This window comes from Balaenoptera acutorostrata, chromosome 6 (genome assembly GCF_949987535.1).
Source record: "Balaenoptera acutorostrata chromosome 6, mBalAcu1.1, whole genome shotgun sequence".
NCBI lineage: Eukaryota > Metazoa > Chordata > Mammalia > Artiodactyla > Balaenopteridae > Balaenoptera > Balaenoptera acutorostrata.
In genome coordinates, this window is record NC_080069.1 from 62,294,125 (window position 1) to 62,366,213 (window position 72,089).

The 72,089-nt window shown below is 37.1% G+C and overlaps 1 protein-coding gene across 1 annotated transcript; it reads right to left on the reverse strand.

Moving 5' to 3' along the window:
- Positions 1-566: 566 nt before the first annotated feature.
- Positions 567-48,274, reverse strand: LURAP1L (leucine rich adaptor protein 1 like). Its single transcript, XM_007176745.3, has 2 exons — positions 47,147-48,274; positions 567-1,308 (listed from the first exon to the last, which is right to left on the reverse strand). Exons 1-2 carry the CDS (start codon positions 47,459-47,461, stop codon positions 934-936), a joined length of 690 nt encoding a protein of 229 aa, XP_007176807.2. The 5' UTR covers positions 47,462-48,274; the 3' UTR covers positions 567-933.
- Positions 48,275-72,089: the final 23,815 nt, after the last annotated feature.

Sequence of the window (72,089 nt, forward strand, 5' to 3'; positions counted from 1 at the left end):
CATCCCAGGATGAAAGGATCTATTAGACTATTAGACTTCTTAAGGGAAGAGTGACTCTACTTCCCACTCTATCCACCCACCCACCCATCCATCCATCCATCCATCCATCCATTGTATGCATCTATGTCTTTATATATCCTAGAATTGTAAAATTCATGCAGTAAGCATCAACAAAATCTCAAAATACTATTAAATTTAGGACACCTTAACCTCTAATCACCTCCATACCTAATCTCAATTATTCTTTGAAATTTGGGAGAATCATACATATAATTACACAACTTAGTCTACAGCTTGAGTTAGAATCACTGATGACAAAATGCTGATCTATGAACAGCAAATTTAACTGAACAGATTGCATAGAGTTGGGGCTTCCAAATGATTGTCATGAGAAGTGTGTGACTAACAGTATTGTTGATTTCACGCTAGGACATTGTGGCCTAGAAATAATGCCTAGCTTTGTCCCAAGCATTTTGTTCAACCTAACATACAAACAGTAATAAACCTCAGCGTCTTCTGAAAAATGAATCTTTGAAACATTTAAGAATACAAGCAACAAAATTAGCTAGTATCAGACTTTGGTTTATTGTAAAATTTAGCAAAGTTTATCTTGTAATCCCTGACCCCTTGCTCTGAAAACAGAAGCAAAAACATAATTATTGCTTATTCTTTTCCCCCTACCTTATTTGTGCCACTGTGAAAGAAGGGAGAAAAATCGCTGTAATAAATAAAAATAGAGACATAAGAGAGACAAAGATAAATCAGTCCAGGTGAGAAATACTAGGAGCAACAGAAATACCATCAAGCCGTTCAAAATAAGCTTCTTTTTAAAAGGTTGTCATATTTTAAAAAATCACACCAAAAATATAGCAGCGGAGAAGAAGGATAAATACAAGTTAATTGCACACCAATCCCATGCAAAAGACTGGGTCATTAGCCAAAGCAGTAGTATTCAGAATCCAATTTGGGACGCTTGTGCAGTGCGTGTGCGTCCCCTATGACTGAGTTGTCACTGAAGTGGTCCAAGTCTGACGGGGTCTGATGGCCTGGGACGTCATCTGCCAAAGTGTCCAGGTAGCTCCCCACGGAGATGCCATCCAGCCCGTCGCTGCCATCATGGAGGCTGTTGTAGCTGCCATATAAGGAGGTGCTCTGACTCTCCAGTAAGCTGCACAGGCTGCCGCTGAGACTGCTGCCTCGGCTGGTGATGGTGGCTTTCTCTTCAATCATCCACTTGATGGACTCAATGCTCTCGTTGATGAGGAGCAACTGGCGCATAAGCCTGCCATCTGTGGCTCTGAGGTTAACCTACGGAGGACAGGGAGAGAGGAGAGACCGGCCGGTTATACGATGTTCTTGAAAGACCCGAAAGGCATTTAAATTCTGTCTTCTGCAGTCCGTGATTTTAAATTCATAGAATAAAATACCAATTCACTTGAGTGCAGGATCTTTTTGAAAACTGCTGACCAATGGTAGGCGTCTTAATCAAAGAACTCACTTCCTGTCAGCCCCAATCAGGCTCCAAAAGCACAAAAAAACTCCAACTGCATCCCTGACCCTAACCAAGCTGCCTGGAAATAACCTATTGAATGTCAGATTCTGTCAAGAAACTTATTCTCTCTCTGGCCAGATTAATAGTTTATCCATGTTAATTGAGACTATGTGTGTGGATATTGAGAGGTGGGGAGAGGAGGAATGTGTATAAATTAAGGAATCATTATCGTCATTGCAGCAGCTCCTATTTTTTGAGTGATGTTGTGGCAAGCACCATTACAAAACCTCAACACTCATTATAACAGTCACCCTGTGCCCTAGGTATTATTATTTTTATCCCCATTTTATAGATGAAGAAACTGAAATCTACAAAAAAAAAGTTAAGAGTACAGAAAAGGTCTGCACTTTTTATGACTATATTGACAAATATATAATGCTGAATAATGCTTTTATTTTTAAGAAGAACCAAAGTGTTTTAATATTCCCTGAATCCAAAAGTGTGCTGATACACAAGGCCAATCCACTCTACACAATGGATGTACAGATGTTTTCTGTAGATCTGATTATTTGCTTCAAATTTGTCAAGGGCAGTCCCAATCAAAATTGGATATGAGACTCGGGGAAGGTTCTAGAACTCCCCAAAGGGCTTTCTGGGTGTATAGTCTTTTTGATGGTTTTAAGTTACTTCAGAGAAATCTGTCTTCTCAGCCACAAAGCAGAATTTCTTTGTAGGCCCTACAGTTCAATGGGAATATATGTTAACATCAAGGGTGTGGTGGTTCTGGGGAAGTTGGGGAAAGCGAGGCTGCAAGAAGTTTCATGATAGCCCTTGTCCTTGTTGGAACTGAAGAAATAAGGCTCCTACGAAAATGCCGGGGCCTGGACGGGGAGGCAGAGACAAATTTGGCCACCAGAGGGCCTAGTCACACTCATTATGGTTTGAAAGGGATTCCAGTTTCTTCTGTTGGGGTCTTTAACCCAAGAGGCTGTACTTTGCTAATTCTCTCTTTAAGACCCAGGACTAATTCAGATTTGTGGGTTTTTAGAATTCTCAAAGGCACTCAGTCGTGAGTGACTCAAGCCATAAGGGAGAAAGAAGCCTATTGTCTTCAAATGTATGCATTCATATTGTAAAAATATTTCCTGGGTAGGAGTTAATCTATAACTGAAGGGGAACTTTGGATTGAGTGAATATGATAAACAGACATTGGGACCGATGGAATTTCTACAGTGACTTCAAAGATGTAAGATTATAGGTTGAAATGTGTGTGTGTGCATGTATATGCACACACGTACGTATGTATGTATAAATATAAAAAGCATGAAGTACAGTTTAAAAACCCTTAATTTTGCTAGGATATTAAATAAAATAACTTGTGTGACTACCTTATCTTCTCTGAGAAATGCACCAAAAATGCATAGGGGGTCAGCAATGAAAATCATTTCTCTCTGAGGTATTCATGAGCAGAACTTAGTAAGTCTTGAGATGCTTTTCTATTTGTGGTGTTGTCTCAATGACCTTGCAGTAATGTTGTGTGGGGGAAGGATGTTTTTTGGCAATCTTCGTATTCAAATACTCCCCATACTCTGTGAGTCATCAAGATGCTGTTCAAATTACAAGTGATACAACAAATATTTACAGATCATCCACAATTTGCTTACATCCACTGAGGAGCCTAGAAAATAAATAGGAGCCAAAGTCTTACAAAATTCTTCAGTTAGGCATCTGTAGCTGATAAAACTTGCTGTGCCCATTGTAGGCATGGTGCAATATAAGTGTGACCATTTCCCGACAGCCCCGCAAATGAACCACAGCTGCATTTGTTCACGTGCCCACGCTGTCCTGTGAAAATGTTCCCGCGTGTGCCCAGCTCTGGGCGTGTTCACTGTTACTCCCCTCACTTGAAATACTCTCTTGTTCTCCAGATCCTCCCCATTCTTGAAGTTCTACTTCTTCCATCAAGCACCACTTGCTGATTCTAGCCTCTTCTGCTGGCCCGCTTAACCTCTACATCCTTTTAGTTTGTATCTAACAGTATATCTTAATTTTGTACACTTACGTTGCTACCCATTATTGTGTCTTCTCACTGGTTCTTCAGGTAAGCTTTCAGTTCCTTAAAGAAGCCATGTCTTACATTTCGTCCATCTCTTAAGGTCTGTCTTATGCATGGATTGCTTTTTTTTTTGGAAATAGTCATAATTTTAGGATCTGAGAAAGTTCAGCTCTTGAGACAATAATAATACACATTCCCAGCAACTGTGTCAACTGGGGGTTAAAACATACTTAGGATAGTTTTTTCCAGCAGTTTTTGTCTGAGCTACACAGTGGCTGCATCACATAAAAATTGTTCAGTTTTGTTGAGCAATATGAATGAGAGGGGAGTAGACGCTGAAGTGACAAAAGCTTCCTTTGACCATGAATGATTTATTTAAATAAAAAAAAATTCTTTTCTTCTGAAAGCAAACATTCACAGGCCATTGAACCACTGTTAGGGGAAAAATGACGAAAGCGAGTCACTTAGAACGTGTTGATCTGGCTGATAATGATTACAGACTTAACTGTCTAACCCTGTGTCCTCCTGGGGAAAGAGTAAACAGCTTCCCACCGTGGGAGCCCTGGGCCATCTGATTCACACGGCTTCCTGCCCATTACCTGGCGCTCCAGGCCACTTCACACTGCTTTCTCCTGGAACTAAGGTGCGATTATGCTACTGCTGATGAACCTTCAAAGTAGGAACAATTCACCACAAGACTAAATCACAGTGTGGCTTCTGTCTCCAATAGCTGCCCTGCCTTTCCTCACTGTTACTATGTCAGCCCTTAGGAAGTCTGGCCATCCATTAAAAAGACAGTAGACTTGCCCCTTGGGCAGAAATATGTGTGGTTTTCTCACTTGAGGTCATATAAGATCCCAGGGCTTTACTCTGAGGATATTGGGAGTTGGGAGGCCCTCCTCATTGTCTGAGGTTAAGTGACCCCTCCTTGGAGAGCCCCTTCCTGATCAATCATGGTATCCAATCCCCATGCTTAGTTGTACCCAACATTTCTATGTTTTTATGTTCCCTCATAATACTTATGACTAGTGGAAATCATCCTGCTTATTATTTTTACTTATTATTTTCTGTATCCCACATGAGCTTGTAAACATCACAGTGAAGGGGACTTGGTCTGTCCTGTTCACCACTCTGTGCCCAAGACCTACAAGAGTGTTTGACACATAGTAGGTATACAATTAGTATTTGTCCAAGGGCTGAATGATGGCTTCAGGTTGAACCATCTGTCAGGAATGCCCCTCCCTTGGGTTTTGCTGTGATATGATACTTGAAGGGAAAGAATAAGGTAACTTCAGGAAAGAGCTTTGCAACATTGAAGCAAATCCAGTATGAAATCCCATTCCCATTCATTCACAGAATTCAAACACTGAATAACTGGGGCAAGGTTATTCCTAGCTTAAATGTACAGATCACAAGATAGTATCTCTGAAAGGAAGTGGACTTCATGGGGTGAATCACACTCCAAACATTACTCTGTTTGTTCCAAGGTAATAACTGATACTAGCACAGCGCAGTTGTTCTGTGAACACTTGGTGAAAAAAGTTAAAGGGAACAAACAAATAGGACATTACCAAAAAAATTTTTTTTGTAAGGTTTTCATTCATTGATCCAAACAGATGTCAATGTCCTTTCCTCTTTTCCTCTTCACTTGTCCACTCTAGCCATTACAGTTATTGCAATGCACTCCATCTTTGTACTTCATAAGTCTCTCATGCTTTAGGATGTAGCCTAACAGGTCTCTCAACTCTAGACTGAATGAAGCCTGAAATTTCATGTCATTTTTGAACAAGCAATGAACTGGGTCTAGGGTAGAAATTGAAATGGGGGGTCTTGAAAGAGCAAATATTCTTTTTTTTTTTTATTGGAGTCAAATCGCTTTACAATGTTCTGTTAGTTTCTGCTGTACAGTGAAGTGAATCAGCTATATGTATACCTATATCCCCTCCCTCTTGGACCTCCCTCCCATCCACCACCCCATCCCACCCATCTAAGTCATCACAGAACACAGAGCAGAGCTCCCTGTGCTATATAGCAGGTTCCCACTGCTATCTATTTTACACATGGTAGTGTACTTATGTCAAACCTAATCTCCCAATTCGTCCCACCCTCCCCTTACCCCTCTGTGTCCACATGTCTGTTCTCTACATCTATGTCTCTATTCCTGCCCTATAAATAGGTTCATCTGTACCATTTTTCTAGATTCCACATTTATGCGTTAGTATACGATATTTGTTTTTCTCTTTCTGGCTTACTTTACTCTGTATGACAGACTCGAGGTCCATCCACATCTCTACAAATGACCCAATTTCATTCCTTTTTATGGCTGAGTAATATTCCATTGTACATATGTACCACATCTTCTTTATCCATTCATCTATCGTTGGACATTTAGGTTGTTTCCATGTCCTGGCTATTGTAAATAGTGCTGCAATGAACATTGGGGTACATGTGTCCTTTTGAGTTATGGTTTTCTCAGGGTATATGCCCAGTAGTGGGAATGCTGGGTCATATGGTAGTTCTATTTTTAGTTTTTTAAGGAACCTCCATACTGTTCTCCATAGTGGCTGTATCAATTTACATTCCCACCAACAGTGCAAGAGGATTCCCTTTTCTCCACACCCTCTCCAGCATTTATTGTTTGTAGATTTTGTGATGATGGCCATTCTGACCGGTGTAAGGTGATACCTCATTGTAGTTTTGATTTTCATTTCTCTAATAATTAGTGATGTTGAGCATCTTTTCATGTGCCTCTTGGCCATCTGTATGTCTTTGGTGAAATGTCTATTTAGGTCTTTTTAATTGGGTTGTTCATTTTTTTGATATTCAGGTCCATGAGCTATTTGTATATTTTGGAGATTAATCCTTTGTCTGCTGCTTTGTTTGCAAATATTTTCTCCCATTCTGAGGGTTGTTTTTTCATCTTGTTTATGGTTTCCTTTGCTGTGCAAAAGCTTTTAAGTTTCATTAGGACCCATTTGTTTATTTTTGTTTTTATTTTCATTACTCTAGGAGGTGGGTCAGAAAAGATCTTGCAAATATTCTTAATAACAAACTTTTCCAGACCTATGTTTTTGTCCAGACTATCATTTTAATACCGCAAGAATACAAAGGCTATGAATTAGCTCAGTGGAATCCAAGAAAGAGAGGAAGTGGTCACATTTTCATTTAATCAGGGAGTTGCCAACTAAGTTGACTTCTTTGGTGATGGTGTGAGGAACACAGGACAGGGCTCTGGCCTGCCACTGCCACCGTCTACCTGTTGACCTTTGGGCAAGGTGGCTTGGCATATACAACTAACGTATACATGAAGAAGAATCCTGGGGGTTTATTCTGAGCTCCAGTGAGCCACAGGATCCAGTGAACGTAGGAAAGCAGTCTGTGAAAAAGACTAGTTTCTGCCCAATAATGAAGATTTAATTCAACTGAGGAATCCACCTATCACTTTTGTCTGCTTTTTATATTGAGGTTTCAGTGAAAATGTTATTTGCTAAGAAGATTCTGTAGATCAGATTGTCTCAGGATTACCCTTCATTCTAACATAGTCTCTGATTGTTTGTCATTCCTGTGGCCATTTGATTACAAAATTGTTTCCACTACTAGAGAACCATTCAGGCTCTACAGGAGACAGACCAATCAATTTGCTGCTCCATCTCCGGCAAATTACTTATCTAGTAAAAAACTCATGGCTGAAGTTTGAGCTCTCTGTGAATTTTAATCACCTTATCAGAAATTGTGTGGTAATAGTAATTTTAGCTCTTGCCATTTGAGTTTCACTAAAAATCGTATTTGTGTCTGCTCCAAGAGAAACATACATATCATCTTTAATAGGTCTATATATTAACTGAAATGTGCGCATGAGCTGCTGGATGGATCTGCCAAATAGGGACATTGCTCACTCCACCTTGTCATCATGCAGGCTTGCACAGCGCCGTGTGTTCATCTCTCTCACAAAGCTCTCCTGCACCATTTTTATCCTTTTATTTATGGGAATTGACTAATCAGATAAAAGCAAGCCATCTCCCAGTTATAAATCCCTACTATAAAATCCACAGTATCCATGACCCAAATCCCAAATGTCCAGAAAGCTGTTATATGAATTAGAAGACTACTTCGCAAGCAAGTTCATAATCATGCACATGAAGAAAGGAAAATAAATAAGATTTACCTTTCAATGTGATGCCCTAATCCTAGTGTCTAAGTAGAAGAAACCAATCAGCATTTTTTCAAATTTGTAGTTAGTGGGAGGCCTCTTTTCTAGCCATATTTATTTCTAAATATACAAAAAAAAAAAAAAAGTCAAAAGCATCTATGTGTACTCATTTAAAGAGCTACTGTAAAGGTGCTTAGAATATTGTTTTTCCGGTAGTTTATCCCAGTTTATCTGGATGTTCCCTTTATATAACCTCCTCGTGTCTAAATCTGCTCCCTCTTCAAATTTGCCAAATCCTCATCCTCAGTTTGATGAATACAGAAGATTTTCTGCCTACTCATCCTTGAAATTTCCAGCAGTTTTATTAATAGCTTTAATTCTAAAGCACTCCTCTAACTGTTCTCTCAGAGGACCCATAAGGATATCGCTGTCTCTTTACAGTCTGAGAAGACACTCTACAATATTTGCACCCATCGCTTTTGGTTTAGAATGCTTTAGGAGAAGAGCCTGTAGCATTTACAGGTCAGTGATATTCTGCCAAAGCTTTCCTCTGCTTTCTTAGCCAGTTCAAAGTTTACAACAGAATTTGTTTTGAATTGGGCAACAAAGGATTCCATTTTTACATCAGTCGGCTTTGTCTTCCTCCATTTGAGTTGTTTTTATGTGGAATTGAACATTAACTAAAACAGTTCACTTTTTTCTTAAAACCTCACAGAAGAGTAATTTCCCCAAAGACTAAATTACTACATAAAAACACTATCATCAGCACAGCTGACCGACTGATGTTGTTCTGATAAATTAGAATGCTGCATCTGGTTTATTTGAAAGGGGCACATGTGACTCCCCTGAATCTTGAACAGAAATTCCTGCCACCAGGCCTGCTCATGAGATCTGTATAGTGTCTGCTGGTGAGTCCTCCGATTACCAAAGTAAGACAGAGAGCTTTTCAGCCTTATTCGGTCAGGTTTTAGGTCCAGTTGATACTTAGATGCCTATGACGTCAATTCCTTTTCCATATCCTAGTACAGTGAAAATTGTTTTCCTGAGAGCTTTTAATATGTATATGCAAAGTGTAATTTTGGCTAATGTAAGAGACTGTAAATCACCTGAGCTGCAATTCATCTGGAATGATGTCACTAAAACATGGACTTCCCACATTTGTAGCAGAACACGGACCAGCCAAGAAGTGTTTCCACTAACTTATAATAAATGTTCTCTCTGCATGTGCATTTTTTAAATTTAGAACTTAAAATGATATTTTTACATGGAAGACTAGGATATGGTAATGTACCCCTCCGTGATTTGTAGTGGCCATGTTTCCCTTGGGAGGGAAGGAGGCAGGGTGGTGTGCTGGTAGATGTTGAATAATTGGCTCCCTGGCAAAACTATGCACACACGTACACACACACAAACATGCATACATGCATGTAGTAGAAACTGTTCTGATACAAAAGGGGTGTAGCACACTCTTCACAAATAACACTAAAATATACAGTACCTTTTATTATAAATTCCATATACTGTAACTAATTGATTCTCAGAGACTGCTTTTGTTCATTTTTGTTGAATTCTTGTATGTACAGCAACTTGGGGTTTCAGTTTCAACCATAATTTAACACACAGAATTGATCCCAGTCCACTAACTCTTTTCTAAATAATTTTTCATCCTTAAATCTGATACGTGATCTGTTGTTAAAGTATTTTTCACCCTAGTACAAATTATATTCATTAAACTGAAGCCTGTTTCAGCCTTAGCGCGAGTTACGTCTGAACTTTACTGGTTTGTCAGTGATGGGAGCAATTTTGCTGAACTGGATAATAGTTTTTGACTGCATGAAGAGTATTTACCAATTTTTTTGTGCTATTGATAATGTAATAGCTAAGGACATGACACTCTTTTAAGCTGAATCTGTAGTATTAACATTTCCCTGTCTTGAGGACAATCAACAAAATTAAGTCAAGTTCTGATTTATAGCATTTTCCAATTTCTGTGCTGTAAATACTCCTATCATGGCCAGTTTCAAGCTACCAATGTGATGTCACTAAACAGGGTTGGTAAGAGATCCTTAGTAGCACAGCATTATGTAGTGTGAAAACCCTGTAGATACAACAAATGTTTTAAATAACCTTAAAAAAAATTAATCGTAAAATGTAGAAAATAATTACAAAGTGATGATTTTGAGTATTTGTTACCTTTGTTTTTTCATATAAATTATTAATTTGTAGGTTTATATACATACTTTAAGTTTTAATTGTGACTGTGGTTAAAAACTAGTATATAAAACTCCTAAAAATTTAACAAACATCTCCCACACCCCAGTAGGACCCCAGTAGGAGTTGCCTCCAGTCTACCACTGAAGGTATAGAATAGAAGCTTTCCCTAGTCTACTGCGTTTGTGATAAGTAGATTAGAGATTTCCATTTTTCCCCTTAGGCCATTTTTTAATAGAGGATTAAAAGCTCAATGGAATTTTATCTTTTCCCCTAAGAAGAATTTGAGGGAGATATAAAATATTTATACCAAAGTTACTAGTGTTTTTTTATGGAAAGGTTTCAAATACTGAATGTAGATTGTTCTTTAAGCATCATTGAGATATAAAATGTATTTGGAAAGGGAATAATCAAGATGTCTAAAACTCACTTAAGTATTTGCATTTCTATATTATAATTTCTAAAATATGCTGTGAACTTCTCTATCTTGGTAAACAGAAGGAAGTAGACCCAAGCAGAATTAAGTAGTAAGAGGTCGCCACCATAAACAGAGTATTTCTAATTCAGAATTATTCAGCAATGCACTTAGGGGCTGTTGAGGGAATAGGACATTAGTCCTTTTTTCCCATGGTCCTGAACGTCCCTCCTTGTACAAATGCTCAATCTTCTCTTTCAGTAATTACTGGATATTGATATTAGATCTGTTTGGCACAGTCCTTTTGCTCCCTTTCTCTTCCTCAGTCCCTCAACTCTTTCTAATCTGCTCTCTGCAGCCCACTGGTCCTACAGGATCCCTACATTTTTTCCTATTTGTTGAGTATGAGAGAACTGAGTTGCAAGGAAAATTAATCTTTGCAATTGTTAGAAAGTAACATTAACCAGTGAGTAAAATTAAGTGAGGAAGCAGCCTCTGCAACAGAATAAAGCACATGGCCCTTGCTTCTTAGAGCAGTGCTTCTTGACATATGGATCACCTTGGAATCTTGTTAAAATTCAGATTCTCTTCACTAGTTCTGTGATCCTGCATGTCTAACAAGTTCCCAGTGGATGCCAATACAGGTGGGCAGCCTCTAAGATATCTCCCAATAAACCCCCTCTCTCCTGGGATCTACATCCTTGTGTAGTTCCCTGCCCTTGCGTGCAGACTGGACCTATTGACTAGTTTCTCAGGAATAGAATATGACAAAGATGATGGGATGTCACTTCTGAGAAAAGGTTACAAAAAGACTGTGCTTTCTGTCTTGGGTATACTCTCCCACTTGCTCTGAGGAGAGCCATCTGCCAGGCTGTGAACTGTCCTATTGTGAGATCTCCATGATAAGGAACTGATATCTCAGGACAGCAGCTAGCAAGGCGCTAGGCCTGCCAAGTGCTACTGGCTATGTGACTGAGCTTGGAAGCAGATGATCCCTGAATAGAGCCTTGAAGTGACAGCAGCCCCAACTGACGTGCTGATTGCAGACTTGGAAGAGACCCTAATCCAGAGTCACTCAGTTTATCCGTGCCCAGACTTCTGACTCATAGAAGCTGTGAGATGACACGTTTGTTGTTTACCTTGTTAAGTTTTGGAGTATTTGTTATGCAGTGGGGATAGCTAATACACCAATGCTGTTGGTATATGGGCTATACTATGAGTAGCAAGGATCTAGATGTCTTTCTACTCGTGGATAATTTTGGATGGTAGATGCTGGACCGCCATGTCTGTGGAATGCTACACTATTGATACATTGTTTTATAGTTTGAAAAAGGTAAATAATTGTGTAAGTAGTTAAATGTTTATTGATGGAGACAAGAAATGTTCAAGAGACACAAGGTCTTCATTGAGGTACCATCTGCATCTCCCATAGGACCACCTTTCTTCTCCCTAAGAAAAGATGGTTTATTACCCTCAAGGAGAAATGACAAATGATATCTCTGGTATTTAGTGACACAGATGATGCTTTCAATAGATATCACTTATAAATAATACTCCCTATAATTTGATGGTCATAAAATGGAGGGTATAAGATAATAAATGTAAATAATAACATTCAGATATAGTTTAAGAAATTAGAATGCACTAAGATTAACTATACTAATATCTTTGAATTTCCAATATTGACAAATTCACTAAATTACACTCTTGCTTTTCAAAATTCTTCATTTAATTCAAAGAGTTCACTTTAATTTGGCCTCACTAGGGGAAAGGAAGGAGGAGATTAGGTTAAGGATAAAACCTGTATTTATTGAGTGCCTCCTATGAGCCAGACTTTGTATTTCATATATTAACCCAGTTTCTTTAGAAAGGGCCTTCTGTAGAATGGTCCTTTTGCATAGGAAATGTAACTGAGGCACTGACATTTTTTAAGAACCATTCATGTTTTTACTTAATGTTGATAATTTGGTAATATTTGGAATATTTCACTCTATGATGAAGATTAGTTTTCTTTTCTTTTTCATATGATGCCTAAACACTGACTAAATATTTTCATTTGGGAAAATTTGGGCAGGGCTCTCCAGATGACACAAGTTGGAGCAGTGATCTCACACCCTGAAGAGCGGCCAGTGAGAAACACCTGCCGTATTCCAACATTCACTGATCATACACTGACTTTTTTTATCTAGTGATTTTGTCTCATTTAAAAAAAAAAACAAACAGCTTTAGGAATATTAATAAACATATCTGCCATTTATTAACTGCTACTTATATGCCATGCCTTAAACATTAACTTATCTGATACATTTAATGTCATTATCACAACAAATCTGTGAAGCTGATTATTATTCTCATTGTGGTTCCAATCTGACATATAAAGAGCTTGGAAGTTATCACTCCTATCTTCCCAGCAAGAAAGAAACTTAAACTGAAAATCAACAACTTTTCTTAGATCCCTCAGAGACTTGAGGTCACAGGGTAAACTGCTGCCCCCAGGAGACAAAGAGGTGGATACAGAGGATCGTAGCTTCCTGAAAACAGATGCCCAGAATCAGAAGGCCCATCTGGAGCCAATTATCAGTGGGAAGACTTAAAGTTGTTAATTGATGAGTGCTGGAGATTCAGTGTGGACTAGCTTGAGAGTTAAAAACTTCACAGGGAGCCCCACACTTTCATGAGTTTTACCTCCTGCAGCCCCACCAGGTTCTCACTATCCCCGATGCTGCTGGCACAGACAGGGGGAAAGTGAGCACTCCCAAATATGCCCAGAGCTCTCTGTTCTCCTTCACAAGGCCTGCTGTCGAGGGACACTGTTTTACCAGAGCCTCACTGACTGGGGTTTTACCAAAGCCTAACTAACCTGGGGGAAGGGAAATGCCCAACTCAGGCTCACGAAAAGACTGAGACCTAATCATGGACTACAGAATGCCTCTCCTTCCCTACACCTAACATCGCAACGATAGGGCTCCTGCATAAGAAAAGGGATTACAGCTAAAAGTACTACAGGCCTCAGGCTCTATTTGAGGAGTCTCTAGGAAAACCCAACGACAACAGAATAGACATAAAAAAGATCCTAGAGGAAATATTATTCTCTGATACCTACAGCTACAGCATACAGTAAACACAATCTAACTCTTAGTCAGATAAATATAAAACCTCACATCAAAGCCCTATTTATCCCAGTTCCTTTTATACCATATACAGCTTTCAGCCAGGAATTATAAGACATGCTAAAAAGCAAAAAAGTCTGAAGAGACAGAGCAAGCGTCAGAACCAGACTCAGATACGGCACGCATTTTGGAATTCTTAGACTGGGAATTTAAAATAACTATGATTAATATGCTAAGGGATCTAATGAAGAAAGTAGGCAACATGCAAGGACAGGTGGGTAATGTGAGCAGAGAGAGAATTTGCAGAAAGGATCAAAAGGAAATGCTATAAATCAAAAACACTAAAATATAAATGAAGAATGCTTTTGGTGAATGTATCAGTAGACTGGACACAGCCAAGGAAAGATCAGTGAGCTCAAGTTTAAATGTCTCTTCAGTGATGTGCTGGAGCATAACCTAAGAGGCCTACCAAAGCATAATTTAACTATCTAAGGGGAGATACCTTTGTGTGACCCATAATTTACTACTAATTTGGCCCAGATTTATGAAGTTGTAAGTTGACTTGTAGATTTGTGTTTGGAAGACATGAAAATGATTTCTGTCCAGTGAAAAAAAATAAATCTCCAAGTTATGGTTTTATTGTCCTGCTCGACATTAAACAGTTTTGTCTCTAACCAAATTATTTCATATGTCTTTCCTGAGAAAATATATAAACTATTCCTCTCTTTTGGACCAGCTATATCATCTTGATGCTTCTCTCATTAAATGAGCTAAATAAATCTTCAACACGTGCTCCCTCTGTTTGTACGAGAGCCATGTTTCCAACTACTTAATAATTACACTTTAATAGGGTTGGAGGTTGCCATCAAGATGCCTAGTGTGCTCACCTACTGGAACTAGTTAAACAGAGTTGCCCGGGAAGTGGCCTCTGGAGTGAAATCACAAATAGCAATTGAACTTTATCTTCTCTGACTCTCAGTTTTCTTCTGACTTGGTGCTTTTTACTCTGGTTTGTTTGCTTTGTTGTTATTGTTTTGGATTTTTGGCTAATAGTTTTGCTTAACTTACTGTTTAGGTAATATCCACTTCCACAACTGGGTACTGAACTCTCCTGTATAAAAAATATGTGTGAAATAGCCAATTCCAGGGACTTGTGTACTGAACCCCTAGGCCACTCAAGGTCATATAATCTATAAATTATTCCCAATTTGGGGTAGCTCTAAATGGCAATCTGGTTTCATGATGTGTTCACTTGGAGATCTCTATTAGGATGATGGGAATCTATTCTCTGTTGGGTGAGAGATGACAAGGAATATGGTTAGTCGTTCTATACTGTTTGTTTGTCTTTTGGTGTGCTCAAATCCATGTACAAAATATTATTTCCATTGATTAGTAGAGTAACTCTTTGAGAATGTGTGCTTTCATTTTCTAGTGCCCTGTGCCTGGGGTGGTAGACCTAAAGTTTCAAGTCCTGTTGGTGGCTATTTAATTGAGAAAAACCTTTTACTGCTCATTGATAAGAAAATGAAATATTTCCCTACTTCTAGAGTATACTAATAAATTATAAAGTCTCTTAGGAAAAAAGAGAATTTTCTAATTAGAGACACAATAAATGCTTGCAAAATTTTAATATTCCCAGAATTTCAAGAAAATAAAAAAATCGAACTCTAGCATATTGAATGTACTGACATTTTAAGGAAAAAAAAATTCCTCACGATGTTATCGCAGGAGCATCAAAGTGAATCTTTAGACATGAATTGGTTTGGTAATTTTAGGTTATAAATCACAGAATACCTTTTCCTTGCTTTTTTCAGTATGGAGACTAAACATACCATTTTATTTTATTTTTTAAGATTTGGATTTATTTTCTAATGAAGAGACCAGTTAATACTAAATTCCTAAATTTCTTATACTGGTTTACTGTGAGATAGGCTAATGTTTCTTCCATATACTGAGATTAAGAAAACATGCAATTATGTATTCAACTATATTGCATTATAACTCTTAATCTTTTTGATTCAACTGTAATTATGTTCTGTACTGTGTCAGTTTAAACATAATTTGCAAGATATTTATTAATTTTAGAACTTTAATATAAATCAAGTTAACAACTAAAAATCTATAGATATCTGTAATTTCTAAGGAAAATAGAATATTGAAACATGGGACACCAATTGTTATGTATATCTTTGCTTTTAATTTTAACAGTAATAAAGTGACTATATCTTTGGGTCATTTTAATGAACATATTTTTCCATCTACAAAAGTGTTAAAGGTATGCCTTTGGCTGTGGAGATCTTACAATGTAGTTGTGTAAGCTTTGCTGGTCTCCTAAAATGCTTATGTATGACAGACAGTGATTACTTTCCAGTTTTTCTCTGAACGAATAGTAAGTTTGATTAAAAATTATGGCTTATATGGGTTGTTGAGATTAAACTAGAAATAAACATGGCAAAGAACTATAAGAGTATTTTTGTTCTCAGTTAAAACGGTTTGTTTCAGAATGTGAAAGGAGATAGTAAAGAACAGAGCTTGAATTGAAATAGAAACTGAGTAAATATGCCAACAAACCCAAACTATATTTGCCTTGAATTATCATATCTACAAAGAATGATTCTGGAAAAAAAGCAATAAAATGTGTAAAAATGTTGGTAAAATTTGCTCAGTTTTGATGGATTAATTAGGAGATAAATTTTTTAAAATCTAAATCTTTATTAGAAGAAAAAAACCAAATAGGTTTAAAACAATGAATAACAACAAATTTCATTAAATAATAAACAGTTTAATTATCAAAGATATTTAGACAATATGTTAGGAGATAATTTTATAAAGGAGTTTGTGGATAAATTACTACTATTATTAATGCAAAGCTAGAACTTGTTTTTTTTTTCCCCTCTGTTGGATTGAAAAATTGGTGTAGGAGAATTTAGTTTGCTCTTAACAAGAGGTAGTAAAAGGTTATTCTGTGTAATCTGCCCAGATAGCAGAGATTCCTTATCTAACCTGAAAAGTTTCCATTCTTTGTGTTGACTTTGGCATGTCCTTGATTAAAAAAAAAAAAAAAAAGTTACTTAAAGAGTTACTTAAAAATTGTGTTGTATTCTTAACTCCAAACTGTGACCATTCATTATTTCCAGGCACATATGCTTGTGTTTTAATCAAACAACTAAATCTATTCTAATAATACTTTAACGCTTTTAATTTTACCTTCCCAAGATAAGACCCCAAATTCAGGGGTAAATTTTTTATATATCTTTTACACCCAAGCTTTAGGTCTTTACACCCAAGTCTTTAGGGTCTCTGCAAAGGCACCCATTTGCTAGAAAGCAGCCATAGCAAATGACTGGACACGCATGTGTTCTTTATTTCCAATGGCTTTCTCTCTCTGATTATCTGTGATTCAGCATATATCTAGTACTGTGATGATCCAGTGCTCATAATCTTATTGAGCCCTTTCCATTTTCTGCAGATAGCTTAATGATGCCTCTGGCACTGAAGATTATCAATAACTAAACTTATATGCTTCTACCTTTAGTCTTTTAGAAATTAAAGTGTTTAAACTGCCCCTTTGCATGATACCATTTTGAAAAATTACTGTTTGATTTATTTTAAATGAAATTATTTAGCCCTTTAAATGACATTGCCTCAAAAACTATATTCATTTTTCCAATTTAGTATTCTCCTAGAATTTTACTCTAATTAGATGATTTCACCTGGATATGTAAGAGTTTGCTCTTCTTTGAATGTGATGTAGTTTGTCATGTTTATATCTACACTTATCTATTTCTGGAAGAAATCACATACAATGCTTTTAAAACAGAGGTGATGGCTGACTTGTTATTTATTTATAGCAATGATGTCCTGTGACTCAATTACCCATTGATGGGGTAGTTTGTTGAGAATAACAAGGAAACCTAAAACTTTGATTCTAGTTTTGGTTCCATTAGTAACTTAACCTATGACTTGTAATAAGTCACCTAATCTTCCCATGCCTACATTTTCCTGTTGTTAGGTAAGAATATTGGAGATTATCTTTAAGATTCCTTCCAGCCCTAAAATGTCTTGATTCTCCAAAATATCACATTAATAGTATATGATCAGTATACAGTTTGCAAAGAAAAGTGAAATTTCCCCCATGTGTCCAATAGAACACTGTTGGAATGATCCCACAGTTTGATTCTGGGAGATGACTGCATTGGTAGAAAGAGTTTACACATGATTAAGGGATCTTTCAAGGCAGAGAATTTTTCAAGACATGGCAGAAACAGATATAGTGATAACAGTCAAATGCAAAGACAAATGACAAAGAAGTGGTAAGCAGGGACTCCTCCAGTGCAATGGGTCTATCCTATCCATTAATCCTAGTTTCTGACTGGGATTATTAGTATTCAATACATGGCAAATCAACAAAGGTTATGCTGAATGAAGAAACGGGTGAGGGAGAAAAAAAACTGGTCCATATGTATGTGGTAATGTAGCAGAGAATAAGTATGGATTAATTTTCTTTGGGAAAAGAAGACCTATGTCAGTTGCATAATGACAAACAAGATGGATTTGGATAGAGAGAGATGAATATGGGTGGCTTATGTCAAGAAGGACATTATAATTTGAGCCTGTAATGAAGAAAATAGGCAAAGACTAGAGATGTAAAAGTTCACTTCCTGATCAGGGAAGTGGCAAGCCAACCAGAGGTGCCGAGGATCAAGAATGTTTTTGGAGGTGAAGGTGAGAATGTAATTTGGAGGCATGTTATGGAGAGTCTGGAGTGCTGAGCAAGGGTAAGAAATGCTGTGAGAGTCCATGCCGTAGAAAAGTTCACCATATTGTCCTAAATAGAAGCTGTTGATCAGAATATCACCACACTGCTATGCTGTGGGTTACTGACTCTAAGCTGCCCTCAAAAGAGCTTCAGGGGGCTTCATTAGTATCTCAGGCCTATTTTCAGTGTGGACAAAATTTTGCTAATTGCAACAACAAAAGATATTGAAGAAAACACTTTGGCTGTGTAGGGAAGTTAGCTAAGGACTAGAGCTTAGACTGACACCAGGCCACCTTTATCTTGTGCATCTTTTTCTAGAGTTTTGCCAAACTGTAAATAACCTACTACTTCACGCTCCTGAATCCAAAGTGATAGATCCTCTCTTAGGAGGAATCGGGCTGAGAATTCAAAAAAAGTCTATTTGTACATGTGAAGCAAGGCTGTTTTCCATTTTTTAATCAGGAGCAAAGATGTGGGTGAAATGCTTTTCAAGCATATGACACAGAAAGGCCCAGAGGTCTTGACTCCAAATTCTTATTCTGATCTCCCATTTCCTCCCCATAAACGCAGTCTTACTGTTCTTAAAATTCTCATGACAAATATGTTCTTCCTCTTGAGTTTTGACTTCCTATTTAGGGACATACTTAAATTTCTCTGAAGTCTATGGTTATGCTGCCTTTTTTTTTTTTTTTTAATGAACACAAAAGAAGTTTGTTACATGCCTTTCAACTTAATTGCTAAACACACTTTATGTTTTAAATGAGTGCATTTTAAAAAGTTCTTAAGGCAAGATTTCCTTTTTAAATTGTATCCTTATAGCAATTTAAGAAGTTAATGTAGTAATAATTTCTTTAAATGAATGATGATTTGAGAATCTCGTTTTTCTTAAGAAGAAAAACAAATAGCCTGGTGCTCCATTCTGTGGAACAAGGATATAGATTCCTAAGATACATGATGATTCCTGATTCATTTCATTCTGAGCACCTTTCTTGACAGCTTTAGCCATCTTTAATATACTTAACCACTTTCAAAATAATATCTCATGCTACTTCAGAGAGATGCAGCTAGACTCAATTCGTTATAGCTTGTGGAGTGGTTAGATATTCTTGGATAAAAGGTACTATGTGGAATTGCAATATGATTATCATAATTAGGAGATCTCATTCTCAGCTTATGCAACTCATGGGAAAATATTTTTGTACCAAGGCTAAGAATTTGATCCGTATCATTATGTAAAAGCCCTAAATATTTTCAGTTGCTTTTACACCTTAGCTTTATGCTTAGTCAGAATTAAGAGGTATCAGTTTCTGTTCAAGCTTGTCAAGAAAAGACTACCATCCAGACACTACTTCTTTTTCACTGTGAAAATTACAAAGTTATTCGACATTCAGATAATCTTAACAGATTCTTGCTCATACATTGGTAATATCACTTTACAGAAACACTTTACCTAACCCTTTTCTCTAAATAAACTAAGGAACAATAGATTTTTTTGTTTTATTTTGTTTTTTCCTTTTTGACTCAGTATATTTGGGCATTTCTTTGCTAAATCTTTATGAAGTTCCAAACTTAAACAGTGTAGGAAAATGGTGTCCCAGGCAGACTGGTATCCTAGAAAGAACTTGGGTTTGGATCTTGAAAGATCAGGGATAAAATACAATTATTCTACTAATTAGCTCTTAGATTTTGGTCAGTGAGACATGTTACTTAGTATTTTCTCTATACCAATGTTTTCATCCAGAAGATGGCATATGTTACCTACTGGATTACTATATTAGTATGGTTGGAAGAATTGCATGGAATAATGTATACACATAGCATAGAGCCTGGCCCAATGGTGTTCAATAAAACTTAGTTAACTCCTGGACTTTATAGCAGTAAATGCCTACATTGGGAAAAGGAAAAAAAAAAAAATCACAAAACAACAATCTGACTTTACATTTAAAGGAACTATAAAAAGGAGAATGAACTAAACTCAAAATTAGCAGAAAGAAGGAAATTTAAAAAAAATTAGAACATAAATAAACAGAATAGAAAATAGAAAAGTGATAAAAAATAAATCAATGAAACTGAGTTGCTTTTTTAAAAGATTAACAAAATTGACAAACCCTTAGCTAAACTAACTAAGGAAAAAAGAGAGCAGGCTTAAATAACAAAAATCAGAAATAATAGGAAGCATTAAAACTGATGCCACAGAAGAAATAAAAAGGGTTATAAGAGACTACTGTGAACAATTATACACCAACAAATTGGATAACCTAGTTGAAATGGATACATTTCTGGAAACATAAAACCTACCAAGACTGAATCATATATAAATAAAGCCTAAACAGGCCTATGATGACATTCATAACAGGCTACCTCCAAAAAAGGAACCTTGGTATACTGAATATCTTAAGCTGAAGGAGCTTGAGAAGACAGAAGAAGCAGGAAGGTCACTCTGACCACCTTTCCCCACTCTTCTCCTGAAACAGGTCCTGAAACTCTCAGGTGAGAGGTGCCTTCCCTATCTTCAGAGGAAAGAAGCATCCTTATCTTCAAAGGCAAGGGTACGATGAAAAGAATCTGAACCAACAGGCCTTGCTAAGTTTCCTACAGTTTATTATACTGAGCTCATACTCTTCGACCTATGATATTTCTCCATGATTGTCCACTTTTCAGCAAACCTAACATAAAAATACTCAGTTTTAATCATTTCTTCATGTCTTCATTTCCTTATGCAGGCTCCCATGGCACATAAATTTTATATTAAATAAACAAATTTGTATGCTTTTCTCCTGTTACTATGTCTTTGTCAGTTTAATTTTCAGAGCCAGCTGGGGGCCTAAAAGGGTCAAGGAAAACTTTTTTCTCCCCTATACCTATAATTAGTAGGAAGGTTGAATCATCAGTCAAAAACCTCCCTACAAGGAAAAGACCAGAAACAGACAGCTTCACTGGAGAATTCTACCAAACATTTAAAGAAGAATTAAGAACAATCCTTCTCAAACTCTTGCAAAGACTTGAAGAGGAGGGAGTACTTCCTAAGTCATTTTATGAGGCAGCATTATCCTGATACCAAAGTCAAAGATACCATACAATAAGAAAACTGTAGATGGATAGCCCTGGTTAACACTGATGCAAAAATCCTCAACAAAGTACTAGCAGATAGAATTAAAAAATAAATTAAAAGGATTATATGCTATGACCAAGTAGGATTTATTCCTGGAATGCAAAGATGATTCAACATAGGAAAATCAATCAAATATACCACACTAACAGACGGAAGGACAAAAAACACACGATCATCTCAATTGATGCAGAAAAAGCATTTGACAAAATTTGGCATCCTTTCCTGATAAGAACACTCAACAGACTAGGCATAGAAGGAAATTACCTCAATGAAATAAAAGATACGTATTAAAAGCCCACATCTAACATCATACCCAATGGTGAAAAGCTGAAAGCTTTACCTTTCAGGTCAAGGACAAGGCAAGAATGCCTTCTCTCACCACTTCTATTCAACAGTACTGGAAGTACTAGACAGAACAGTTAGGTAAGAGAAATAAATAAAAGGCATTCAAGTCAGAAATGAAGAAGTAAAATATCTCTGGTCATAGATGAATTAATCTTATATCTAGAAAACCCTAAATCATACACACACACACACACACACACACACACACACACACACAGACAAAACTGTTAGAACAAACAAATTCAGCAAAGTTGCAGGATATAAAATCAGCATACAAAAATCAGTTGCATTTCTATACAGTAACAGTGAACAATCTGAAAAGGAAATTAAGAAAATAATTCCATTATGAAAGCATCAAAAAGAAGAAAATACATTGGAATAAACTTAACCAAGAGAGTGAAAGACTTGTATGCTGAAAACTACAAAATGTTGCTGAAATAAATTAAAGAGGAAACAAATAAATGGGAAGACATTCTGTATTTATGAATTGGAAGATGTAATAGTGTTAAAATGTTCATACTACCCTAAGTGATCTGCAGATTCAGTGCAATCCCTATAAAAATCCCAGTGTCATTGTTTGCAGAAATAGAAAAAAATCCTAAGATTCATATGGAATCTCAAAGGGCCCTAAACAGCCAAAACAATCTTCAGAAAGAAAAAAAAAAGCTGGAAACCTCACTTTTCCTGAAGTCAAAACATGTTACAAAGCTACAGTAATCAAAATAGTATGGTACTGGCATAAAGACAGGCATAGAGGCAAACAGAACAGAATAGAGAGCCAGAAATAATACCTTCTGTATGTGGTCACATTATCTTTAACAAGGGTGCCAAGGCTACACAATGCAGGAAAGATAGGCTCTTCAACAAATGGTGTTGGAAAAACTGGATATATGCATACAAAAGAATGAAGTTGAATTCTTACCTTAAACTATTTACAAAAATTAACTCAAAACTGATTAAACCCTTAAACATGAGACCTGAAAGTATAAAACTCCTAGAAGAAAACCTAAGGGAAAGGCTTCATGGCATTGGATTGGCAATGTTTTGTTTTGTTTTGTTTTTTGGATATGACACCAAAAGATCAGACAATAAAAGCAAAAAATAGACAAATGGGACTACATCGAACTTTAAAACTTCTGTGGAGCAAAGGAAACAATCAACAGAATGAAAAGGAAACCTATGGAATGGGAGTATATCTGTAAACCACATATCTGAAAAGGGGTTAATATCCAGAGCACACAAAGAACTCCTGCAGCATAAAAACAGAAAGCAAATAATGGGATTTAAAATAGGTAAAGGACTTGAACAGACATTTCTCCAAAGAAGATATACAAATGACAAATAATCATATGAAAAGATGCCCAATATCACTAATCCTCAGGGAAATGTTAATCAAAACCACAATGAAGTATCATTTCAGACTTGTTAGGATGGCCACTATCCAAAAAAATCACTCAATAAGAAGTGTGGGTGAGGATGTGGAGAACTGGAACCCTTGGCACTATTGGTAGGAATGTAAAATGGTGGTTATTATGGAAAACAGTACGGCATGTCCTCAAAAAAAAAATTAAAAACAGGATTACCATGTGATCCAGCAATCCCACTTCTGGGTATATATCCAACAGAATTGAAAATAGAATCTCAAAGAATGACTTATGTTCATTGCAGCATTACAGCTTTCCTCAGCTATCCAAAAGTAGAACATTCCTATGAAACCTTTCCTAAGCTGAAATGTCATAAATGGTAGAAGAAATTACCTTTTTTTGTAAAAGGAAAAACCCTTTCCATATGTCTTTGGTTAGCAAAAACAGGTACAGTACTAGTGTAGGTCTTCTGTAAAAGCAAAAGCAAACTTTTGAAAAATGTGGGATACCTGTATTCACAATAGCCAAGAGGTGGAATCAACCTAAATGTCCAACAAGAGATGAAAGGATTAAAAAAATGTGATATGTGAAATGTGTGTATGTGATACACATACAGTGTAATATTATTCAGCCATTAAAAAAAAGGAAATTCTGTCATTGGCTACAACATGGATAAATCTTGAGGGCATTATGCTAAGTGAAACAAGCAAGGCAGAAAAACACAAATACAGTTGTCCCTCTATATCCACTGGGGATTGGTTCCACGACTCACTAAGGATACCAAAATCAGAGGGTGCTCAAGTCCCATAGTTGACCCTCTTTATCCATGGTTCCGTATCTGCAGATTCAACCAACTGCAGATGGCATAGTACTCTGGTATTTATTGAAAAAAACCCATGTATAAGTGGACCTATGCAGTTCAAACCCCTGTTGATCAAGGGTCAACCGTACTGCATAATTTTAACTTACATAAGGTATTTAAAGTAGTCAAACTCTTAGAAGCAAAAAGTAAAATGGTAGTTGCTAGGGGCTGGGGGAAGGGGGAAGAGGGGAGTTGTTCAATGAGTGTAGAGTTTCTGTTTTCCAAGATGAAAATGTTCTAGAGATCTGTAGTACAGCAAGGTACATGAACTTAACACCTCTGTACTTTACACTTAAGACGGCAAATTTTATGTTACGTGTTTTTTACCACAATAAAAAATTTCAGTTACCTCCTTTACTTTTAAAATGACCTGAATTTTTAAAATAATGTCTGCCGCATTTGAGGATGCTGAAATTCAAGGTAATTGAGCAGGTCAATGAAGCTGACTGAATATGTTTCCAATAAAAATCTGGTTGTTCTCTTGCTCAAAAAGATTATTTATACATTGGCTTCAGGATAGAAAATCTGCATAATACACATCAGTTAAGATATTTTTATTTTCATTTTTAAAGTCAGTGCTATTTCAATCTAAATATCTAATATCATTGATATCTATTGTACTTCAGAATTACATGTATACATTGAAAAATTAGATGAATTGAATGCATACATGATTAATTCCATGCAACCAAAAAGTAAATACCTTAAAGACAGGCATAAGGATCTCAGATTGCTAGTGGTAAAAGAAACCACAGTTAATAATCAAGTCAGGTTACTATATGCTATGAGACTTATACGTGGACTCAAGATTGATGACTCGCCCCAAACTGTATCACCACTGAGTGGCAGAAACAGTACTGACACCTCTATCTTCTGGTTCCAATTCACTGATATTTCCACAGTACTAAAAAGTTGAGAAATATTACATTATGTTCTGATCAGAGTAGTATTAGCCTTTAATAGTCCATCAACACTTTCTGATGATAGTTTAGGATTAGATAAAAATGAATCATCTTTTCAAAAAAGAAACAATTCTACTACTTGGATTAAACAGGCACTGACCTGAATAAGCATTCATGAACAGTTCGACCCTATTACATTTAATGTCATATTTACTTTGATCTAAATTCAACAGATATTTTACAAGCAAGAATCACTTCTCACATTTTGCTCTTGAAGAATGGAGTCATGCAGGTATTAACAATTACCTAAAAGTTGTACACCTATTCAAAAACGTAGCTGAGAATAAAAATACATTGCTGATTACTATTCTTATCCTCTTATATTCTCTTACACCTGAAAATCACTGCTGCCAGCTTAAATGGTTTGCAAATAGCTGTTCTCTTGCAGTAAAAATTTGCATAAATTCAATGTTAATTCATCACTTTTAGCTTTGAAGGACCACAAATGAGGGTGATAAAAACAGATGCCTGGCATATGGCAACAGATGGGTCACCACATTTAAAAAGAGCTTCTGGGAATAGGATGGTTCACTTTTCTTAATTCTTATCACATAAGGTGAGAAGGATGGAAAAAAAAAAAACAATCAAGGCAATGCAGTCTTAATTGGGTCCTAATTTTCCTATAGTTTTAAAATGTCCTATTAACATATAGGACTTAGAGTTTTCCAGTATGTTTTATGTCATAGTATTGTCCATAACCATGTAGAAAAATCCATAATAGAAAGAGCCAAACAAATATAGGTAGAAACCTACAATAGCTACTGGCAAAGAAAATGGTTGCTGGTGGCAAGAAATATTGGAACAGATGGCACATGATGAATTCATCAGGACATGTCCAGACACCCGGCTTCGTAATAATACCAAATTGTGCTATTTTTACTCAGATGATGCCTTATCCTAACATTACACTGAAAATTTCATCTACGAAGCATTTATAGTTTTATAATTATATGTGCCGTTTTTTATAAATTTGAAATGAGAATGATGCTTATGAAAAAACTTTGACTTAATACCTATAAAACAATACAGAGATACCCCTAGATGGGATGCTTGCATCTAAACTACTGTTCAGTTTTAAGAGATAGTCCATCATCTATGGAGTTGGCTCCGTAAATACCATTCGTCAACTCAGATGATAAAAAACCCAAAGTATTTATATTCACACATGTTATGGTAAATGATAGCTGGATTTTATATAAGTGTTTGCCATATAATTGGCAAAGGTGATGCCAAATCTTATATTTTTCCTTGGGTGTGAATTTTCTAAATAAGGCTCTATTTGGGTTGATTTGCTCTCTCTCTATTAAAGAAAATATATAATTCCAACTGAAATAAAATCCTTGAAGAATTTTCTGAATTTAAAACTTGAAAGCTTATCTTATAATACAGAATAGAAGACAAAACTACTATAATAACAGCTCAGACTTTCACTCAAATATCACTAGAGTTTGAGATTATTGTCTGCTAATTAAAATCCTGGTGGATGCAATTTAAAACATAATTGGTGATGTGCCTAGGTTCCTCTAAAAGTAGAAAAAAGCCTGTTTTCTTTTCCCACTGTCTATCTCCTGATTCAGAAATGTAATTCTTGCAATCAGCTAAAACTTGACATTGCTCCCTCCTAACAGTCTGTATGTGCAGCTTTTATAAACTGATCAGAGTGATTCCCATTGCCACTCTTCAATAATAGTAATAGCATCTTTCTAGGCTGGTTTTGCAATGATCAGAATTTACTGCTCAGATAAAGAGCAGCTGGAGGTTGTATATTGAATTCTGGGAAATAAGCATAGGTACCGTAAGTGAAGCCCTGTGACTGATGTCAGAAATAGGAGGAATCCTGGTTGCAATGCATTTTAAAGGTAGTGGAGGTTTTTGTTTTGATAAAGAATTCGCTGTTTTGATTTTAGTCTTATTGTTTTTGTAATCCCACACAGAAATTTTTAATTAACTCAAGGTAACTTCCATAGTGACAACAAAGAATTCCAACAATAATAATAGCATACAAAATAATGGCTAGTCTTTAATAAGGCACTAGTTCCAAGCACTATGATGAGTATATATATGTATATTTCACCTAATCTTTACAAAACTTTAAATGATAGATAATATCTTCAAACTGTACCTCAAAAAGGATCTGTAACTTGTCAGCTTCACACAATTAATAAGTGATGGAGTTGGGATTCAGACTGAGACCTATCAGGCTCTGAAGCCCTTGTGCTTACCTGCTTCTTTTCTCCTTTGCAAGGGATAAGAAAACAGGATTCATGCACCCTTTAAAAAAACAAACTACTCAATATTCAGTCTGACAAAAGAAAAAGGAATCAAGAGTTGGAAAATCATGTTGCAAAAGGAATGGCATTTATTCTCCCTGCCTAGGAATTATTAGGGAAATAATCTGAAATGTTACATCATCAACGAAAATACAAGAAGCAAGTTAACTATCCAATATTAGAGAAATGCACACAAAATTGAATATTTTCCAGGCAATACAAATTAAGTTTAGAAAAATCATATAGGAAAAGGTTTATGATACGATTTTGAGCAAAAAACCAGGATCTACAAAAAAGTAAGATATAAGGTATATATTATAACTTCAACAACGCAAAGGAAAAATTACAGAAGAAAAATACTTTAATAAGATAAAAATGTTACAACAGTGGCTTCAGGGTAATGTAATCATGTTTTTTTGGTCCCTCCCTCCTTTCCTTATATTTTATGTACTCTCTAAAATATGTATCAGGAAAGTATATTACATTTTAATCAGAAAAACCCTTAATTTCAAAATAAATCAAACAATCCTAAACATAGAGAATTGTATAAATAGCTGTTCATAGGTAAATGTCATTTGGATGATTAAAACATACTTATTTTTTTGTTGTTGTTTAGAAAACGTCAACATGCTAATAAAGGCAATTTAAATTTATTGAGGACATATATTATAATCATAAAATCTGTGTACTTATGAAATTATATCTAGTAGGAAGAAAACAAACAATTTTGACATATTTGTATCTTGAATGAATATAATCTTTTCTCTTTCCTTGTTCCAAAAATATTTTTGTCATTTTTTATTCTGTTGCGTACTTTCATTCCTCAGTAATAAACAGCATGCTTTATTGTTAATGAGTATTTCAAAAGGACAACATACTTTAAGGATCCCATAATATAAAACACATGGAAACCATTTAGTTCTCAAGAAGACAACTATAAGAAAAAAATAGAATAAGTATTAAAAAAATATAACACAGCTTTCATTATATAAATTCTCTAAAATAACAACTACTGTTGGTCCTCATTGCCTATCAAATTGTATTCAGACTTCTTAGAATAGTATTTTCTATTCATTGGGAATATTTTACCAGTCCAATCTTCTTTTCATTAGCTCCAACATAACCTTCCCATCTCCCTCAATCACTCTCACAATCATTACTGTTGCCTAGGCAGTCAGTGCTTATAACCCCAAACTTGCTCAAGTTGTTACTTCTACCTACTGTTACCCTCCTCTGTAATAGCTTTTTAGAGAGCTTTATTCATTTATTCCTCCAATACTGAGCTCGTACAGTCTGCTAAATTCTAGAAATGAAATAATTGAACAAGGTTCTAGCTACGAGAGAACTTATAGTCTCATGAGGGACATAAAAAACAAAACAAAATACAATATTATCAATGGTATGACTTGAAGGATAAAAAGTCTGAGCTAACTGGATGAGGTGTAAGGGATAAGGGTGGAAGAGGAAGAAAGAGCCAGGCAAAAGGAATGGCACGTACAAATGTCCAGAGACAAGAGTATATACATAGCACATTTCAGGAGCTGAGGTGGGGTGATACATTATGATGTAAAAGACAAGCGCCTAGGCACAGTATTAAATGGTTACGATATAATTTGTTTCAAATAAAAATTGCATTTTATTATGGATCATGAACCTTTGGTATGAGATCAGAATTTTCAATACTATGGAAGTTAAATATTGCTATTGTTTTAGTAGTAACCTCATGCCTTACTTACCTGATTGATTTGCAAGTTCCGTGAAATTCATGTCTTCAAATTCATTTGTATTTCTTCTGGGGTTTATACAAGAGTGGGATATAGTTGATGCTTTAAAATGTGTTGTATTTACTTGATTTCTATTATAGAAACATTTCTATAAGCAGAGATGGGGAACAGTGTCCAGGGTGGACATTTACATAGTTAAATGCTGTGCAACTGAGAGTTTCCATCTGTCTTTAAGGCCCAACAAGGAGTGAGGATTTGGAAATATGTATATTTACTATAGATATGCATCATCAGTGTTTAATTGGAACAACTAAGATTTTTGGCTGGGGCAAAATTAATTTCATGTGTAAGGTCAAGAGATGGAAAATAGATTCTCGTTAGACTCATTTCCAAGTGCGTGAATCAGTTTGACATTCTTAGTATGTACTTAACTTATTTTATTTGTTCTCAGAAGCGTTAGTGCCTTTGAGTAGCACCAAATTTTGCTTACCAAAAGGCACTGGGTTTCATGTAGATAAAATTTTCAAGTTATTTGATCCTATTGACACAAAATCAAATCAAAGATGTAAAAAAATAAAAAGCAGCAGTGCATTTCTCCTTAAAGCATATTGGGTGAAATCCAAATAGAATCAGTTTGTCTTAAGACTGAAAGCAAACACAAATAACACAACACTTAATGTTAGGAAATTACTGAGCAGTCCCAGTAATGATGTCTGGACTTTTGGAATTAAAGTGTAAATAGAAATGCATCTCCTCTATTTGTATTGGCTGTTCCACCGCATCCTGAACAATCAGTTTGGAAAGTGGGAAATCTGGGCTTGTCTTAATCTACTGTAAATCACTCTGTCTCCGTATCTCCACGTCCAGCTCAGCAATGTGATCATTTGATAGTGCTCCTAGGAGACTTAATTAATGGTTAGTGGTTTTAAATAAAAGTATTACAGACTCTAACAATAATCATTTTAACCCACTTGCTTGTTAATGCCAATAAGATAGTATGGTTGTGCTGTGATTATTTAAAAGTCTCCAACACAAAAAGTAGTATGCATCTGTGACTTTAGCCTTGTTTTTTTATTTATTGACTGCTAAGGACAGTATTCTGAACACATTTCATTTATTAATTAAATCAAAATGTTTGGGGAATTCCACTTTGCGCTGGCACTGCCCTTCAAATCATGTTGATTTTCCACATCTAGTGCCAAGTAAAGTTATGGTTCACTAAAAAGATTGCTTTGTTTGTGCCTGGGAGGAATACTGTGTAAAGAAATGTTTTCAGTGTCTTCTTAACTTCCCTTTAAAGTTATAGTACACGTTACTATAATACATGACAACCATTAAGATCTCAAAATTCCTGATCTTATCATGTATGAATCCATATGAGACTTCAACTGCAACAGTGTAGAAGTAGTCAGTTGCTTCACTGAACAAGTTTCCCATCTTCTATGAAATTGGTCTCTCTTAATCCCACTTATAAATGTAAATCGTAACATGGTTGGAAAGGAGGGCAATTAAAAATGACTGCCAGTGAGTAACATGAACAAGCGCAAAAAATGCTTAGCAGGACACACAGGATGTTCATCAAACTCCACTCCAAAGTACAGATCAAGGTCATGGACATTACTATGCTGATAAAAATCAACTCAAATGGTAACCCAAAGAAATCATACCAATATGGACATCTAAGAAAATAGTTTCATTTTACATTAAGTATACTGATAAGGAGAATCCAGGTTGCATTTCCCTATGGTACCAGATTATCTTGAAGTAGGATGCATGTTGGTAGACATGGCAGATATTTGTATAATTTCCCAGGCTACTGAAGGATGGTGGTTGAAGGGAGGGGAACTGGACTGAGTGGGGGAAATTTCAAGATCCATTTCTAAGTCCTTATGTAACTTTGGTGCCCATAAAAAACATGTGGGCTCATCATCATGAGTCCAGTGTCTACCAAAATAATCCTTGTCATATTCTAGTTCATTTTTCCCCACTGACAGAAACACACATAGAGAGAAGACCCTAAATCTCATCTCTTCGTTATCCTGACTTTCTTCTCGCATATTTATTCTGGCGTTCCCGAACTAACTTTTAAAAACTTTCAAATAAGGAATAATTGGAACAAGTATTACTTTATAAAGCAAACACAAAACAAATTTAGAAATTGAACTAATAAACTCAAAATTAAGAAATACAATATAAAAGTTAAAATTCTGTTTCATTTCATCAGGCTTGTCAGGGCCATAGTTCCTGGCAAACTCTGAACATAGCCAGATTAAAGGAAAAACAAGTGGATAATTTTCAAGAGTTAATTCAACAAATGGATTTTACTATTCAATATAATCCCCAAAAGGAGTTTGTCTGAATTTTAAGTACTAAATTTAATGTAGCACATAGTGACAGTCATAGCATAGCTTGATTTATTACTTCCTTGGCCAAGCAAGTATAATATCAGGCGGAAGCCTATTATTATTGGTCACATTTACTGGGCAAATACTATATTCTAGCAAATACATGCTGTAAACATGGTATAACAGCATATGCTGCAAATGTTATATTCATTGTCTAATTGTTGTAACCTCATAACCCCAGGACTGAGGAAAGAAGGTAGCATATGAGAAAATGCTTTGTAAACTATTGTGTACAGTGCAAAATAATGACTCCTAGGAGAAATCTTTTCTTAGACAAAAATGCTAAAAGATATTTCCTTTTCCTGTGTCCTCTTCTCTCTTCTTCCTCACTTAACAAAACTGGCTCCCAGCATCCTTGCCCCCATACAGCTTAAATGGTAGAAGGTGATAGTGTTGTTAGTGTAGCCAACGTTCAAAGTGCATTTACTGAATACCACCCACGGTCCAAAATCTTCCAGTTACTCTTTCATTTTTTCTATGGATCACAAGCTCTGGCTCAAGAGATGATTTTGTGAGAACAGGATTTCTGACATTAAGTCAATAGGAAGGTGGGAAATTGAGGGCATGTTCTTCTAATTGCCCCTACTATGCTTCAGGTAGGCCCACTTGTATTATTTAACTGAATGCTGGCCTGAGGTAGGCTTCTGATTGATGCGAGGTGGCCACCTGTTGTGCTCTGTTGAAAAAGATTCTTAGGACAGGTCTAAACTCAGCAGGAAAAAATGATGTGAGTCATTAATTATGACTGTACTGTATATAGGAGAGAGGAAGGACAACATTTGTAATTGTTCTTGTTTTTGAGAAATGCTCACTGAAGTATTATATCTAGAGGTAAAGTAATATCATGTCTGCAACTTTTAAGTTGAAGAATGTTTAAGGAAACGTGTGTGTGTTTGGGGGGAAGAAAGAGAGAGAGAGAGAGGAGGGGGAGGGGAGAGAATGAGAAGGTAAAGGTAACGTGGGAGAGTCTGGGTGGGGTATATAGTGATGTTTGGTACTGTTTTTGTAGCTTTTAAGTAAAGTCCAAAATTATTTTAAAATAATTTTTAAAAATATTTTTTAAAAGTATTTAAATATTTAAATACTTAATATTTAAATATTAAAAAACGTTTTAAAAAATATTTCTCCACATATTTGTAAATTTTTCCTGCAGATAATATAAATAAGAAATATGAAGATTAAAAGCAGCAAAAGTCCATGTAGTATAGCTTCTTGCAAGGTGGTAAAACCAATGCCTTTGGGAAAGTGAATAGTATGTAAAAGTTCATGTAAGAACAAAAATATTCAGAAGGAAACCCATGCAGTTGCTGCTTTAGTAGCAATACTAGAATATTTGATAGCCATTTTTCATCTTTCAAATCTAGTTACTAATTAAAAACAGAAAAATAGGTTGATTCCTTGAAACTGTCTCCAGTTCTAGAATCTTATCATGAATACTCAAGAAACCTAGCTTTTCTCATTCTGTCAATCTAACTTATCCATCTGGTCATCACTGATGAGGTTCACTGCAAGTTTGCTAACTGTCTCAAACACGTCAGATACAATGTGCCCAAGTGACATTGTAGTCCTAAGTTCCCAAGTCTATACTGAGGATGTGCTAAGGATAGTCGGAGAAGTAATGCCCAAACAATCAATGCTATCTGGGTACTAACGTAGGCTGCCAAAATAGACTATTATTTATTTTCAACCCAAACCACATAGACTGTACCATATATCAATACGTACACAATTATAAATGATGTCTCTTTTTCTTGTAAGTTCTTTCTTTTCACTTTGGAACTTCAAAACCTCATTCCTGAGTAGGAAAAGAGGATGGCAAAAACTATCAATAAAATGTGCATTTTCTTTGTGCACCTAAAAGAGAAGCAAAACAACTCTTCCATTTCTATGTGTTGCCAGTACCCCTGACAGCAATGGTTTCTGAAACTGACCATATCTGAGGATAGAGTAGGTCCTGCAACCAAGAAGAAATTCTGCTGTATCACTTCACAGCGGAAGAAAGGTTCCTTTCTCTTCTCTTCTCTTTTCCTTCCTCCCTTCCTCACTTCCTCCCCCACCCCCCGCCCCCCGCTTCTTCTTCTTCTCTCCCTCTCTCTTTCTAAGTCAAATGTCACAATAACAGGTAATAGGAAGAAAATTGTTTTAGTCTTTCTTAACCAAGAACCCAAATTCCAGGTGACTGGAAGTGGCCGGTGGGAAGCAGAGAAGGGATTGGGGTTCTATGTTCCTGTCCAAAAAAGCAATATTGCTAATGCATTCCAAACCCAAAAATTAGAACCAGGACTAAGGTGTACTTTAATTTACACATTCAACAAATGCTGAGTCCCTAAATGATTGGGTGTTAGAGAAACACAGCATTGATTAATCATAGCTTCTGCCCTCAGGGTGATTATAGGGAGGGAGAAAAAGACAGCAGTTTTATTAACCAAGTTGAAATATACAGCTGAAAATTTGGCCCAATACTAAAGTGACAAATGAAGTCATGTACATAGGATTTTGTCAGACTTTCACCTTGCGGAAATCTATAGCCCCAGAGACTTATAAATATATCTTAAATAATCATGTGCTTTTACTGCAGAAAGATTGTGTCAATGAACGATATCTAAAATACCATTAAATCATTAAGTTTTATAGTGTGAGTATAAAATCACTGATCTAAGTGATTAAATTGGTGGCTCTGTGTATTATTTTTTGCACTACTGTGTTATCATCGCCTTGTAAGATGGTAGAAGGCTGGAGTATGGTTTCAGATTCTTACCCATGAAATCCAAAAAAGGGCTTTGTCTGTAATCAGTTATTTCTTATCCTTTTCTGTATTCTGAGCAGTGACTACTTTTCTCTCTTAAAACCTATGTGAACATCTATCAGAGTCTTAATATTTTCTACCCATCTGTGTCTGGCAGGAGGCATAAGGCTCATAGGAGGAGACAGTGGAATGCTTGGTAAATGTTTCTGAGAGTAGACGTCCACTCCATTACCTTCTTGTGGTGGTCTTGCCCATGATTAGCATCAGCCACTCTAAGATCCTGAGGGGTCAGCTGGTTTTTAATTCACCTTATTCAACAGAAAGGACTCACCAGAGTTGAAGTGGTCATTTCTTACTTGGGCACTAATCATTCCTGGTGTTGCTTCTGTGCTGGGATGCTCAATGCCAAATTTATCAACCCAGATGTGGTTTGTCCAGGACAAGAAGTTATTTTACATGTAGCCATGCCCCTCCCCCTTCTTCTATGAAATACAATAAAAGGACAGAAGAGAAAGATAATAGGACAACTTCTAATCTCATCTTTTCCTATAATTATGAAATAGTTAAGCCATTAATCAAATGAGAAAGACAAAAAAACTAATGCTTAATGAGTATTTACTGTTTAGTAGGCAGACTCCCAGCTACTTTATGTATATTAAACTCATTATGTGCTTAAAGACACATAGCTGGTAAAAGGCAGGGCTGTGATTCCTTGAATTCACCTTTACCTATTCTAAAGCCCATACTATTTTATTTTCTAAAATTCTGCCTATTTATACTTTTTCTTATCAAAATACAATGTATACTTAGTGCAGGTAAAGTAAATAGAACAACAGAGCACAACAGAAAAAATTTAAAATGTCATTCATAACCCCACCATCCAATGATACCCTATAATGTTAACAGTAGTATTTGATTCCAGCCTTTTGTTCTAAGCATGTAAATATCTATAACCATTTTCTCTCTTCCATAAATAATCTTACAATATAATTTTAATAGCTACACAAATTTCTATCATATGCAGATAAATAGCCTACCTACCATTATTGGTCATTTAGATTATTCCATTTTTTTTCAATCATACATAATACCAAAGGTGCACACAAACTATATTTTGTACAAATTCATTATTATTTTCTTAGGGTAAATTTTTATATTTATCTTAAGTATTACTGATACCAGAATTGCTGTGTTGAGTATCTTTTTTCCCCCTTTTTTATTTTTATTTATTTATTTTTGGCCGAGCTGTGGCATGCAGGATCCTAGTTCCCTGACCAGGGATCGAACCCCATCCCCCTACAGTGGAAGCGCGGAGTCTTAACCACTGGACCGCCAGGGAAGGCCCCCCTCTTTTAAATACAGTGTCAGGTTTACCACTAAAAACGGTGCTTTGAATATACACTTCCGGCAGCAGTGCAGGAGAATGCCCACTTCTCCCCATCCTTGCCAATACATGGCATTGCTGTTCTTTTTTTCATTTGGCAAGAAAGGCTTTTATTTTAGTCATGTACATATCAAACTAGGAGAAACTCACTGAGCTTTCATTGTATTTTACACCTGATAGAGCATCCATCTTAAGTTATAGACTCACGGCTTGTAGGCAACAGGCTGGAGCATTTTTTTTTACCTCTTGTTGAGTCGTTATAGTTTTGTCTTTTTGATGAACAACTGGAATTGCCAGTTAACAAGTATAATGAATAGAAGTGTCTGAAAATGACATGGTCTGCCTTGGGAGCCAGTGAAGTCCCCATCACTGAAGAAATTCATCAAAGGATGGATGATCAGTGGGTGAGGATGACAGTGGGGAATTGGTCTAAAAGCACCAAGGAACCTCTAAAGTTCTTTCCCACCCTAGGGTTCTACAATGGTCCTTTCTATTTCTAGAGATTATTGACTCTGTCTTTTTGCCTCACCAACTGCAGTATGTTTTTATACAAATAGACTCTAACTGCTGTCCTTTGCCAGTAATCCATCCAAAGTGGGAGCACTGTAAGTTGTGTTTGGAAGCTATAGATATATATTCAATACCAGAGTATTTACTGAATCTAGAAAACTAGCTGCAACATGAGTTCCTGAGAGTCTCAATTTTAAAATTATACACACACACATGCCTCCCCAAATATATGTCTATAATTATAGCTAAAGGTATATAAGAAACTATAGGTATACTTACCTATATTCAGAAAATTTCTAGGAGGATACATAGAATATTATTCATAGTAGTTGTCTCTAGGGATTGGAAATTGGGAAAGGGGATGTGGGGAACCTTCATTTTCCATTTTAGATCCTTTTGTACTATTTGCATGTTTTAATAACAGCATGTATCACTTCAATTATAATAATTTAAACATTTTATGAAATTAAGGGAAAACCTGGAAACAAAATTAACATCACACCAATGAAGAGCTAGTAGTAGCTCTTTATGATTAAATTCTCAGCAAAAGAACTACAGGTAGTTCTGTGAATTGAGCAGCCGTGAAAGTTGGACTTTATCACCATGAGGAAGGACTTTCCTTCTCAATTTTGGTCTCAAGCTTTGTTTGGTCGGCACCAAAACAACAAAATCAACGTGAATTTAGTTAAATGTCTTTTGCAATACATAAATAAATAAATAAAAAATCAGAGAAACTATTATAATCATATCCTGGGCTATCAATCCCTGAGTTGTGACATATATCTCACTGTTTGGGGTGCTGGCGTTAAAACCTTTCTATGTGTTTCCTGAGGTGGGTACTAATATAGCAACAATTTTGTTCTGCTCCCAAATATATGGAAAGTCGAAGACTTACATCTCACATGCTCACTTCAGGCATCCTGATTTAAAATACAGAGAAAAAAAGAACATTCCGTAATTTTAATTACAAATGGATAATCTGATCATTTTTTACGTAAAAATAAGCCATTTTATCCAGAATGTTTTTTAAAAATTAAAGATTATTCTACAAGAGCAATGTGATGCTGATAGTGGAGGGGGCATACATGGCAATGTGATGCTGATCGTAGAGGGGGCATACATGGCAATGTGATGCTGATCGTGGAGGGGGCATACATGGCAATGCGATGCTGATCGTGGAGGGGGCATACATGGCAATGCGATGCTGATCGTGGAGGGGGCATACATGGCAATGCGATGCTGATCGTGGAGGGGGCATACATGGCAATGCGATGCTGATCGTGGAGGGGGCATACATGGCAATGCGATGCTGATCGTGGAGGGGGCATACATGGCAATGTGATGCTGATCGTGGAGGGGGCATACATGGCAATGTGATGCTGATCGTGGAGGGGGCATACATGGCAATGTGATGCTGATCGTGGAGGGGGCATACATGGCAATGTGATGCTGATCGTGGAGGGGGCATACATGGCAATGTGATGCTGATCGTGGAGGGGGCATACATGGCAATGTGATGCTGATCGTGGAGGGGGCATGCATGGCAATGTGATGCTGATCGTGGAGGGGGCATACATGGCAATGTGATGCTGATCGTGGAGGGGGCATACATGGCAATGTGATGCTGATCGTGGAGGGGGCATACATGGCAATGTGATGCTGATCGTGGAGGGGGCATACATGGCAATGTGATGCTGATCGTGGAGGGGGCATACATGGCAATGTGATGCTGATCGTGGAGGGGGCATGCATGGCAATGTGATGCTGATCGTGGAGGGGGCATACATGGCAATGTGATGCTGATCGTGGAGGGGGCATACATGGCAATGTGATGCTGATCGTGGAGGGGGCATGCATGGCAATGTGATGCTGATCGTGGAGGGGGCATACATGGCAATGTGATGCTGATCGTGGAGGGGGCATACATGGCAATGCGATGCTGATCGTGGAGGGGGCATGCATGGCAATGTGATGCTGATCGTGGAGGGGGCGTACATGGCAATGTGATGCTGATCGTGGAGGGGGCATGCATGGCAATGTGATGCTGATCGTGGAGGGGGCATACATGGCAATGTGATGCTGATCGTGGAGGGGGCATGCATGGCAATGCGATGCTGATCGTGGAGGGGGCATACATGGCAATGTGATGCTGATCGTGGAGGGGGCATGCATGGCAATGCGATGTGCCCCCCAGCACTTAGAAATGAGGGGAATTGATTATCCTCCGAAAATCTGAAGTCAATAATAAGACATCAGAGATCAAGATTGAAAACTCACCCTAAGGACGTCCAATATGACCAACTCCTGATTGATGGGATTAACATTTTGAAGAATAAGATGTGTCAGTTAGAATACAGGCTGAACAGCAGTGGACATGCTGGCAGACCCAACCAAGACAGTTAAGGGTAATGGCTGTCCTGGAGATGCCAAATGCAGCGCTGGGTCCTGTAGTGCCAGGACACCACCAAATTCCTATCTCACTATTGTGCTGATCCTTTGCTTTGCCAATCTTCCAACTGTCCATAAAATGGGCCTTCAGGGAGAGGGCAAATTAGTAATATATTACAGTTCCAGTTTTTTGTTTTTTTTAAATAAATTTATTTATTTTGGCCGTGTTGGGTCTTCATTGCTGCATGCGGGCTTTCTCTAGTTGCAGCGAGCAGGGGCTACTCTTTGCTGCAGTGCGCGGGCTTCTCTTTGCGGTGGCTTCTCCTGTTGCGGAGCACGGGCCCTAGGCACGCGGGCTTCAGTAGTTGCGGCACTTGGGCTCAGTAGTTCTGGCTCGAGGGCTGTAGAGCGCAGGCTCAGTAGTTGTGGCTCACGGGCTTAGTTGCTCCGTGGCATGTGGGATCTTCCCAGACCAGGGATCAAACCCGTGTCCCCTGCACTGGCAGGCAGATTCTTAACCACTGTGCCACCAGGGAAGTCCCTAGTTCCAGTTTTATACATCACTTTGTTATGAGTCGATTTGAAGGATATTAATTATATCTTCAACTAAAGAATCCAGTGTTCTGATTATGCCAGATCTCTAGGAGCAGAATCTGTTCTGTCATCATGAGCCTTCCAAAGTCTGAACAAACCTAAGATGGTTTTGAGCCATAGTTTCTTGGTGGCCATTCTGCCTTCCCCATGTGGTATGGGACATCTTGTGCCATGTTAGCATTCTGATCCAACTTTTAGAGGTTTTACTAATATTATTATTATCAAAAAAGAAAAAAAAAAAAACTCAACAAGAAGGTTATGTTAGAATGGTATGTGATGGAGGAGAAGTACATTCCAATTTGAAGACTTATTTGAAGGTTATTTCTTCAGTAGAGGAATGAAGTGTTCTGATTGAGTCAGATTTCTATGGATGGAATTTGATTCTAAAAGAACTATTGAATATTTGGATAATCATTTATTATAAAAAGCAAAGTAATGACCTTTTCATTTTAATTAGTAACTAGCTGAGGTTCATATAAGACAATTGACAGAATAAATAAATATTAACTAAACATTTCTTAAACTCTATCAGGAATCTGTTTATATTACCTAACAACCCACAGTGCTTACCCCACAAGTGGGTGAGGAGTGAGAATGAAATGACATAATACATGAAAACTGTTTACAGTGCCAACTGACATATTGTAATCATCCAATAAATGTCAGGTGACATAATAAAATATTATTATGTAAAATAAGAAAAATGAAATCCAGACATTTTAAAATTATGTAAATGTATATGTGCCTATATATGCAGGCAAAGACGTAGAAAAAGACCTGAGAGGATTCACACCAAACTGTCAGCAGTGGTTTCTTTTGGGGTAAAGAGTAATATGGGGAAGATGTATTGGGAGTAGGTAAAAAGGGACTTTTGTTTCTCTTTATATGATATTTCTGGAAGTTTTATAATGAGAGCATATATTTAATTTTAAAAAGGAAACAATAACATTTTTAAAAGAATACCAAAAGGTCCACTGGTAGTTGTGGGATGAAATCACTGTAGAAATATTCATTCACAATAAATAGGCACACTTCATGGTGCTGAGATATAGTACGGTTTGGGAGTAATTTGGATCCAGCAGATTGCCAGTGGTTCTTGTTTGAATGAATGGCTGGGAAACCACTTACGGTGACCTAGTCAAATAATTTAACCCCTGTAAGCCATAGTTTCCTTATCTGTAAAATGAACATAGTAAAAAAAAAAAAAAAAGAACATGATAGCTATATATAAACATCCAGCACAATGTTTATCCCCTTCTTAAAAAGGAGAGTTATTCGGGTTTTATTTTAAAGTCTAAGAATTCGGGTTTTATTTTAAAGTCTAAGACTGAGACTTTTGAAATATGTTTGAAAATATAATCTTTTCCTTATGAATTCTACGGATAGTTTACACCGAGCACAATTTGGATCAAGGTGTTTCAAGCACGCAGCTGGGAAGTCCTGGCAGGGGTCAGGATTCCCAGTTTCTACTACTTTCTAGTGAGTTATCTAAGATCCAAGCTTTATTCTGAACAGAATGTCTCAGGGAACTAAAATGCTACCAATAGCAAGCTTTTTAAGCTCCAAGTCCTGAACACCGCTGAGCTCCACTACTGAGCTGGGAGCCTTGAACTGGTCAGGTCAGGGAATTCTTCACCAGCAGCTCTTGTGGAGTGGGAAGAAGTATTTATGAAGATGTGGGTGATGGAGACAAAAAGAAAGGGTACAACTGCTGGAAACCAAGTGACTTTTGAATATATTCATCCAAATGTTGCATGTTCCTAAGACAGATATCTTTAGTTCTTGTTCCTCCTTGAAGGGCTTCTGGTAAATAACCACATAGTTTACCATATTTAATGTTTTTAAATTCTGGAAGAAGATCAGATATGTACATTTTTCTCCTGGGTGTCAACATGAGCAGCAGTGTTCTCTAAACTTTAGAGTCTAAAGGATGAAATGTAGTAGCAGTCATGGTTTAAAGGTCAGATTGTGACCTCAACCTAGCTCATTCCTTTACTCTCTCAGTAGTCTTGAGCATTAACAGTAAACCTCAGTGCTTTATCTATAAAAATTGTTGTGAAATATATGTTTAGTTAAGATTATTATAAGGTTTCAATGGGATACTACATATAAGTCCTTAAACTAACACAGTGCCTTGTACATAGAAAAGTCTCACTATAAGTAACCAAATACCAGTCTCAATTCCTCAGACTTCCTTAACTACCAGAGATTAGGTTCTACAATTCCTTAATCTGTGCTACTATACTCTGCTTGTACTGAAGCTGGGGAAAGGCTGCACATGTTTCTTTTTTGCATTTGCATGGAAAGGTAGTCTCTGCAGAAGATCTGATGACACGGGAAGTGCTATGAGAGTCAGTCTGGTAGAGGAGATGCCTGCGCGTTCGTTAGTCTCATCTAGGACTGCTTGTGTAAGATCAACAGAACAGCCATGTAATTGACATAATACATATTACTGTCATCATCCTTACTGCTTTTGACTGCATTGATAATAGTTGATGTTCTTGTATTATTTCATTGGATTCTTATGATGCCTTACTAGAGATGCTTTTATCACTGTGTTAACAGAAAGCCAAGTCCTAGAGTGTTATATAACTTGCTCGATGCCATGTGCCAGTGAGTGAAAGAGCCAAGACTAGTAGGAAGGTCGCTGAGAGCTGGACAGGCCCTCCCACCAGGGAGGATGGACTAAAAGTCTCTGTAAGCGTAGGGTTCGGAGCCTTGGCAACCTGGTGGGCCCTGTGGTTTCTTTGTACCCTGACTTGCTCTAGGTTTGACTGGAATCCCAGCTTGTCTGATTCCAAAGCCTACTTCCCCCAAACCAGATGTCTACCACTTGAGTAGTGAACGAACAAGCTTTAAAGACAACCAAAAAGGAATGCTCTTCAAAGAAAAACCAAAAAAAAAAAAAAAAAGAAAAAAGTAACAAATTCTCAGGGACCCCAGAGACTCCAGCCATGAATCCCAGTTTCAGAAGTAGTATCTTCAAAAACAAAAGTCTTAATATGTGAGAAAGTGTTTTAATTATGGCTCATTGCTATAAAATGGAAAGTAAACTGTATGTTTTTATGCTACCAAGGAAGTAAACGTCATCTTTTATGAAAAGTTAAAAAATTCTCATAAAATTCGTGTTCTCTCAAGATCAGAGCAGTATGGTTGTATAACTTGAATGGAATGGAAGGTAATTCTTTCCATTCAATGTACATTCCTAGGGACAGGGCAAGGCTCATCAGTTTTTGGCTATGTCACTGTTTTCAAGTTATGTATAAATCTTCTGAATTCTATCTATGTGTTTCAAGCAAAGTAAAATTACTACCTTTGTCTGCATTGCTGTCAATTTTTAGCCACTATGTAAGGAAACATGTATCAACAAGATTTATTAGATTGAGTAAGTATAATAACATTCCATGTGCAAAATGACAGAAGCAGCCACTGTTTAAGAATCACATTTTCTCATCTCCTTGATGTCTTTATCACTAATGTTAGGCCCTTAATTTGCATAGCTATCAGCACTTTTAATTCCTTGTACAAGGCACATTTGCCATGACAAATCTCCTCAGCTTTATCTTTTAATCTCAACACTTATGTCTGATTTCCACTATGGCATCGTGTATGTGCTGATGTGCTGGTTTGCAATCTTTGTCTGGCAAAATTATATCCCCATTTTATCTTTTCAGCTATCTTGTGAACTCATCAAGGAAGACGCCTTCCACTTTACGGCTTCTCAATTATATACCTAAGGGTTTTCCTTAAAGTTTTGTTCAATTAAAAAAAAAAAACTAAATGATAAAATAGTAAAAATACTATTGAAAGTATTATGGAACAAATGATAGAAAGCTCCTAGCCTACTCTGAATCATTTCCAAAGCAGTTGTGAAGTTAATGTAATGAAATTATGATCTCTTTTTGAGGAAATATAAAATAATTTTTTTTATTACAAAATAGGCAAGCCATTTAATATGGGGGTAGGGGTACATGGAAAAGATCAATAAGAAAAAATATTGATAAAAACCAAGTACAATTGTATCCTCAAAAATTTTGACATTTTGATTCATGTTCTTCTGGTATCATTTATGTGTGTTTGTGTCTAGCCCTATGTATTGCCTAGAAAACTTTATTAAAGCAAGAGTTGAGGAATCAGGTGGGGTATTTGAATGCTTTAATAGTAAGACAAGTAACTAGCTTGAAATTGTTTATCTCTCACTATTACACAGCTGCTGTGCAAATATGTAGTTGCTAAAAATATGGGATCAGGACACAATATCTTCAAATTAGTTATTCATAACGGCACTGCATTAACCATTCCAGCGTGACACAGAATTGACTAAAATCTGGAATACGGCATCAATAGGTAGTATATACTTCATTTCAAACTATACTTTGATGACTGAACAGTAATTATCTAGGAAGGCAAACTTGGGAGGGTCCATTAGATCCCTTCTAATTCCAGGCTCTGATTCTTTAGTGATTGCCTTTATAATCTTATGCATTTCAATTTTTTTCCAGAGTAAATCGATGAAAATAATTTTCACTCTTAAACTAGAGGTATGATATGGACATTATTGAGATAGCACTAAAATCCTTTGAACATCTTGTAAAAGAAAAGTGCAGTATAAAATGTATTACTAAGTGGTAAACATTGACTCTGACAGAGATTATTTCCATTTACTGGAAAAATATTTCAGATGTTACGAGGCATTCTAAAACTTAGAGCGGTATTTGATAAGTAATGCTTAAAGTCTTATTCTTAAGAAAATTTTGCAAAAAGAGTCTGCATAGACAGTGGAATGAAAAGTCCAAACATAGGACAGGACCTCTTCCGAAGACTGACTTTTTAAAGTAGCCATTTTGTACTATATTCCCAAGGTCTCCAGGCTGGCCTGGTACATTGTTGGCACTCAATAAATATTTGCTGATTATTGAATGAACCCATATCTGAAACAACCCTTGACATGCATCCTGATGGCTTCTTTTTGTTGGTTCCTTAGTACTCTAGGGATTGCTGACTTACCACAGATTTATAAAAACTATTCTGTATTTTGAAGAGAAATTATTGGGATGCAGACGAGAATGGGGGAAAAGCACAGTACATGGAGTCAGATGATATGAGTTCAAATTGTGATTCTGTTGACTAATTAGCTATGTGACCTTGGCCTGATTTCTCAACCATCTCTAAGCCACAATGATCTCACTCGCAAAATGTGGATGAAAATACTTCTTTCCCAGTATGACCTTATGCTCAAATAATATGACAGATAGTAAAACACTGTGAATTGAAAAGCAGTGAACAAATATAATTGGGCAGACTTTGTACCAGAAGTCTGACATCTATTTCTGATTTCATTGTAAACTTCCTATGTGTATCCCTGCATTTGCTTATTGTCAAATTTCCTTATCTTTAAATTAAAAATAACAAATATTTTACACATTGGGAAAATGTGCTTCCTCTCCAGAACATCCTGAATGGTTACTTTGAGTTGGCCTACTGTATCAAACATATGCCTGCAAATTTTCTTTTCCAATATTTTCCTTCCCACACCCTTTATTATGTATCGTGCTATTTATGTTATTAATAAGGGTTTCAAGGTGAAGAAGTCTGGCCACAGAAACAGTCCCCCGCCCACCCCCAACTTCAATCTCTTTCATCTTGCTTCCTTTCCACCTGCATCTTACAGACTTCAAGAGCATTGATTGTAATATTTACAGATAAGAGTTAAGGAAATGATTCATAAAACCATAAAAGGAGATGAGAGAGACAATGAGAAGATCAGGTGTAAAGAAGTTTAAGTGTTGAGACTCCGTCCCTGCAAGTCTATGGTGCCTTGTGTCAGTGGTAAGTACATCCATCCTCATAGGCAAAGAAGGAAGGCTTAATTCCTGGAAGTCTCTAGAAAATCCTGTACATGGCTAAGGTGTTTCTTAGGAAGGAGTTCTGAGGGCAGGACCGAACGAAGCCTGATAACTCCAGACCATCCAGAAGAAAAATCTGTGAACCGCTCAAAGTAATGAGCATGAAATGTGTGGTCAAGCATAAGATCAAGGAGGCTGACTCAATGCTCGTAGAAGAGAGCAGAAAAGAACATAAAACTCACAGGGGCATCGCCCAACTTCTCGACATGGGGATGCCAGGAGACACGAAGAACTGCACAACTGCATCTGTTCCATGTTTATAACTAAACTGCCAAGTCTGCATAAAAACAAATCTGTTGCTTTGCAATTATGCTGAAGCTGGGGTTTTTAGTACCCGTAAGAGTTATGTAAAATGGGGGAAAACTGTCTCATTGGCAGGGGAATATACCTGTTTTCGATCCCTTCCCTCTAAACTCCCATAGCCAATGTTATCGTTTGCTCAATAAAGGAGACCTTTATTAGAGTACGGAGTTGAACACAAAACATCTGTTCTGGCATAAATTCTCCTAGGTTCATAGATAACTATGCTTCACATAGAAAATATAATGAATAGTCAGTTTAATAATCTGCCCCTCCTGTTGTTGTTGTTTCTGCTTGCTTTTTTAAAATGTATATATTTATATACCATAATCATTATACATAACAAGATCTGGCTTGGGGAAACAGATTTTTATTAACTCTGTGACATTTTCATTAAGAAAAATAGACAAGGCTAGAAAATGTCTTTTGTTGAAAATAACCAGATTTTTTTTACCCTACAAAATTCTTCAGCACACTTGGCTTGATATACTACAAATAATAAATGGCAAATGAGTGCAAGAGAGTTGAGAGCCCTAAATAGGCTCCTCGAACTTTTTGTTTTGTATTTTGAGCACCCAGTTAATTACCAGGTATAGTCAACGCTTAGTCAATACTTGTTGAATAACTAACATGTATAACCTGTGGTGTGTGTGTATATTTAGTGAAACATGAATAGAGTAATAAAATCATTTGCATTACACATGGTGTATGAATACACACACATATACATACACACACATACATAGACCTATATATGTCTGTCTCTATATATTTGCATTCAAACTGGGAAGAAAATGGGTTCTTGAGACATAAAAACTAAAGTTCTTAAGCAGACCAGCTTAAAAGATCTTGAGAGAGGTTTTTAGAGCCCTTGTGTTGATAGTGTGGTAAAAATTCTGAGCATAGGACATGATCTCTGAAGAATGGCTTTTTGCACTAGTATATTTGCCAAGATTACTTTATGCTTGGAATTTATTCCCTCCCAGTGTTCCAACTGCAAAAAGAGTGGAGCTAAAGTAACACCACCGGTTACTTCTTTTTCACGCAAAGCCCCAGTAGATAGGGTCATTTATGTAGAAGTGGCTGAGGCCCCACATGTAACTTTCCTCCTTTCCAAGCTGGTGGAAAATGCTGTTGTTTTGTGGTCATCTTCTTAAAAGGATTAAGGAAGGAATCATTTCCTCCAAGCAGTTCATTGTGCGAATAAACCAAGGTCCACAGAGGTTAAGTGACTTGCCTGAGTTCATGGTAAGTAAATAAGTGTCTCCCTCTAAGTACATCCGGAATAACAAGTATTCTCGGACCCTTCCTAGTCCCATTGTCCTCTTCTTAGGCTAACATTTGCAAACAGCATGGAAAACAATTGCAGATTGAGGACTGACGGGGGAGGGTAGGAAGTGGTCATTAGCAAATCCCTGGGCCTGGGGATCACCTGCTCTTTTGGATCAACCATGAGACAAGCTATTCATAAGGACATCAAGGACGAGTGGGCCATTGTTTTCAGAACCAGCAGTGGAGAATCAGCTCAACAGTGGCCTAGGAACTGCTCGGCTGCTGCACCAAGGGGCGGGGCGGTAGTGGTGGAAGAGGAGTGAGCCAGGAAGAAGGGCTGCAGGGACCCCGCCGCGCCACCTTTCGGCAAACCAGGAAGTATTTTTGCAGTAAGTGCAGCGGACCGAGCCACCTTTTGAACTGAAAGTGTGAACGGCGCACAGCAGGCCCCAGATGCGTGCAGTAACTGCAGACCCCCTCGGCGGGCTTGTGCCTGGGAGGCTGCGGACTGGCATCTCAATGGTCAGAGCCGGGAGCAGGGAGTGGGCGGGCGTCAGAAAGTACACAGAGCAAGGGCAGGCTCTGCCGTCTTAGCAAACCGTGACCGAGCAAAGTCTCGGGTAAACAAGCTTCCCGGCTGCTGCCTCCAGATGCGCACCCGCCGCGCGCTCCCCTCCCCGTGTTTCCCACGCACCCGTGGCTCGGCTCGGCCGCCCCGGCCGCCCTCTCTGCCCCCGCCCGCATCTTCCGATCTCCCCCCAGTGCGTCTGCGCGGGCTCCCACTCCCACAGCTGGAGAACCACACTCACCATCTCTTGCCTGAGGAGGTGAAGCTTGGTTTCCAGCCTCTCCAGGGCGCTACTGGAATGGCTAGGTGGTGGGGAGCCAGAGGTCGGGGAGGACGAAGAGGAGGATGACAGGGAGAGAGGGAAACTGCAGCTGCTGCTGCTGCTACTGCAGCCTCCGCCACCGCCGCCGCCGCCGCTGCTCCCCCCGGCGGGGTCTCTGTCCCTTTCCTGGGGCACCGGCTCCTCCCCACGGAGCGAGCGCACTAGGCTCTCGGGCACTTTGCGCCCTAGCTTCAGCTCGATGTCTCGGAGGTCGGGCAGCGGGCCGTCGTCCATGACTTTTGAAGAACGATGAAAATGGTTATAAAACGCTACGGATGAGAGGCAACAGGGGCCTCCAAGTCCGCCTGAAGATCTGCACGCCCCTACCGAGCCCAGGTCTCTATCCTCGGCGGATCAAGCTCACGGTCCGCTCCATAACCGCCCGCGCGGTATCAGCCCTGAAATCCGCGCAGGATGGGCGGGTCGCCGCCGCGGTTCCCGGGGCGCAGTGACTCCTTCGCCACTTATTAGGATTATAGAGCCCTCTTCATCCTCTTCCTTTTTGGCTACCCCACTGCAAAGTTGAGTTAATTGATATTGCAGAGAGGGGGAAATTCCAAGTACTAGAGACCGAAAGACAAGAGGGAAATGAAGTCTGTCTTAGCTCTACGGGGGGAAAAAATTCACATTGTTAAACTGTCCGTTCACATCCCAGCGCCGTTCACCAACTGCCCATCTGGTACCATGCGACACAAAATAATGATGTGGCCAAACTCCAGGGTAGTTTCATTTTCCAGCCATATGTCTCCAAGCTTTCGGAATATCCTGGATTGTCAGAAATTATTTCTAGTCAGTGATAGAGGAGGTCGGTCGTGTGCATAGACGCATAGAAAAGAGAGTTTGCTTAGCAGGAGTTTAACGGCTTCCTCGATGCAGCACAAATTCCCTTCTTCCGATTTAGGCTGTTAGATCCAAGTCATTGTGTTCCCCCAAGCCTCGGAAACTTTAAGCTCGGCTGGCAGGTGGACCAAACCAGGGCCAACCCCTGTACCGTAAAACACAGGCAAGAAGAGCAACGGAAAATTTCCTACCCCTGCTGCCAGTAGTAGTTTCAACATCCTGTTTTAGTTGGGAGTGCCTAATACGGGGATTAGATTTTCAGTTTTCCCAGCGAAATTGCCGGGTAGCTACAACTTTTAGGACTGGTAACCATAGAGGCAGAAGAATGACTTTAAATGTAGTGTCACTCCCTACCCCCATCTTCCTAAATGACAAAAATTTAGCTTTAGAAGCCTTTCCTAATAATTTTGTACTAATATACAGTGTACTAATTTCACCAAAAGTTCAGTGAGAATGTGCAACCAAAGCTAATTGTCTTACCAAATGTTACATTGTCACCGCAAGCAGATGTGAAAAATTAAATAGCCAGAATAATCTATATGACTACTGAGGATGGTGGTGGATTTTAAAAGGAGAAAGTTGCTGAGATACTTATACTCAACATTCTCTCTCCATAATTAAGGTAAAACTAGTGAAAAGTTGTCTTTGATAATTTATCTATATTTTTCAACTATTTGAAAGAAACCCAAAGCCTGCCATCTATTGATCTGAGATATTTCTACCAAGTAAGTTATTATGAGCTATATGGATTATAGGTTTGATTCAACATTGAATTCGTGTTAAGAATCTTCAAGTAGAGGGTACTATTTTCAATCTAGGAAGCTCTAATATTTGGGGTTCCATTAAGATATTTCAAAATAGAGACCCCTCTCTTTCTGGGACAAATAAGTATTTGTGTTCTTGGTCCTTCCCAGAGACGTCACTCAGGTTTTACACTTATAAGCACATGGGCAAATACATCTCAGAGTACTTTTTTAGCTGAGCCTCATCCAGGAAGCCTAAGGATAGATAGGAAACAGGCCTTCTGAGTGAAATATTTCATGTCAGGGAGAAAGTTGCTGAAGTTCTCTTGTCAACATGTCAGAAATTGTATGTTATTCCTTCTCTTAAAAAGAAATGAAGAAAACGGTTGTAAATTAAGTGGCCCATTTTAGAGTTGGAACAACCATTTATGGAATCAAAGGAAAACAAAACTAAATCTCAACTCACTGATAAAACTACATGCTCTGTCCTAAATTTGGAAAACCACAAGCTCATTGGATAAGAATTGCACTCTAACATGTAATTATGGAAAGCCTGAATTTCAGTAAAGAGGTTTTTGCTTTGTTTTTGTTTGTTTGTTTTGTTTTTTGTCATAAAGCCCTTACAAAGTTCAGCATAGGGCTGGCTGAGAAGAGTAGCGTGCAAACACATTATCTAACTTGAACTTGGTCCATAAAAATAGTTTATTGTCAAATTATCATCAGTGTAACTGTACAAAAAAGGAACACCTCCTTTGCTGTGAGTCACAGACAGTAAAATTGTATTTGATACCGAAGATAATTCAAAAATAGAAAACTATTTTTTTCATTTTAGATTTCTGCAGAGAAAACATCTCCAAAAGTAAAAACATGATCTGTATGTAAATTCATATTTTGTGCTGTTGCAATATAAAACAAATGTGAGCTTTTTAAGAAAAGCTGAGTTATGATAAGCCTTTGAAAATTTCTCAACTTAATGCTTTATGACATTTTAGTTTAAAATAGAGATGTTTTGAATGCCGAAATGATAATTTTCAAAACATATTAGAATCACAGTAATCTTATTAGGCCTCTAATAGATTGTGTTAACCCTGTCATTACTGCTTTATGTTGTCTGATGTGAGAAAATTCCTTGCCCAAAATGTTCAAAAATAAGGATCTTTTTTACTTTTGGGTCTTGAGAATATTTTGTTTGTCTTCAAGATTTTTCTATGATGAAAAAAAATGTGTGAGAGGCTTAACTAATTGCTGTTAGCCCTATATTATATGTTGATTTGAGGGTTTAGTTGACAAGAACTGCAGTAACAGGCCTGGGGAGGAAGTGAGGTCATCAGCAAAAAAGAGGGCCCGTGGGGAGAACAGAGAAAGAAATAGGAGGGAAAAACTCTGCAGAGCAATTCTTTATATTTATCTGGTCCCTCTCTCTCAGCAGTGCTCCCTTCCTGCTTCTGCTTTTCTTGTCCCTCTCCAGCCACCTCTTGTTTCCTTAATTGATAGCATCTTCCAGCAACAACCTAAACTCAGCTTGTTTCCCCAAGCCTAACATACTGAAAAGTAAAACCATAAAAGTTGTTACTCTATTATTTGTGTTTGTAATATAATTTTCTAGACCCAGACTACCTTATTATATGCGTCCTTTTCTGACTGCCTTATGTATGAGCTGGATTTGCCTTTTTTCCATTTAGAATGCCTAAGGAATCTAAGAATGGGTATTAAACTATGGAGAACTTTAAGAGACTGGGTTTCCTCCCCAGTTGGATTGTGTTCACAAAGAAGGAAAGAGAGACTCTTATTTATCATTAAAAAAAAAAAAAAATCTGGTAGCTAATGAAGTGGGAGCATTGTTGGACTCAGATGACAGGTTTTAAATGAATGCCTCAGTCACAAAAACAGAGTGATGTGATGCAAGCTTCACACATTCCACCCTTAGAACACTTCCTGGTATGAGACAGTGTTTAGAGCAAAAGTAGACTCAGCAAGACTTTGTATGGTGTGAGTAATGCCACTCCATAATCTGCTGCTGGCCTTGAGGTGAAAAGAAAAAAAAAAGGCCTCCTACCTTCTCTCTGGCACTGATTGAAAGTTTGCAGCATTCCCAACTCTCGCTGGCACAGAGTTCAAGGACTAGGGCAGAGTCTCTAACCTGAGATTCCACTCCCCGCAGTGCAGAGTAATATCAAACAGTTAACAGCCTCAAGTTACCTTTAAGAATTTTAGGAAGTAACTCTGTAATGGGTATCAGGTTCTTTAAATCTTTGTTTTAAATGTGTAGAGGTGCTGTTCCTATTAAATATTTTTGTTCAGCTGTTGACGTGTTTAACAAGGAAGGTGTCATAGCAGAACTAAAGACTGTTGATCCTATATCCATACGTAGTGGAATTATTTATCTGCTAAAGCTATGAAGATTTTACCCTGCCTGTCTATAGAGTCATTTAATTCAACTGTAATTTTGTAGCTTGGTTGGGTCTGTTTTACTAAGAAAAATCATCTGGTTTATTACCAACTTGAACAACTTATACATGTGTATGCCATATATATCCCTCTATCTATCTATCTATCTATCTATCTATCTATCTATCTATCTGAAATATCTTTCCCTAAGGAGCACAGATCCTTTAAATAGTTCTCTGATTGGAGTCTAATTAATATTTATAATCAGAGCTAAACACTTTCCTGAGAGGTTTTCTAGACAATACTAAAAATAGGTCACCAGCATCTAAGTCTGCCTTATCCCCTCTTCATAATCCCTGTCAAATCTCTCTGTCTTCATTGTTTGTAATAGAGTCCTTTATTTCCTTTTACTTGCTGTCCTGAGCTCTGAATTTCTACTGAGGCGCATAGCAGGGCCCAGAAAAGAGATATCTTTAATAAAGCTAACCACGAGCTTTTCCTCTGTAGTCATCCTAGTTTGGCTTATTGACTGGGCTTAAAGGTTATTTTGGTGGAGTGCTGGTCAATGTTTACAATTAACTCTTGGAAAATATAAAAATAACTGGCTTGTGGCTTTTGACAGTTTTCATGGTGTAAGTATTCCCACCATGGCTGATTTCAAGCTACCAATGTAAGTTGGGAAAAAGTGAGCAATAGCACATTTTTCCCCAACTGTTTCCACCAAACAGATAAATTTGACATAAATAGCCTCAAGAGCACAGATTATCGTAAAAAGTAGTCAAGCAAATAGGAAGTGATGAGTTTTGATATTTATTACATTTGTCTTAGAATAATTTACCTAATTTAAAACTTATACAATGTAATTTTTAAAATAATGGCTGTGTTTAGCAGTTGGCTTACAAAATTCCTAAAAATTTAACAATTGGCTGCTGTAAACTGGTATGGGCTAGCTCCAGTGTACCTCTGTTTCATAAAATCTTGGGGGATGATCATTCATTCTAGTTAAGAAAAGAGATAAAAACTCAAAGCCAGAGAAAGCAGTTCAGCTTTAAGCCTAAGTGTTGGGTAAAGTGATAATTGGGGAAGTGAGTCCCAAAGTCAAAGTAGGAAGATGAGGGGTCTCATAAAACTGCTTGTGTTAGTTTCCTGGGGCTGCCATAACAAAGTAACACAAATGGAGTGGCTTATAACAAAATAAATTTATTGTCTTACAGTTCTGGAGATGAGAAGTCCAAAATCAAGATGCTGACAGGGCCATACTCCCTCTGGAGACTTTAGGGAATGATCCTTCCTCATCTCTTCCAGCTTCTGGTAGCCCCAGGCATTCCTTGGTTTGTGGTAGCATAACTCCAGTCTCTGCCTCCATCATCACATGGCTGTCTTCCTTCTGTGTCTGTGTCTAAATTTCTTTCTTCTTAGAAGGATGTCAGTCATTTTGGGTTAGGGACCCATCCTATTCTGGTATATCTTAACTTAGCAAATTAAAACTGCAACAACTGCATCCCCAAATAAAGTCACATTCTGAGGTACGATAGGGTTAGGATTTCAATATATCTTTTGGGGGGACACAATTCAACCCATAACACTGTGGAATGAAGTAAGTCTTGCAGGTCCATTTCAGACATGAGGCTGTGAATAATACGAAAGAACTGGAATCTTCTTTTTATTTGGTACTTTTTTATATTTGGCAGTGATGTATGGAGGTCACCTTGAAGGCTTAAAGCCACAGAAAAGAAATAGTTAGCAGTCTCTTTTCTAATCAGTAAAAATGTATTTATTCCTTTATTAATAATCACCTCTGAGTTAGTTAATAACAGCTATTAGCTTTATTTTTTAAAGTATGCTTTCATAGACTAGAAAACTTTGATCACAGAAACATCCCTATCTTGAAATCCAGTTACATAATCTTGGACATAATTCATAAATCCACTTTAGATATCTTTCACCAAATACCTTGACAATTTCTAAAATTGAATTTGAGGTGGGCTCTAACAGTATATAGTATAAACATTAAAAATAAAAATAAAAGGCCTAAAGAAATATCCTATTTCTATGTCCTAGCTTAGAAGCAAACTTATGAATTGATTTGAAAATTTTTTGACAGATTTTATTTGAAGTATTGATTTTATGGAACACAGAAGCTAAGCATATTGAACTAGAACCCCAATCAGGTTAGAAAAAAGCAATGGTGAATGCTCACAGAGAGGATGGTGTCCAAGAAGTTTACAGAGAACTATGATTTTCCACAAGAGCTTTGACCTGTAGATTTGGCACACGCCATAGAATTCCCACCTGAATGTCATGGCTTCAGGATCAATGCCCACTTCTGGTAATATCCTATGAATATCTCAGTTCCTGTCCGTATTTTAGGCTTCTAGTTTCTCCTTATTCTTAGCCTCATAGGTACAGAAGGAAAAGCAGAAGTGCCTTTCAAAAGTCTTGGGAGGAAGAGAAATAAAAGTTTTATGCATTTTTTAATTTTGAAAAGATCATAAGGATTATATGTAAAGACACACATAAATTAGTTAGTATTATTTGAGAGTGAAAACTCAAGAACTCCCCATAGCAGAATTGCAGATCTTAGTCTTAGGACTTAAGAGCATTACTCAACAGTTGAAAGTTAGCCTTCTTAAGCTATTAAGTAAGCTTGCTGCATGGAGAGTCAGATAATGTGCTTTTCTTTCAGAAGTATGTATGATTCAATGAGAATACTTTTGTGACCATAATGAGACATACTGAGTATATGCACCTTATATAAAAGATAAATACTGTAATTATGTCCTCAGAATATTCAGGCAGATAGTTACTGGTTGTAATGCCCATCTGATGAATCAGCAAGAACATTTTTTGAAGTAGAAAAGCACTGTTAAATCAGAGCAGCACAAATCACAGTGATAAAGTGGAGGAAACTCTGAAAAAGCACTGGCTAAAGGGGTAGGTGTTATATATTAAACATTATTTTATGACAGATTCTTTACATATTTTGTATCATTTAATCCTCATAACAACCCAGAGAAGCAAATTTTATTAACCCTGCTCTCATAAGATTAATTTCAAGCTCCAAGAGGTGAAACTACTCACCTAATGTTTCATTAGCATAAGTGGAAGAGCTGGGATTTGCCCTAAGTTATAGTTTATTCCCAAACTCCTATTGTTTCCATTTCTTTAAAAGATGGACATTAGCCCTCTTTCACAACTGTGAAGGGATTCCACTGCTACACATATATTTTTAAGAAGTCAACACTGAGTTGCTTCCTATGTTATTGGGGAAACTCAAATTCCAAATGAGGTAGAGTTAAAAAGTGAAATAGATTAGAAAAAAATAAGTGCATTCATGGGAGATTCATTTACAGTGCATCATTAAGGGACATTAGGAGGTTCCTATTCTCCACCTTTGGTTTCGTGTGAATTATCACTCCCTCCTCCAGCAAGGGGCCAGTATTTGAGACCAAATCTGGCACTCGGTGGAGCCCAGATCTGAATAGATGTGGGAATTAATCCTTTCATTCAAAGGGAGATAGCTCTACAAGAACTAATGGAAATGGATGAGCAGAGCAAACATGAAAGGGTGCTGTAGGAAAGCTTGTGCAATAATCAGCACTGGGCAGAAGGTTTTATGACCTTTTGACGAGAGTGACTGCTGTTTTCCAGTCTGATGTGGCAAATGCCAAGGGCAAGGCAAATTCACAGGGGAAAGAAAAAGCCCAAGGCACACTGCCATTCCAGAAGATAAAAGGCAGCTGAGACGGCCATTGCTCCATCTCTTCTTTTTGTGCTCTTCCTATACCCAACCCACGCGTTGTAGCTGGTTTTGCGGTAGCTGACCCTCCGTTCCATAACCTTTGACGTATTACCTTAGGCTATACTTTGGTAGTTCAAACACGTCAAGGTTTGATTTAAGAACATTGCTCAATTCTATCGATAGGTAAATTTCAGTATGCTGTACCAGAAACACTTCATATTTGAATTGAGTTTGCGTCAATGCTGATCCTTAGGGGTCAGTGGAAAAATGTGATCATAAATATCTGAGGTGCCACAGGACAAGATATGGTCTCAGAAAGAAAGAGAGGGAGGGAGAGGAGGAGGAAAAAAGGATGGGTGTCGGGGGTGGGGGAGAGATAGAGAGAGCCAGAGAGCGCTTCTGACAAGCGCAAACCTAACAGTTCCCTGCAGACAGTGAAGGTCACTCTGCTGCAACAGCAGCCGGTTTCATCAGACAGCCGGGTACAAATTGGGAGCAGAAACACCTCTCATTCTCATTCTCATCTTCTCAGATTTGGTTTTATGCTAGAGATGATTTAGGGGGATAACGGGATTCTGAGAAGGCAAGTTTTGATTTCTTGTAAGCAAGTTGTTGCAACTGCTTTACAAGAAAAACAGAAGGCAAAGTATTTGTTTGTTTACTTACCATCTCAGATTTCAAAACACTTGAGTTGTGACTATATCAGGGATGAATTAAATATACTGTTGATGTACATGTAAATTGATAACATTTTGAGTGAGCCGGTGTTCAAGGTTTTAAATCAGGCAAACCATTGGACTCAGCAGTTCATTTTCTAGGAATTTATTTCTAAAAAGGTAATCAGCAATATGTGGAGAGATTTATTTATAAATATGTTTAATACAAAATCCCAAAGAAAAACAACCAAGCAAGCAAAAGCTGCCACGCATATATGTATATACACATACATACATTCACATATTAGATGTATATAAAAGTCATATAAAATGTGTATGCAAATTTATCAAATTTATCAAAAGTATCACTGTGTATGTGGTAAGATGATGGGAGTTTTAATTTAATCTCTGTGCTTTTCTATTTTTATTAACTATAATTAATTATAAAAAAACCCTCAGAACATTGTTTTTAAAATTTCTTTTTAGTGCCTTCTATTTTATTCTTAAATATTTATGCATACATTTTAAAACAAGTGGGGGTTTTTTAACCCTAAAGAAAGAAATTAAGTGGAATATTTTTGAAGGGGAATCCGGGGGGATTTTCTAAATAGCCTTTGTTAATACTGAATCTTAAAACCCTAACTCTGTACAATGCCAATAATATTATCACTCTCTGGCTACCTCATGGCAAACTTGTGTTACACCTTTCCCTAGTGAAGGAGGCTGCGTACTCTGGAATAGCATATGATTTTGGAATAACACTTTGAAGTAGGGAGCAAAGAATAACTCTAGAAATTCAGTAGGATTATTACCTGATACAACATGGAACATCATAGTCAAAAGCAGACTATATGTGACATAAAATAATGGGTGCTCTATATTTTTAATAAATGATCTAGCAAAATTATCATCCCACAGCACTCCCACTGAACTTTTTTTCTTAACATTATCATTCAAATATGTTAACTAGAAAGGAGTTCAATCTATGAATGTTCAGTAACCCTTTCCTGGTTTGTTTGTGCCATGTAGGGTAGCAAATAACTAGGTAGGGGAGTTTGAGAGATGGGATAACATTATGGGAAGGGGCCAAAACCATAACTAGAGTGTAGGGACTTGGTTGGGTGTCCTGTGTCCGGAGAGACAGATGAGTCTCTGGGTACGTGTATCTGGATGTGTGGAGGGAAGGAGGGTTGAGAGGTGATGGGTCATCAGATAGAAGCTAGGTGCTACACAGTTTTCCCATGGCCACCCCTGAATGTACATGTCTTACACATTCAAAGTCTCTTCGTCACTAAATCTGTAAATCTCATTCTATATGAAGGATTTCTCAACTCATAAGAAAATTGCATAACGTCCTAACTCAAAGAAATTACATCACTTATTAATCTTCATTTCCTAAACATAATGTGAGCGTCGTAAATTGAATTATTTTTGGTTCTTGTGTGAGAACTGGAGTAATCCATAATAGATAGTCATACCACAGGGTTTATTCATTTCTTCTACAGGCCATAAACTCCAGACAGACTCCTTAGGCATTTGGGTCAGAGATTCATTGAAAGAATGGTTTAGTTGATATATAACCTGGCATTACATCATTCTGAGTTGTGTATGAATAGGGATTATAAAAAAGATTTGCTAGTTTGCTGGAATGTGCACTCTGTTTTATAGAACTTAAGTTTCTTTGTCTAATATAATATCTTTGCTTTGTATTATGGTACCCTTCCTAATTATATAAGTGCACTTTGTTTAAAATAGTGTATAAAGGCCAAACCATATTTGACTCAGAAGGCTTGCAATGGACGTTATTTAAACAAGCATTTTTATGTAGCTATAGAAATATGCAAAAAAGGAGAACAGAAAATAATTAGATGAAATTATTTTTCTCTCTGTCTTTTAATCAATTCCCACATCTATTTCAATGACCAAGGAACAAGATGTGGAAATTTCAAACTGTAAGTGTTAACTTTAAGAGTCCTTCCCCTGTCCCCTTTCGCCATTGCTCTTTTCAGCTCTTCCCTGTCAATTTCTCTCTCCATTTTCCCTCATTTTTATCCCATTTCTCCTTTACCTATCCTGGCTGCTATCGCCTCTCTCTCTCTTTTGCTCTCCTTTCTTCCATTTTCTCTCTGTCTCTTTTTATCCTTATATTTAAAGACTAGAAATAATTAGTGGTGTCCTCATGCTGATTCAGGTTGATGTAACACTGTTTCCTTTTAATAGTGTTAGCATTTATGGAGTACTTACTTGTATTTCATCTAGTCTTCACAACTCTGGGAGGTGGGTGCTCTTACTGTGCCCATGTTAAAATGTGTGGCTTAGCTAACTTCAGCAATTTTCCTGTGGCCACACAGCTAGGAGCTGTGTTTTATCTCAAGATAAACACTCTTCTGTCTGATTCCAGAGTCCATGCCCTTAGCTTAATCATTATTGAATGCTTCCTCCCCTTTTCATCAAAATCCCCTGTGATCAGATCCCTTCCTTCTATTTGGTTCTAGCTTTCCTTAAATCTGCTGTAACTCAGAGAGCCGTATTTCCCTGTCACCCAGCACCACTTTCTCCCTCTTCCACCCATCCAATGTCCCTGTGCTTGTGTTTGCTGAAGCTTGTGGAACAAATCAGTTAAATGGGTTGGGGATGTCTTGTTCTTACTTTATAGTTAGGAAAATAGAGGTACTTCGTTGACAGGAGAAAGCTTGGCCAATCCTAGGATTTGTTTTCTTAGAAAATAAATCCTGTGTTCTCTGCAGTTTTATCTTCCATCCCTTTGAAAGTAGCTATGGGAGAGTAACATTCCTCTGTAAGATCCTAGAAAGAGCAAATAAACCACCTCTATATGGATCAGGCAACAGCTTGTACCTCTGCCTCGGATCTCTGATTTATAACTTACATAAGATTTGACAATAACCAAGAAATCTAACCATCACCGTCTTCTTTTATCCTCACAGTGTGGTAGTTATAGCAGGAATGTATGTGCCCTTTTAATATTTTAGGAAACGTAAATACCCAGAGATGTTAAGTGACTTAATGAAAATATTAATTCAACATCATAAGTAACTTCTTTACGCTCTTCACAGAACCAGAGGCTTTGCAAATTTATCTCTAATATAATGTTCTTTCTACTACCTCATGCTACACAGAATCATCATGTCTAAAATTAAATTTGTCATTTTCCTTAAACCAGCTATTTCTGTACTTCCTATTTTAATTTATGGCAACACAATTTATGAGCTCAACCTCTTTCATCATTTAGCAGTTTGGCAATATTTACTATGTCTTTATCTCTTTTACTCTTATATTCAGTTAATCATCAAATCCTACTGATATTTTTCAATAAAAAGATTTTCTATTTTGGTGACTCTGCTATAGTTCAGGTTCATCACCCCATGATTACATTACCACAGTTGGATCTAAGCGGATTTTCTTCCTTTAATGTTTCCTCTCTTGTCTACTTCGTATGCTGCTGTTTCTAAGTAGTTTTCCTAAAAATGCTTTTCATCATCTTAAGAACCTGTAATGGCTCCATTGCCTCTGGCCCCGGTTCTAAATTATTCATTCTGACTTTCACAGTATGACCTCCACGCATGAAAAACATCTTACCTATCCAACACAATGTCCTATGGCCTCACGAAGAAAATTGCTTGTTCCAGCTGGAATGTCTTCCACATAGTTTCACACATGTGTACACGCTCACACACTGCCAATTTCAACCACTCTGCCTTTGCCAATAATGTCCTTCTTGTCTAGGATTTCCTACTTTTTTTCATATTTAAGTCCATTCTTTAGTAAACAGACTCTTTCTTCTCTCCTTCCAACTCTTCTTCCCTTCCTACTTTCCTTCTTTTGTCAGACACTTCCATCTCTGTTGATATTATGTCAGGCATCACGCTAGGACAAAAACAAAGGATACATGTGAAAAAGACAATCCTCGTGCTTAAGGAACTCAAGGTCAAGTGAATCCAGTGTGTCTGAAATGTAACCTCATTCATATAAGTGTTGTTCCTGTGGTGACTCCATTCTGTGAATTCATACTTCACTAGTAATTGTCATCGTTTTCATGATAATCAGGAAAAAAATCAGCAATACGTCCATTGTGCAAAACAAAGCATCTGGCTTTGAAGATATAATAAAGAAGCATACGTGGCTTTTGATCAAGAGATTTATGATCTAGTAGAGAAAGCAGGTTGTATATTAACAAATTTTAAAATTCAAAGATACATATAATAATTGACAAAAGATGATTAAAATGCGGCTCAAATAAAAAGTGATCAAGGAAGGAAGCTATGAGCCAGAAAATTCGGGGAAGACTTTACAGAGTAAATGGGGCTTTAGTTGGTTTGGGCGGAAAAAAATGTGACTAACAATAATTGCTAGATGGGGACAAGGTACTTTATACCATTTGATTCTACATTGTCTTCTAGCATATTCTAATTCTTTTATGTCTGTGAATTCTGTCTCACCAACTTCCTGGTGAGCTCCTCCAGGAGGACATGTGTTTTCGTATGTTTATTTTTGTCTCCCAGAGCATCTAGACCTGATCTGGGCAATAAAGGATTGTCAGTTGATTGTAAATAAGCATTAAACTATACAGGCAATAATATTGTGAATTTAAGTTTATCACCATCAAGTTACTTATTCTTGCTACAACTCACCCAAGTTGTATAATTTTGATCTTATAGTTGGTAAAACCCATACGTAAGGGGATTAAATAATCTATCCAATATCTTTCAGTAAAGTTAGAAAGATCCTCAATGTGATCTGGGATTAAAACACTCACATCTTCCCATTTTCCGTTAAGATTCTTTGGAGGTATCTGTGAGAGAAGATAATTATTTGCTTTTTAGATGCATCTATCAACTTTCAAAAGTGTTCACTGAATTTCTTTTCTTTTCTTCTTCTTCTTCTTCTTTTTTTTTTTTTTTTTAACCTTCTCATATATACACACAGACCTAGTGGAAACTAACAACAATAGCACTATTCTTAGTTGTACTGTTTGCCCTCATTAAATATTTCTTAGACAAAGATGTTCCCAAAACATTAATCCCTGAACCATGCTCATGAATGCAGTAAAAGACGTAGGAAGGTCCAAATTGGGAAGAATTGAATAGGATTTCAGAATAACTGTTTTAATCCAGGATTTCCTATTTTCACAATGTGGGTTTGGTACACATTGCTTTACTTCTCTGAATTCAACTTTCATCATTCATAAAATAAAGCCGATAATACTTACATCACAGGATTGTTCGGAGGGTTAAATTAATTTTACCTAACAATCTTGTTTAAGAAAGGTGACTTCTCATTTCATATCAGAAATTTTTCTCCATGGCAGAAAAGATGATAGCACTTAAAACTCACATGGACTGAAATTAAGAATTCTGAGGTAATTTTAAAAAGTTTGACCAGCGCAGTCTCACTACTGCAGTTTCTCCATAGCCTACAGGACAATGAGAAGACCTTCTGGGTTCTCTTTGAGTGAGTCTTGTGAAGTGGCTCAGCCTTAAGCATGACTCACTTGTTGTGGCCTTATTTCTGTATGCTTAGAAGCACACAGAATGAGTGAAACTTTTTAAAAAATGGCCAAGGCACACATTTTAAGGCCCATGGAGCTGCTAACATGATATAAGGTACCAGAGCAAACAGTTAAAGTTGCAAACAGCTGTCAAGTGTTTCCAGAAACCATGGCGTATACTCTGTTGTCATAGTAATCCAGCCATTGTTTGTGTTTTGTTTAATTTTCCTCACATAAAACACCATCTACTGTGCTATGGGTTTCCATCTGTGTGTGTGTGTGTGTGTGTGTGTGTGTGTGTGTGTGTATGACATAGAGAAATGACAGTGCATTGTGTATTGTATTTCTGCCACTGTGACATTACATCTGAGAGATTTTTGTCCCATTTCACTGCCATGAAGGGAAGTTGAACGAAAGAAGATTCAACATGAAGGTTTTCTACTATTATGTTTTACTCACACATTGTTTTGTTTCAGGTCATATAGAGAGTATTTGAGAGGTCAAATAGAAGATATAAAAAGAAAAAAAAATAGCTTGTATTTAGGAAAATGGGTATATAGGTGTGATTTTATTTTTCTTTCCATGTCAGTCATTGCCATAAATACCTGCTCTTCATAATTTCATCTAATACTCATTTTTTTACTAAAAAAAAAATAAAAATTGCTGCATGTTGACATAAATAGAAATAGGTAGAAAGTTGGTGTCCAGGCATCTTTGCAAAGAAAATGACTATTAATTCCTGAAGAAATATAAGATATGGAGATGTATGTAAAACTAGTGTCCTATTTGCCTCTACTCAGAAAAGAAGACTGGTGCAGGAAGGTTATCTGCTTCTAGAATTTGGGTCAAAGAATATTGTTCTTTCTATGTAGGGCTGGAAAAGAGTGTCCCAATAGATGTTTATTGAATTGTAATGTGGCATAAATCTGAACTAGCTTGCAAAAGGTGTTGAGAAAATCAAATACACTCTTAGCCTTGATCGCTGTACACATGGGCACCCATGTCATTTTTAAAGACTTAGATTTTAATGACGTTTCAGCCATGAGGCTGTTCCTTACATGATTACTACTGCCTTTGGATGAGTTACTAGGTGCCAGGTATTTACATCTTATCTCAATTAGTCTTCAAATAACTATTATAATCCCATTTAACAAATGAGGATAGCACATCCCAGAGAGATAAAGTAACTTAGTGTCACCTAGAATCCACCCAGTTCTGTTTGACTCCAAAACCATCTCAGATATGATACCAACATTCCCCCCAAATTCCTGTTTTGTGGGTAGGTCATTATGGGTTAAGGGTTAGGCTGATTATACATATTTGCTTACGTATTTTTTTCTGATTATGTGCATGTAGTGCCTTGAGAACTTGGGCCACAATTTACTTTTTATTACTCCACAAAATACAAAACAAAACAAAAGCATGAAAATGGTGTGTGTATATGTGTGTGTGTGCGGGGGGGGCAGAGGCAGAGACAGAAATTGTTCCCCAAATTATCCTCTGCTAATCCTTATGATGGAAATGAAGAAAAAGTAAAGAAGTTAAAAAAGAAGTGGTGTTTCTAACCAAAGTGTTTTTGGATAAGTGCAGAGATAAATGCCTAATTCAGTGGAAGGTAGTGGGATTTATGACATTATTGAATCTACCATGTATTCCTCACAGGAACAGGAAAGACAATTCAACAAACTGTTTCAATAAAGATCAACATTCATATAATTTATGATAGAAATTGTATGCTACAGTGGTGTTCATGAATTTGGGGATTTATAAAAGCTGCAGAATATATCCCTCCCAAATGATAAGAATCTACTGGAATGTTTCCCTCAATGTGCTATGCAATACACTGGCTCACGATGTTAATGGGTGTCATGTGAAGAGAAGAGTTCAGTAGTCTAATCAATTTAGGAAAAGTTTTGCCAAAAAAATTAGATTTCTTTACTGCAGAGCCATTTAGAGCCTTTTATATGGTCAAATACATTTTAAATCTCCAAGAGGGGATATAGTTTATAGCTACATGGGTTCCCTTTCTCTTAGAAACATTTGTTAGACAATTGTTCTACATAAAACGCTTCATGAAATACTTTTCTAAAGTTTCAGTAGAAATATATAACACACATATGTAGTCAGCTATAATAGCTATTTGTGGGTGAACTAGATCTTTTCTCTATACTTGTGAGCCTATTAATATGACTGAAGAATAGGAAGTATTTTACAAATCATTGCAGATTATTATACATTATCACCACGCACAGCTTGTGAAGAGTTTTTATGCATTCAGTTTGAGTAGGAGAATCAAGAGATGCATTTTAAGGGGAGGTAATACATTTCTGTCCCTCATTTCCCCATCTGATTTTATAAGTATTTTGAAATTTAGAATACTGTGGACAACAAATTGTACAAATTATCTTTCTCATACACTCATACAGACACCTCCCCCCTCCAAGCAAACAAAACAAAATACTCTTCTCATTTTCAATCCTTTATATTAACAGAAGGGTTTTAAAAAAAATTAGGGGCACCTCTGCCTCATACTAACCCCTTGTTCCAAGTGTCAGCCTGCTAGAAAATCCAGAATGAAGGGAGTAACCTGTCTTCACAAGCTTATTTAAAATGCAAATGCTCCCTGAAGGAGTATGACTTGAACAGTTCAGTATGATTTCATTTATCCTAATAATTTCCTCTCTTATACCAGAGAGCAGGCAAGCCTGGGAATTCTGGCCAGTTAAATAGCTTGAGCTAAGTGCTGAGAGGACAAAAAGAGGGCAAGCAGAGACAGAGTGCAGCAGGCAACTCGAGACACATCTCCCACTTAAACACTTTGGTTTAGGACCAGTTCTGGTATTCAGATGGTGGGTTCTCCAGTGACAGTGTGCACAAAGATCAGCATAGTTCACTGCTCGTGAAAAGGAGAGAGGCTATCCAACTGGATATTGATGTGCTTTTTCTCACATGAACTTGATCTGAGAAAATAAGAGTAAGGCATAGTGAGGCAAAACTCACTATTGCCAGGAGGTAGATAATCGATACATGGTAGTCACTGGGCCAGGAGAGAGTGTGTTCTGGTGGACATTTCCATTGAGAGAGAGAGAGAGAAAAAAAAGAAAGTTGACTAAGGAAACATTGAATAAATCCCTAAGAGTCATTTAGGGTGGAATTGAGTAGAAGACCCTGAAGCAGTGATATAAAAGTTTGGGTGTCTTTATCTGACAGCTTCAGTAGAACTCAAGTTGAGTGAAGAACAAGAATGGTTAGTTGATGTTTTGCTAATTTGGTAAGATTAAATTTTTTTAAATGAGCAAATTAGTTGGGAGGAGACAGCCTGAGAAAATGATCCCATAAAATGTATATGAATTCTTGGGCTCACTCCTGAGCCAGGGGTGGATCTGAGGCTAAAAAGCATATTAAATGCTTTGAGAACAGAACTGTGGGGTAGACTACAGCCCAAGTCCTAGACTGGCTGCTGGGTGAGGGACACACAGGAAAGCTGTAAATGGTCTAGCAAAGGCTTTGGATAGTGAATTGATATTGGAACCACAGTCCACAGAATGTGAGTTAAAATATGTGGAGAGTCTGACCAGCCTACTGAAACAACAACAGCAAAAACAACTACACCAATTCAACATTATCCATTGGATTTAAGTAAGCTACATAGGTTAAAAATAAAAGGACGAAGAAAGATACAATTCAAGCACCAATCAAAAGACAGCTGGAGAGTATATATTTATATCAGACCAAATAGGCTTCAGAGCAAGGAAAACTGCCAAGAATAAAAGAGGTTATTACATAATGATAAAAGTTCACTAATAAGACCTAATGATTCTAAATATGTACAGTCTTAACAAAACTTCAAACACATGAAGCACGAATGGATAGATCTGAAACAAGAAATAGACAAATCCACAATTATGGCTGTGATGACTTCAATACTTCTCTCTTAGTATTTGATAAAACAAGTTAACATTAAGTCAACAAGTATAAGGAACTGAACATCACCATCAGCCAGTTGGGTCTATCTGATATTCATAGGACACTCCACCTAACTACAGTAGAATATACATTCTTTTTGGGTGTCCAAGAAACATTCATCAATGTAGACCAAATCTTACATCATAAAATAAAACTTAACAAATGTGAAAAAAGTGAATTCATACGAAGTACATTCTCCGAAAACAGTTTAATTAAATTAGAAATCAATAACAGAAAGATATCTGGAAAATCCTCAAATAAAAACATTCTTCTATATAATCCATGAGGTCAAAGATGAAGCCTCAAGGGAAATTAGAAAATATACTATTTTGACCTGAACTAAAATGTAAGTACAATATATAAAAATGTAAGGAATGAAGCTATAACAAGGCTCTGAAGGAAATTTATAGCATTGAATGCTTGTATTGGAAAAGAAGAAAAGTCCCAAATCAACAATTTAAGTTTCCACCTTAAGAAACTGGAAAATGAAGAGCAATATTAACTTAAAGAAGTCAGAAAGAATTAAATAAAGGTTAGGTCAGAAATAAATAGAAAACAGAACAAAATAGAGAAAAAAATCAGTGAAATCAAAAGCTGTTTCTTAGAATCAATAAAGTTGATAAATCTCTAACTGAAATTATCAAGAAAGACAGAATTATCATTACTAGCAATGAAAGAGAATATATTATTACAGACATTAAAATGCTAATAAGAAAATACCAAGGACAATTCTATGCACATACATTTAATAATGTAGATAAAGTGGGTCAATTCCTTGAAAGCTACAAAATACTAAGACTCACCAAAAAAGTAGATAACATGGGGGCTTCCCTGGTGGCGCAGTGGTTAAGAATCCGCGTGCCAATGCAGGGGACATGGGTTCGAGCCCTGGTCCAGGAAGATCCCACATACTGTGGAGCAGCTAAGCCCATGAGCCACAACTACTAAGCCTGCGCTCTAGAGCCCGTGAGTCACAACTACTGAGCCCGTGAGTCACAACTACTGAGCCCACATGCCACAACTACTGAAGCCCACACGCCAGAGCCCGTGCTCCGCAACAAGAGAAACCACCACGGTGAGAAGCCCGTGCTCCGCAACGAAGACTAGCCCCCACTCGCCGCAACTAGAGAAAGCCTGTGCACAGCAACGAAGACCCAACGCAGCCAAAATAAATAAATAAATAAATAAAATGAATTTTTAAAAAAAGTAGATAACATGAATAGAGCTATGTCTATTAGAGAAATTGAATTTGCAGCTTAAAGTTTTCCAAAAAAGAGGTCTCCAGTTCCAGATGGTTTCAATGGTGAATTCTGCCAAACATTTGAAGAAGGAATAACACCAGCTCTACACAATATCTTCCAAGAAATTACAGAAGAGAGAATACTTCCAAACTCATTTTATGAGGGCAGAATTTCCCTGATGCCAAAAGACAGTACAAGAAAACTAGAGACCAATTTCCCTCATGAACATAGCCACAAAAATCCTCAACAAAATATTAGCAATTCAAAATCTAGTCACATATAAAAAGAACAATATATAACAACAAGTGAGATTTATCCTGGGATGCAAGGCTAGTTCAACATTTGAAAAACAATTTGTGTAACCCACCATATTCATAGACTAAAAAGTTAAACGACAGGTTCATAGTTATTCATGCAGAAACAACATTTGACAAAACTTAACATGTATTCATAAAAAAATCTCTGAGGAAACTAGGAAAAGAAGGGAACTTCCTTAAGCTGATAAAGGACAGTTACCAAAAAAACCCCCTTCACTAACATCACACTTAATGATGAAAGGCCAAATTATTTATCTCTAAGATTTTGAATAAGGCAGGATGTCCACTCTCTGCATGCCTATTTTGTCAGTACATGAGGGCAAGAAAAAAAAAATTAAAAACACATATACACACAGGAAAGAAAAATTGAAATTATCCCTATTTTCAGATAATGTGATGGTCTTCTTGAGAAAATCCCGCAGAATCCATAATAAAGCTCCTGGAACTAATAAGTGAGTTTAACAAGTTCTCATTATACAATGTCATCATACAAAATCAATCATTTCTTTATACTATCAATGAATAATTAATAATTACAATAAAAATACCTTTTATGTAGCTCCAAGTAAAGGAAATACTTAAGTATAAATCTAGCAAAATGTGCAGGATCTGTATGCCAAAAATTACAAAATGCAGATTTAAGAAAGAGTTGAAAAAAACCCCAAAAACCTAAGTAAATGGAGAGATATACAGGGCTCATGGATTGGAATACTCAATATAGTTAAGTACCAATTCTTCCCAGACAGATTTATAGGTTTAATGCTATACAAATCAAAATACCAGCATGATTTTGTACATATTTAGATAGTTGATTCTAAAATTTATATGGAAAGGAAGAACTAGAACAATTAATTTTTAAGAGAAGAACAAAGAAGGTTCAAATTACCTTATTTTAAAACATGTTATTCAGCTATCAAGATAATGTAATGTTATTCACACTAATCAAGATAGTGTGATATTAGGAAAGGGATAGGCACATAGATTAATGAAGCAGACTAGAGTCCAAAAATATACTCAATGTGGTAAATTTATTTTTGACAAAGGTGCAAAGACAATTCAATGGAAAAAGATACTCCTTTCAGTAAATTGTATTGGAAAAACTGGGCATCCATCTGCAACAAAAATGAACCGTGACCTATGCCTCACAATACACAAAATTAACCCAAGATGGTTTACAGATTTGACTTTAAAATGTAGAACTTCAAAACTTTTAGAAGAAAATATAGGAGAAAATCTTTGTGACTGTGAGTTAAGCAAAGTTTTCTTAGATCTGACACCAAAAGCATGATCCATAAAAGAAAAGAAAATCTCGGTAAATTAGACTTCATCAATCTTTAAAAACTTTGTTTTATAAAAGCCCTATAAAGAGAATAACAAGATAACTATAGACTGGGAAAATAATTATAAATCACATATTTGACAAAAGACATACATATTTAGGATATATCTTTAAAGACCTCTCAGAACTTAATAAGAAAACAACCCAATTTAAAAATCGGTCAACAATCTGAATAGAAACTTTACTACAGAACACACATGGATATCAAATAAGCACATGAAAAGATATTCAACCTCATCAGCCATTAGGGGAATGCAAAATAAATAAATAAACCACTATTATAATGTTTTTTATATTATAATGTTATAATGTTTTTTCCTGTAGCAAACCCTAGTTTTTCAGCTTATTTTAGTGAAGATATAAGAACACTGCTGGCCTTAGTGATTTGCTTGACTAATAAAATACATTAAAAGTGATATTCCAGACCTCTGAAGCTATATCAGAGGAAGCCTTATATCTTCTTTCTGGGCCTTTTAGAACACTTATTGTCATAATGTTTGTTCTGGGAGAAGCTGGTGGCCATGTAGGTTTGAGGCTACCTTGAGTCCACCATGTGTGGCCAGAGCGTGATGCAGACCAGCCCCCGGAAGTTATACCTGTCCTGGCCCAGGCATTGGGCATGTGAACATCTTGCATATTTCAGCCCGACAGACTCCACATGTAAAAGAATGAAGTCCCTAGGCACGTGTCCACAATTGAGCCATCCTAATCGTCTCTAGCTGTTTTAACCACCCAGCTAAAACCCCAGATACCATGGAGCTCTATCAGTCTATTACTTATTTGAAAGATACAGAAACTGAGGTTCTTTCTTCTTAATGTTTTAAACAAACATTTACTGAGTAGTGATTACATGCCAGGTATCGTGCTAAGTGTTCTTTTAAAAATCATTATCTCTGTTAATCCATATAACCCTATGAAGTAGTTTTATTATCATTGCATAGTTATCGTTTTATATGTGAGGAAACTGAGATTCAGATAGAAAATGTTTTCCCTAATGTTATTTATTTAGTAGATTGAATTACTTTGTTTTTTTTTTAAACTTCAGGTTTTTCTTTTTTTAAAAAAATTAATTAATTAATTTATTAATTTATTTATTTTTAGCTGTGTTGGGTCTTCGCTTCTGTGCAAGGGCTCTCTCTAGCTGCGGCGAGCAGGGGCCACTCTTCATTGCGGTGCGCGGGCCTCTTACTGTCGCGGCCTCTCTTGTTGCGGAGCACAGGCTCCAGATGCGCAGGCTCAGTAGTTGTGGCTTACGGGCCCAGTTGCTCCGCGGCATGTGGGATCTTCCCAGACCAGGGCTTGAACCCATGTCCCCTGCATTGGCAGGCAGATTCTCAACCACTGCGCCACCAGGGAAGCCCCGATTGAATTACTTTTGCCAAATAATGCATTCCAAATTTCCTCCCTAATTGAAGACTATGCTCTGATGAATTCAGGAGTGGCCATTAATAATGTGAGTGACACTATGGAGAACAGTATGGAGGTTCCTTAAAAAACTACAAATAGAACTACCATACGACCCAGCAATCCCACTACTGGGCATATACCCTGAGAAAACCATAGTTCAAAAAGAGTCATGTACCAAAATGTTCATTGCAGCTCTATTTACAATAGCCAGGACATGGAAGCAACCTAAGTGTCCATCATCGGATGAATGGATAAAGAAGATGTGGCACATATATACAATGGAATATTACTCAGCCATAAAAAGAAACGAAATGGAGGTATTTGTAATGAGGTGGATGGGGTTAGAGTCTGTCATACAGAGTGAAGTAAGTCAGAAAGAGAAAAACAAATACAGTATGCTAACACATATATATGGAATCTAAGGAAAAAAAAAAAAAGGCCATGAAGAACCTAGTGACAAGACGGGAATAAAGACACTGACCTACTAGAGAATGGACTTGAGGATATGGGGAGGGGGAGGGGTGAGATGTGACAGGGTGAGAGAGTGTCATGGACATATATACACTACCAAATGTAAAATAGATAGCTAGTGGGAAGCAGCCGCATAGCTCAGGGAGATCAGCTCGGTGCTTTGTGACCACCTAGAGGGGAGGGATGGGGAGGGTGGGAGGGAGGGAGATACAAGAGGGAAGAGATATGGGAACATATGTATACGTATAACTGATTCACTTTGTTATAAAGCAGAAACTAACACACCATTGTAAAGCAATTATACTTCAGTAAAGATGTTTAAAAAATAAAAATAAAAAAATAATGTGAGTGACGTTCCCAGGAAGAAGCTCCAGGAGTCAGGGTACAGATTGCCATGTCTCTTTGTCCCTTTGTATCGCTGATGGGCAGTATTTCTCATTTTTAGAGTGATGGCAACATGAAAAAGCGTTGTGGCTGATCCATGATGAGTCTTGTAATGTGAGTGAGACAACTACGATGTTCAAGACTGCTATTACTGCAGCAAAACCCAGCCCGTCCTCACTGATATTTACACATAGCTAGTAAATAGCAGAGTTGGGACTCCATCTACTTATTAGTGTACTTTCTTTACAGAATCTCAAACAGTGTATTAGAAGAAATTTAATTAGGAAAACAGTAGGCTACACGTAAGACACTTCTTTGAGATGTACCTCAAATATCCTACTACAATTATTCTTCCAATCTCCATATATAAGGGAACTTCAAAATATACACTAGGTGTTTGTTATTCTTTCAAGGAAGTTTTTTTGGTCTATTCTAGGATATAGGAAGATGATTACAGTTTCCAAACCAAATGGTCAGGCTGTGAGATCTAGTAAATATAAATATAAATATACTTAAGTGTAAGGTGGAGGAGATTTGAAATTTAAACTACATCAGAAAGTTAAAATTCTTTCATCCAGCAAATCTACTACTGTTGTGTTTATTATTTTAACTTACTGGGGTACAGAGAAAGATAGATTAGATTTATACTTTCCAGAGGTTCATGATGAGAAGGCCATGTATGAGGTGGAGAGACAAATATAGGACGGATAATCAGAGGAATATGGATAAGTGATATAATACATTATGACCTATGTGCATGGGAGCATCTAGGAGGGAATATTTAACATTGATGAGGAGGTTGAGGAAAGCTCCCTCTGATATGAATAGAGTTCCTTAGGCATTAGGACAAGGGCATTATGGGCAATGATAATAGCACATGCAGATCCCTAGAAGTGAGAAAAGCCTGGGCTTTTCTGGGAATAAGTATTTCAGAATTGTTGAGGGCAGGGTGTTTGTCAGGGAGTGGTAGGAGATGAGCCACAAACCACAACTAGTAAGTAGCACTAAAAGAAGTGGCCCATGAATCAAAGCTAACTCCTCATTTTCCAGGATCTCTGAATCATCAGAGTGTACAGAGTTGTTCTATTCAGTGTAATAAACAGCATTTGTCTGAGAGGAAGATGACAACGTGGGTCAGATTCAACTGGTCTTTTATGACTGGCTTTGCTGGGGGAGGATGAGGCAAGTTCTATAATATTTACACAAAGTGAAAACTGCTCACTTGTTTTACATTTCTCTTTAAAGTAAATAAGCGCATAAAATTGGCCAAAAAAACAAAAAAAAGGTATTTCAAAGAAGTACAATTCAAGATAAGCAATGCGTGGTGGGAATGTAATTGCTTGCCCGGGGAAGGAAGTGTTTTCAGCAAATGGTACCAAGTAACTCTATATTCATTAAAAAAAAAAAGAAAAGAAACGAAACTTGATCTTTGTCTTACTCCATGCCCCAAAATAAATTAAAAATGAATCATACACCTATGATCTTAGAGCTAAAACTACAGAGCTTTGGGAAGAAAACATAGAGGAATCTTTTTGATTCAGTGGTAAACAAAGGTCATTTGTGTCATAGAAAGCAATAACCATAAAAGAAAAAAATGATAAATTAGACTTCATTGAAATTTAAGACATCTGATTATTAGCAGACATCATTAGGAAAATAAATAGTCACAGGCCAGGAAAAATATTCGCAAGACATATATCTGACAAAGAACTGGTGTCAAAGATGTACAAAGAACTCTTACAACTTAATAATAAAAACGCAGACAACCCAATTAAAAAACAGGCAAAAGATTTGAACAGTTATTTCATAAAAAGAAGTTACACAAATGGTAATAAGCATAGCAAAAAATGGTCAACACCATT

Bases quoted from the DNA above. Each gene is read 5' to 3' on its own strand.
- LURAP1L (XM_007176745.3), bottom strand. From the start codon at position 47,461: ATGGACGACGGCCCGCTGCCCGACCTCCGAGACATCGAGCTGAAGCTA. The intron at 1,309-47,146 runs GTGAGTGTGGTT...TGTCCTCCGTAG, and splicing joins ACCTCCTCAGGCAAGAGATG to GTTAACCTCAGAGCCACAGA.